The sequence below is a fragment of the Tyto alba genome, unplaced genomic scaffold (assembly GCF_018691265.1).
Source record: "Tyto alba isolate M040663 unplaced genomic scaffold, T.alba_DEE_v4.0 Super-Scaffold_33, whole genome shotgun sequence".
Lineage (NCBI taxonomy): Eukaryota > Metazoa > Chordata > Aves > Strigiformes > Tytonidae > Tyto > Tyto alba.
In genome coordinates this window covers 16278166-16337365 of record NW_024881308.1, presented here as the reverse complement: position 1 = coordinate 16337365, position 59200 = coordinate 16278166, and the positions used below count along the sequence as shown (strand labels likewise).

At 44.9% G+C, this 59200-nt stretch overlaps 2 protein-coding genes and 1 non-coding gene across 19 annotated transcripts; all 3 read left to right on the top strand.

Annotated features, from left to right (window-relative positions):
- The first annotated feature begins 2130 nt into the window (after positions 1 to 2130).
- TPD52L2 (TPD52 like 2) lies at positions 2131 to 18736 on the top strand. 14 transcript variants are annotated; one of them, XM_042801145.1, is made up of 11 exons: positions 2138 to 2246; positions 2756 to 2874; positions 3983 to 4131; positions 5001 to 5060; positions 6657 to 6716; positions 10805 to 10906; positions 11880 to 11918; positions 14893 to 14919; positions 15300 to 15356; positions 16649 to 16697; positions 16913 to 18736. In XM_042801145.1, exons 1-11 carry the CDS (start codon positions 2228 to 2230, stop codon positions 17006 to 17008), a joined length of 777 nt encoding a protein of 258 aa, XP_042657079.1. In that variant the 5' UTR covers positions 2138 to 2227; the 3' UTR covers positions 17009 to 18736. The 14 variants fall into 14 exon arrangements, with proteins under 14 accessions (XP_042657081.1, XP_042657087.1, XP_042657090.1 ...); XM_042801144.1 differs by having other exon boundaries at positions 2143 to 2246; positions 2729 to 2874; positions 15315 to 15356; XM_042801143.1 differs by having other exon boundaries at positions 2143 to 2246; positions 2729 to 2874.
- A 3715-nt stretch (positions 18737 to 22451) lies between these two features.
- On the top strand, positions 22452 to 22523 carry TRNAE-CUC. Its single transcript has one exon. It is a non-coding gene; the product is annotated as a tRNA-Glu (tRNA).
- Positions 22524 to 22694: 171 nt separating this feature from the next.
- Positions 22695 to 57623, top strand: DNAJC5 (DnaJ heat shock protein family (Hsp40) member C5). 4 transcript variants are annotated; one of them, XM_042801160.1, is made up of 7 exons: positions 22695 to 22931; positions 40320 to 40387; positions 41723 to 41793; positions 45227 to 45363; positions 47607 to 47820; positions 49468 to 49639; positions 50391 to 57623. In XM_042801160.1, the coding sequence occupies exons 4-7, from the start codon at positions 45257 to 45259 to the stop codon at positions 50492 to 50494; spliced, it is 597 nt and encodes a 198-aa protein (XP_042657094.1). In that variant the 5' UTR covers positions 22695 to 22931; positions 40320 to 40387; positions 41723 to 41793; positions 45227 to 45256; the 3' UTR covers positions 50495 to 57623. The 4 variants fall into 4 exon arrangements, with proteins under 4 accessions (XP_042657094.1, XP_042657092.1, XP_042657095.1 ...); XM_042801158.1 differs by lacking the exon at positions 41723 to 41793; XM_042801161.1 differs by lacking the exons at positions 40320 to 40387; positions 41723 to 41793.
- The last annotated feature ends 1577 nt before the right edge of the window (positions 57624 to 59200 follow it).

Here is a 59200-nt window from a genome sequence, read left to right as displayed (position 1 = left end):
GAGAGCAGAGCCCAGCCAGCTCTGCAGCAGGCAGGGAAATCTAGGTCAGGGCTTGCTTTAAAAGGGGGCACGGAGCCCAGATCGCATTCGGCTTCCAAGCAAAGCCACGGAGCAGCGGCGCCTGCCCGAGCCCGGCGCGACCGGTGACCAGGAAACGTCCGTGCTCACCCGGAGCATCCCCACGGTGGGAGCTGCAGCGGCCAAGGACACCCACGGGTGATGCTTCCCGGCCGTTCACACAATTCCTCGCTTTGCTGGGAAACGGGCGTGAGTTGTAACTCGGGCTGGAAAATTAAGGTGCTGCCCGGGGACACGGCGCTTTCCAGAGACATGGAGAGACGTCCAGGTACAGGGAGATGCCACTCGCCTCCCAAACGAGACGTCCCCTCGCCCACCAAAGCCGGTCCCGGCCCTCCCCTCCGCCTCTGCACAACTGGAAGGGGATCAGTGAAGGGAACCGGCCCCAGGCCTGACATTTCAGCATTTGCCAGCAAATGGAAAAAAAAAAAAAATTAAAAAAAGCCCCATGCGAGTGAAAAGCCCAGTGGCAGCAAAAGGGGAACTCAGGGGAATGTGGAGGGTGCAGGGTTGCAGCTGCCGGGGCGAGCAAACGCCTCTGTAGACAGTGCAGACATTTTGCCCCCAAATTACTGCCCAGTGATTTAAAAAAAAAGCTATGATCCTCCAGAAAGAGGATTTTAAATTTTTTTTTTTTTTTTTTTTTTTTTTTTTTTTACCTCCCCAAATGCAAGATTGCTCTCCGCTTCCCAACACCCATCAAGGGCTTGGGATGGGGAATAATGAAGTTGGCAGCTTGGTGTATTTAATTAAAAGCCAGTGCTGGAAGGGAGAGTGAAATTAGCTGCTGGAGTGGTGGGTCTTTGGAGGGCAATCCTCCGCAGCCCCAGGAGGCACAGCCTGATCCCGGCCGTTCAGAGAGGCTGGACTTGGCAGTGGGGTTTCACGCCTGGCAGAGCTGGCAGAAGCCTCCACAGCTCCCTGCGAGCCGCAGCCACCTCTTGGGGCCAGATTTTCAGGAATCCGGGCTCCGGTGAGGCTGGAAAAATCCAGATTTTTCACATGGGCTCAGCATTCGGCCACTCCCTGGGTTTCCACTGAGCTCAGCTTCGAAATGAGACCAGCGCTGAGGCTCCCAACTTCACAATCACCCCCCCCCCCCCCCAAAAAAAAAACCCCAAATAAAAAGCTGAGCTGTTCAAAACCTCCCCGTCCTTTCCGGGACAAGCAGACACGCAGGTCAGATGGTGGTGACTTGCTGCACCCCAGAAAGGGCATTTCCAGGAGCACTGGCACACGCTAACTGGGAGCCCTCTGCTCGGGGGGCCGAGGCGCGCTGTTGGAAAGGGCTCTGAAAAATTTCATGCCCGTTCCCCCATTTGCGTTTGCTTCCCTTTTCGTCTCTCATCCCGAGAAACATGGAGAGGCCAAGGGGCTGAAAATAAAAGCGACTGGAAACGAGACTCTGAGCGGGGTTTTCGACGAGGCGGGCTGCAAAGCGGGTGGAAGCGGAGCAGCCCCGCGCTCCCCCCGTGCCCTGAGGCGAAACCCTCCCCTCCCGCTATCGCTTCCCCCTCGGTGCTGCCCCCGCCAGCTGCAGAAATCAAGAAAAAAAAAAAAAAAAAAAAATTAAAATGCTGATTTTTGAGGTCTATGGGGAAGCGGGCGATGGCCCCGTCCCTGAGGGCGGAGGGGATGGGGGTGGGGGGGGGTGGGCACCGCAACCGCCTTCGCATCGACGCGGGAGCCCCGAGCCCCGCCGAGGCCGAGAAGGGTGGCGGCGCGTCGGGGTTAATGACGTAACGGGGAGGGGAGAAATGGCGTCAGCGCCGGCCTCTGCGCTCCCACCCGGACCGGGCCCTGAGGGGCCGCGGAGCCCGCGCTGGTGCTGCCCCCTTCCCCCCGACCGCCCGCACGGCACCGTGTAAACGGCGGAGGAGGAGGAGCGCCCCCCCCAACTCACCTCACCCCCGCCCCGTGACGTCACCCCCCTCCGTGACGTCACCCACCCCGCCTTACCGCCTGTTTCCGGTGGGAAGGGGATTGGCGGAGGCACGTGGCGCCGTCGCCGCAGCGACGGTGACGCTCTCTCCCCGCGACGCCCTCCCCTCCCCCAACCCGGAAGCGGGATGTTGGGGCGGGCGCAGCGGTGATTGCGTCACAGGGGGGGGCGGCGGCGGCGGCGGCGGGACGGGCCCGGGGCGCCGCCATGGAGAGCGCGAGCCAGGGTAGGGGGAATGGAACGGGAACGGGAACGGGAACGGGAACCGGCCTCCGCCGCTCTGGTGGGAGGCCCCCCCCCCCCCCCCACACACACACACGCTGCCGTGAGGGGGGAGGCGGCCCCCGGGGACGAGGAGCGGGGGGCTGCGATTCCGGGGTGTCCCCCCCCCCCCCCCCCCCACCTCCCCGCCTCACTCTGGGGCTTATCTCCCCTCAGGGCTCGTTGCCACGCCCCCCCCCCCGGTATTCAGCAGCCGCTGCCTGCAGCTGGGCAGAAGAGCTATTTTCGACGAGCTTATTTTATTTTCCCCGCTGCTCTGTCGCTTCTGGTAGACGCCGGTGGAGGAAACTCCGCTGCAGGTTTCTCTTCCTCTTTCGGTGAAGCCCCTTTCTTCACCTTTTTTTCCCCCCCCCCGTCAGGTTTGCGTGACGCGCTTGGCTTGCCGGCTGCTGATTCTGTCTGCCCTCTGCTCCTTGTCTGTGACAGATATCAACCTTAACTCTCCCAACAAAGGTTTGCTGTCGGATGCCATGACGGATGTCCCGGTGGACGGCGCGGCTGCGGCCCGGCCCGCTGCGCCCGAAGGGTTGACTCTTGCTGAGGAAGAGGAGCTGAGGTCTGAGCTTGCCAAGGTAACGGGGCGCTCGGGTTTGGCAGCTGGGAACGCAGGTTGGCTCTGCTGGGAAAGGACAAACAGGAGCAGGACTTGCTTTTTGGTGGTTTTTGTTGTTTTGTGGTTTTTTTTTTTTTTTTTTTCCCCCCCTCAATTTTGCAGTGGTGTTACCTTTGGATCTCCCAGCTAATTGTTAAAACGCACAAAGCTGGCAGGTACTTCAAACGCTGCGGTGTATTGCGTACTCTTTCCCAGAACAACTTAATTTAGAGCTCGAAGGAAATAAGTGGCTTTTGATGCCATGAGATTAATCTAGGCTTTTAGCTCTAGTTGAAGCGAGAAAACACTTTAGGCAAGTCCTATGCAAAAGAAGCTTGTTTTTTCTTAGGAAGCTGAAACAATGGAGCACTTAAGTGCTTTCTTTTTCTACCTTTTTCCCTTAAATATTTATTACAGTTTATAGGCGGCTATTTAGATGCCTACATGCTTTTGAAGAGCTGAGAGTTTGTACTGTAATATCCTAAATTTTGGACACCTTTTGGGGTTTAAAGGTCAGTTTATTATTTCTGTCTGAAATGTAGCTGAAGATAATTGCAGCTGTTCTGTAGTCCCTTCTTTCATTTGAGAATCCTGGTTCTCTGACTTGCCAGTTTTAGCATGGGAAGCCTTTGCTGCTCTGGGTGGTCACGCAGATCTTGGTGGGCTGCAGCTAAAGTAGAAATGAACCCTGTCTGCCTGGAAACAAGAGTATTTGAAAATGTTGTAAGAAAGATCTCTGAGGGAAAACTCTTTGCTTTAATGGCATGAGAGAGAAAGAAGCATAAGATAGAAAACTTAGTGAATAAGGTTTGGCAACTGATTTTTATCTACTGTTGAAATTATAACACTAGGAAAGAGCTCTGTTCATCTTGGTGCCATTAAATTGCCACTGAACTCTGAGCCGTAGGCCTCCCATTCCAGCAACATTTGTGCTCAGTTGAATTGTTCTGCAGGCACCTGATATTCCTACCAATTCTTTATACTCATGTGAAAGAAACCTTGCTAGTTTTGAGGGAGGTAGAAAGTTGGCTTAACTTTCAAAATTTTACTAAACTGTGATTTATGACAAACCTCTCCCTCTCTCTAAGGTTGAAGAAGAAATTGGTACTCTCAGGCAAGTTCTGGCTGCTAAAGAGAGGCACTGTGGAGAGCTGAAGAGGAAGCTAGGTTTGACTCCCTTGGATGGGTTAAAGCAAAACCTCTCTAAGAGCTGGCACGATGTCCAAGTCTCCAACGCGTAAGTGTTGCTTGTGATGCACGTTTATTTAAATATGACTCTCTAGTAATTTATTTCCCAGCAACATATTCCAGGGATCTTCCAAGTGGCTTGAGGCTTTTGCTCTGGTGGATATATAGAGTAAAAGGCACTTAAAAAAGAAAAAATTTCATTGCTCTTATATGTCGGTGTCTTTATGTCAGTGTAAACAGAACTTTCATATCTGTGATCTGGATAAATTGTTGCTGCATGCTTTTTCCCATGACGTCAGAGATCTAGATGGCCACTTAGCAGTACAGTTTGCCCATTTCTGCCTGTTTTTTGAGCCATAGGCTCCTGCTGCCTTGTTCTGAACTTGGGCTCAAAGGGAAGTGCAAGAAGTTTCAAAGCTCTACTGCATAGTGCTAGTTCAAAAGCTATTTCCTGAGTCATATTGCTTGAATTAAAATGCTTGCACTTCCTAGGAAAAAATTCTATAATATTAGTGTGCATTATGCATAGTCATCTCTGCCTAGAGAACTGAAATTAGACTGACTGTTCTTGAACAGCTGTTAAGGGTATGGTCACTGCAGGGTCACACACACAGTGCCAGAGGGAGAGTCGAGGTAAGTTTGACCCTGAAGTTGTGCCTGGATGTAAGGGAGTGTTGGTGCCTGAAGGGATACCATTCAGTCTAAAACATCTCATTAACTGGAATTTGGAGTTACTGACAGTGCTACTGCAGAGCAGATGGTTGAGCTGTTCATCTCACTGTTTATTCTTTCCCTTTTCCTCATCTTCCCTCCTACATCCCTGCCCAATTTCTGTTATTCCTTTGTAACTGAATCTGTGTCCTTGTCTTCTGAAAAATGAATATTAAAGTTATATTCATTAACACTTTTTGTTTCTAGTTATGTGAAAACATCTGAGAAACTTGGAGAATGGAATGACAAAGTGACTCAGTCTGACTTGTGAGTGCCTCGGGCTCCTCAGCAACACCTCCTTGCTGCGTTCCCCAATTTGTGCTGCTACTTGTTCTCACAGGCATCAGGGGCTGATTGGGAGCTGGAGGCATGGGGAAGCAGGACTGTTATCAGCATGCCTCGCTTCCAGCTATAAGCATCCCTCAGTTGCAGAGGAGATGAATAAACATTAACTGCTATCATCTCTCTCATGGTCTTGCTATTGCAGAAATAAAATTCCGATCAGTTACCAGACCACATTTAAAAAAAAAAAAGCAGGGAGTGGAACACAACAACAACAAAAAAAAAACCAAACAAACCAACCCAACAACAAAAAAACAAACCCAAACCAAAACAAAAAAAAGACCAAACAAACCAAAAAATCAACCACAGTTTCCCTTTAGCTGGTCACTGGTAGGTTAGTCTTTTTTTACCGGATGTCTTATTAGTGAACCTCTACTATGAAACTATTTCTCCCCTTATCTTGAGATGTGGTGGGAATCAGTTTGATTATTGCCTTTCTGTATGGCCACTGGGAGGGAAGGTGCCTGAAGGCATTTACCTGTAGCTGGAAATAGGGGCTGTGCAAATGCAAATATGTGTAGTAGCTTTTGAAAGCCACCACGAGTGGCTCTTCTGCATTGAGGTATGTGAACCTTTTTGCTGATGTCAATACTAGAAAGCCATGAATTTTAGTGTTTGCTGTATATACATGTGGGTAACAAATTCAAACAAAGAACATCTGGCTACTTTTGTCTCTAGAATATATTCTTTAATTATATTAGACCTCAGTTCATACTAGACATGATTTTGATTCCTGCTGCATAGCTGAACGTAAGTGAGCCCTTGAATGTTTTCTGCACTGAAGATTCTCTTCCTTCTATGCCTTGTGTTGAAGGAGATGATTATTTAGCTAAGAGGAAGATGTGGATTGGGAGGATCTCCTTAGGAAAGATGGCATTGATCTAGCTGGGGAGAGTTACACTGGGTGACATGAAGTGCCTGTGGTATGTCACCTCCTCTGGGTGCTTCTGCCTGTTGTCTGAGCTGGTAGCAGACACTTCCTGCAGTACTTGGGTTTGTTCTGTACCTCCAGTGTTAATTTGCACAACCCCTAAGGTACTGTTTTGTATGTAGAGAAACATAATTTCTAAAGGTCAGTAAATGAAATTCAGTTTAACAGTTTGTCCAGGTCATGGTATATTGGTAAAATACAGCTTTGGGTGTGGCAGTCAGGTTTTTTGGCCTTGAGCTCAGTTCACTGCTCTGTGCTTTTAATACACAGCCACCACGCAGCATGTAGGAAGGGAGCAGAAGATGCAAAGTCTTTCAATACCTGACACCTTCTAAACTGCAGGCTTTGTTTCTTTGTGCTCAGTGTTTGAATGTGCTCAAATAAGAGAGAAACTGGGTCTTAGGTGTCTCCTGCCTCTCAGACAACAGCTCTTTTCCTTCTGGCGGTAACTGAGAAGGGGGGAAGCTATTGTCAGAGAAATGAAGCCTATGATACTGTAAGTGTAAAGAGACACTAATAACGTGGAAAGTATCAAAAGAAGCATCTGTCATGAATCTTGACACCGTATCTAACCTCCGTTGTGTTTGTAGATATCTTTCAGCCAGCAGCACACTGGAGGACTGGAATGAAAAATTAACTCAATCAGAAGCGTGAGTGTCTTAACCTTCAGCATTAACAAATGCTTTCTTGACAGTCTGCTGCCACTAACATTCTGTGCCCCTGCTCTCAGTCCTCTGCTTTGACTAGATCTATTTAAACATTTCTCTTTTCTAGCTTTCACTTTTTTAACCCAATAAAAGCTTCTTCTGGGAGAGGGAGCTTTTCCTCACGTCAGTATTTGAATGATTTCATTGTGGTCCAAGTGATACTCTTCAAATGCCTGCCTGCTCTCAGAGAACTGGCTGAAGCCACTGGGTAGCTGAGACCTGTGTGCCACATGTTACCTCTTCAGCTGACAAGCTGTGGAATAGTCAGACTGACCTCTTCTTGTTACCCTCAACTTGCACTGCACGGAGCAGGGGCTTTTCTTGCTGTGGTACCTGATGAGAACAAATAGAGCTGTAGTGTCCGGGGCAGCTGTTCTGTCATGTTGGGGACCCAAAAGGACTCGAACAGCTTAAACCTCCCAGCTGTTATACTCCAGCTGTTGGCCACGAAGGTCTCCTAACCATGTTTTTATTAAATGCCTGAAATTCAAATCTCATCTGGACTAAATTTTGGAAGCATATTATGGAAATTGGCCTTTGTCCTTCTCACTGCATCTTTCCCTCAGTGTACAGGGGAATCCTTTACAGTGGTGCAGTAGGAGCGGGTAGGCAGAGTTGTTGTTTTCTGAACTGATCTAAACCATGGTAAGGTAGGTCTTAGGTAAGCCAGCTTTTCTTGTTCTCTGCAGCGAGTATGAAATTCTGTCCTTTGAGCTGGCTTCTTATTGGCAGTGTGTGTGAATAGAAGGTTTTCTTCATGAGACAGATGAAAGATGAGCAGAGATAAAAAGTAGGAGTATCAGAAAAAACTTTCAAGTATGCAGGTCTACTTTCAACATTCTGTGTATGTTTTCTACATTAAAAAGATGTAAATTGGCACTATTTCACTTGCTAAATAGAATGACCTTGGTTTTTATGCTTGCTGACAGCGTGACAGACTCCAGCAGTGTTTAATCAGAGTTCCTCCCTGGGCGTGCCTGCTAGAATAGAAAACTTCTCGTTGTATCTGTTTCCTTGTACTCAATAAGTGCCAGAAATGTGGCGGAAACGTGCTTTTGTAGAGCACTTAAGGCCCGAACAGCTGTAGCACACTAGTTTTCCTGCTTGCTTTGGCACGAGACAAAGTGACAATTGATGCTAGCAAGGTAGATGCTGAGTAAAATGGAGAGGTGAAGGGGGGATTGAAAGGTAAGAGTCCAGCAACATTTCAGAAAACAAACAGAATTTCTCCGTTGTCTAAAGCTCAGTAAATGCGAAGAGTCAAATTCAAGAAATCCAAGGATGAGGTTTTATTCCTATGTTTTGGGGTTCTTATGTAAATGCATCCTCTTTCCTGTTTCAGAGCCTCTCTGCGTTATAACTAACAGGTATCCTGAATGAACTGCGAATGGGCCTAACCTGTAACCTTATGGTGATTTTGTTCACTGCTGAATTTCCTGGTCGTTGCCATTCCTGGCCACAACTCGCCCCCTGCAAGCAGTGCATAGACAGGACAGAAATGGGCCCAGTCTCTCCCGAGCTCCAGTTTCATTGTAACCAGGGTTCGAGATGACTTAGGTGGTTTGTGTACTTATCCAGACAGCACAAATGGTTATTACTTGATAAGAGGAAAGGAGAGGAGGATGGTATTAATGGATAAAGGAGAACCTGGGGGCACAGGCTTGGCTTGTCAGGGTTTATAGGAGAGCAGTGCAATGAAATGTATGAACACTACAGGGCAGAGATGACTTCTGCAGCTTGTGCTGCAGCCAATTGCTTGTTAGTAGAGCAAAGTATTAATCAGAGCTTGTATTTATTGCTCCCAGATTTAGATTATTCTATTGTGCTTTGTACTGGTGCTAAGGGAAGAAAGTGAGTGATTGTGAATGTAAAGCCATGGTGAACCTGGCTGTGTCTCTTGCAGGAGAGTAGCTGTGACTCCCAGGTCAGGGCTGAGCATAGTTAAGTTGCATTTAAGTCTTGTATAATCTGATCCCTGGTTGTCACAGGTGCAAAGTTCCACATGGGTGTGTGATGGCAGTTCTGGGTTGAAGAGCTTCTCATCTCCACTGCGCTTTCATGGCTCTGCCTCCTGGGTTGCAGCGACGGGGGTGTGTACGTGGGTGTGGGAGCTGTGGAGGCAGGACTAGACGAGCGATCTGATCTGGCTGTCGCTGTCTTTTTTTGTTCCTCCAAGTTTATATTTCAGCTGGATCGTTTCCTTGATCTAGATTACTGTGTCAGCACAAACAGTTGTGCTGGCATCATGAGGGAGCACACTCAGGCAGGAGGAGCAGCACGTGAGTGCTAGATCTTCAGTTATCAAGTGTGGAAAATACAGTTGGAAAACCTCTGGCCGTTATCTGCTGAAGCTAGACGTAATTCCTGGGTGTTTGCAGTTGTGTGCATGGCGTGATGGTGTCCTTGGGGCCTGTGAACTTTTCCTCTCATCGCTGCTCTGGTGCTCAGTGCTGATCTCTGAGAGTTGAGTGCCAGCAGACGTAGAGTCAGCACAACGTACTTTGGTGAGTAGGAGGACTTTGATGTTTCAGTTAGGTAGCTGTAAATCAAATCCCATAATAGGACTCAGCTGGGGAGGAGCCTGGCTGCTGAGGGCAGGGATTGAGATCCTCCTTTTTCAAAGCAGTTTGGCCCTAGGGTTCAAACACAGCTATTGTGATGATAGGCATGTGTAAAGAGCAAGCAGCGTTGATGTTGACTGGTTCACTCCTGAATTGTCCTGAGATGACAGCTACTTGCAGAAGATTGTGCTGTGGTGAAACACTGTGAGGCCTTGCTGCTGGGGCACACTCAGGTGGTTCTGGAGTCAGAGTTCAAAGGAATTGGTCTGAAAAGCATGTAGGTTATAGGAATTTAGGAGCAGGAAGAGGGAAGGTCAATCTGATGCGATTTTGCGCTGTTCTGCGTAAATCTCATGAACATTCTTGGTTCAGAATTATTTGACTGTGGCGTAACAAAAAAACAAACCAACCCACCCAAACCAAACCAACATGTTATAGTTCAGGTGCTGTGGTGCTGTAACCTGCATTTCTTTCTGGAGAGAATGAGATGTCAGCCAGCCATTATCATGGTGCTTCCAGCCATGGAAGCTGAGGCATAAGAGAGGTCAGGCTGTTTGTAGTGCCCTTCTCCTAAATATCCTAGTCAGGGAAAAAATTAATCTTAAGCAGAAATATGTGGAGTAAGAAGACTTGGCTTAAATTGTTGAACTTGTTTTCCAACCTGAGTCTTTTTTATAATTTGAAGAAAGCCATACATCTAGATGTTAATCACCAGCTGTGGAACAGCTTAGAGAGGAAGCTGGAATGGAATGGAAATGGCTCAAAGAATCTGTTCCTGAGATTAGTCTCATCTGAAGGAAACAAAGGTTCTCAAGTGTCTGTCTTCTCCAGCTCTGGTATAAACTCAAATGTAATCAGCTGACAAATACAAGCTGTCAGGCTTCTTATGTATTGTGGTTAATGGTAACTGATAGGAAACTTCTCTACCAATTTATTTCTAAACTGCAAGTTGTAGAGATAATGCTGATCATTCCTTTTCTATATAGTGATGTTAATCTTGCTTCTTTCTTCCATAACCTAACACTACAACAAATGCTATAACTTCAAGGCTGCAAGGATATTATAGAATAAGTTCTTAGACTTATTTTCTCAGGGAAACCAAAAGATAGTTGTGGAGCAAATAAGATACAATGCTATGATATTAGAGTTTCCACATGGAAAATTGGGGTGTGGGTTTTTTTTTTTTTTTTCCAAATGTTTGTCAGATTTAAGAGCACATGATCAAAATGGTATAAAGTCAGTGTATGGAAAAGTTAATCCTACACTTGCTGCTTTTTTAAAACTTCAAGTCTTTGAAAATATGCAAGATTGGAAAGGGCCCTTTCAGTGAAGTTAGTGCAGCTCACTAACCTAGCTTCTTTCCTTTAATATGGGTTCCTTTTTCAAAAGGGAAGGGATGGGGGGGGGAAGATGCTTCTTGCTTTCAGATATTACCCATTTGTTCAGTTTACGATGTTTCTTTCTATTTAGTTATAAGAAGACCCAAGAAACCCTTTCCCAGGCAGGACAGAAGACTTCAGCAGCCCTTTCCAATGTAGGTTCTGTTATCAGCAGGAAGCTTGGTGACATGAGGTAAGATTTCTGTTTTGCACTCTGGTGCTTTGATGTCGGTTTCAAACAGTAATGAGGCTTTAGACAATAACTAGGCTTTTTTCCATTTTTCTACTTAGTTGGCAGCACATTGCTGTTGATGGACTACATTCTTCTGTGTGGCCCTGTGCATCATAGCTTAGGACAGAGTAAATGCTTATTAAAGAGTTGTTGATGGGATAAACCCTGTTCTAAGGCATTTAAATTTGACTTGGTTTAGGAGAACTGACAGAACGTTTTTAGCAGCCTTTCCCCTTTTACTGTCATAGGGTTTCCCTGCAGCTTTTACGTCAGATGTAAGAAACTAGTTTTAAGGTTTACCTTTTGTATTCATTACTGGATTATGAAGGTGTGTTTCCTCAGTGTTCCTGCTTATGATTAGAAAGGGGTCATTGCTCTGGTGCTCTGCTCTGCTTTAAAATGGGGTAAAGTCTAGATGCTGCATTATGTGCAGTTTCAAGCCCTGTGTGCCTCTCTGTGGGGAAGGGCAGCATGCCTTCCGGACACAGTTATGTTATGTTGATGGAAAGATATGAATTGATTTAGAAGATCATGACAACATAAAAAATTTCTTCTTGTGGTTGGTGGTTATTTAGATTCCTTAAGCAGATGACCGCTGAAGTAACTGCAAATGTAAACCTCTCTGAACTGGCAAGTGGAGGGCTGGTTCCCTTGGTTGTTGGCTGAGGTTCTTGCTCTGAGTTTCTCAGCTGTACAAAGTTCAAGGTTAGAATTGGTCATTTACCTGACCTTCAGAAATTTAAAATAAAGATTGCTTTCCTATTAATGGTGACATCCATGTTATTCATGCAGAATACCTTGAGCATGTTTTTCTTGGAATTGAGAGATAATTCTGAATATGCAACTTTTCTAGGCTACTAAGGAAGTATAAGAGTTTGTGTTTAACATGATGTACCAGACCTTGGATTGAATGGGTAGCTGTCATTCTTTGTAGGGAATTTCCTATTCCACTGTGGCTGGGAATATCGGAGTGGTAAGAACTTGTTGGCCTCTGATCACATAGTATTGATTTACTCTAGTTCTGTCCTCAGTGAGTTATTTACTGTGTTCCTGGAGGGTCGTTTTTGGTGTTTTCAGTAGCTCACTTCTCTGAATTTGGCAGAGGACTAGCTGGCTTCCTACCCTTCCCAGTATTCAAGTTTTAACTTTTCTTTCTTGGAAACTACCTAGTCTGCTGCAAGAAGAGATTTACATGTAATCACACTAGATTACAGAAACTGGCGCAAGATGTGGCGGTAACATGTTTTGCTAAACTGATAAGTAAATTTGAAGTAAAACTTCTGCAGTCTCATCAGGCTGCTGGGGCAAAGGGGTGGGAACTGTCGTTTTTGGACCAAACAGGGAACTCCTGAACCAGCGTTGCCACCAGAAGAAGCCGTTTTGACAGGCTTGGTCCTGCCTGCTGTCTTTCGGTTGGGAGAAGTCCCGTTCACTAGGCAGCTGCAGAAATGTCTGTGCCATCGCAGGAGCAGATGGAGGAGGGGATGCAAGGCCGAGTGAAGAGTGTGCCCGTTACTCCTGGTGACAGAGCTGGCCTGACACAGTCACAGCGAAAACCGGCTGTGTGGTCAGCTGGCCTAGAAACAAGTCAGACCTTTGCAGCAATGATATTGCTCAGCATTAGTCACCAATTTAAACATCTGCATTCCTTTTTATGGCTAATACCCTTGGGTGATGTATTGGGAAAGGCGGCTTATCACTTGGGAATCGCTGCCAGAGTTATTTCAGCAGGCTTTGCTTTGTCTATGTGGCCCTCTGGGGAAACACAGTAATGACTTTTAAGACTTTCAGTTTTTCTGTGCGTACATGAACAGACTTCTGTCTCCTGTGCTGCATTCAAGCCTTGATATTTCTGGTTCTGAATAAGGTTTAACTCTGAGCAGAAGTTTCTGCAGGAACTGTCCCACTTTCTACCCTTGCCAGGTGAAACTGTGACTGGTGCTCTCATCCGCGATCAGAGCTGATGAGGAGTGAAATCTGTTGTAGTGTTGTGATCACGTCTCTGAACAAGTGGGGGTGATCTCTGTCCCCAGAAAATCTCTGTTACAGGCCTTGCAGCCTTATGCTGCAACCTCCGTTACTGTACTTTATTTTTTCTTCTTAGGCTACAAATTCACTTGTAAAGCAGGTTTATTTTCCATCACTGGAAGTGTTGAGATAACAGAAGGGATTTCCTTGTTTAGTCAGCCTTCACCAGTTGATAAATACAAGGAAGGCGTGATGAATGGGACAAACGCCTCCGAAACATGGAGGGCGTAGTCATAATTCTGTTAAAAATGCTTGGACCAAAATGCTATAAAATACAAGTAATGTGTCCCTGGGTTAATTCTTTAGGGTTGCTCTATTCTGATCAAAATAATTGTGTTATAGCTGCAGATTGTAAGGAGACATTGTGAAGTTAATGCGGTAACTGTGCGCTAACTGGGTGAATGCTGTTGCTCTCTTAGCTTGCTTTGGGGGGAGAGAATGTAGCTTTAAATTAGTGTGTGGGATCTTTTCAAATCTTGGCCAATTCAGCTTTTTCTGTTATCTCCATTTACAGTTAGAAAGTAAATTGGCTTTTAGACGCTCTGTTCGTGCGTTTTACTGACCCCAGTAAACTGCAAAATTCAAAGTGTTTTCTTTTTATTGATAACAGCTTGCCTTGTGGTTTTGTGTTCCCCAATACACTTCACATGGTCTGATGAAGTTGCCTGCTGTATATAATACTACAAGCAAATTGATTCTGAAATGTTAGCCTGAGCCCCAAAGGTGCCTGCGAATTCCTGAATTTATGTAAACTTTAAATCCTTCTGAAAGGAGGAAAAGGGCTACCGCTACATCCAGGCCAAGATACTGAACGAACGAACCAGTGCTTGTGGTATTGCATACAGAGTAGCATGGTGCATGGACATGTTATCTGTGTTCTCCTTTCAGCAAGAGTAAGTAGAAAGTTAATTTATTTCACATGCAAAGACAGCATTTCCAGGAGTCTGTCCTGCCAAAGAGCTGACTTGGGTGCATGGGGAAATGAAACCACAAAGCCTAACGTCTTTGCTCTGGCCGTAAGGAAAAGCCCTTGTACTCCTTGCCAGGTACTTCAGATCCATCTTGCCATGACTCCTGCCTGCTGCAGAGACAAAAATTATATTTTAAGTGGAATAAAACACTGCTTCCAGTAGGAGAAGCTCCTTTAGAGGCCCCTGGTAATCTTACTAGTAGAAGTAGGAAACCTTGTTCTGTTATTTCAGACTACTGAGATGCTCCTGCATTGGAAAAATCACACTTGGAAATCTGGTAACCTAGTGGGGGATAGTTCCCCTTGAAACCTAAAAATGGACAACCAGGTTATGGGGTAAACATGATACTTTTTATCCAGATACTCTTATCTTTATTATGCTGAGATGTGTTTGTTCTCTGAGCTGTAACTGTGAGATCTGCAGGCTTGGCAAGATAACGTGCAGGTATCCATTGCAGGTTCCTGTTACAGAAGTTCTCAACCAGAAGTCCTAGCAATGCTGTCTTTGTATGAGAGCTTGTGGGGGGAAATGGGGGAAGGAGATATCTTTACCAAATTAACTAGTGCTTGGTAAACCCCTCAGTTTAGGAAAACAGTCTCTAAAAATAAAAAATATCACATGAAAGCAATGGATGAGGTAGGTAAAATGTTTTGGTGTGCTGTTGCTGCACACCTATTGCTTTTCCCCCTGGCTTGGAGTTGCTGTAGGTGCTGTTACTGTTCTCTGAAAATGTCTTAGCTTGGTTTGAGTTAATGAAAAGTAACTGGTTTTTGCTTGCTTCTGTAATTTATTGTGAGAGGCTTCATCCTGGGTAGTTGATTTTTGCTGTCCCGTGCTCCTATGACCATGTCCCTGCTTAGCTGCCCTGCCCTGCATTCAGTGTTCAGATCTGCACGAGTGTCTGACTGTTGCTTCCTTTTTCTCTCTCCTGCCTGTGGCTTCTCCCAGGGCTCATCCTTTCTCGCACTCCTTTAGGTAAGACACTCTTCAAGGCTGCTAAAAGAGCATTTGTTTCTATGCCAGGACCTTGCAGAGGTTCAAGGGGCAGCTGATTATTTCAGCCTTCCCTACCCTTTTGACACAGATTGAGAAACGTACTGCAAACCAATGCCCTGTGGTTGGTTTCTGTATCACAGTTGCAGTTTGCAGTTATATACTCGTGCCTACTGTCCTATGCCTGGAAAACTAAGTTCTGGGCTGCAGCTGTTAAATAAGGGAAGAGGGGGCTGGCTCTTACCACTTTGGTTGTCCACAGCAGCATGTGTGTGGACAGTAAGCGTTTAAGAACCAGGGGAATACTGCTTTTGCACGGTGTCAGTATAAAATTGTCATTTAACTTTTTCCTCCTTACTCTGAATGCTTCCGAGTAGCAGTTACTCCATCCGCCACTCAATAAGCATGCCAGCAATGAGGTAACGTAGCAAATACCCGTGTCTCCTGAGTGGGGTTGGTTAGTGGGTTTCTTTGTTCGGATTTGTGCAACTGGTACCCTTCTTAAGCAGAGCCCACTCGGAGTGTGGGGGAACCACAGTTTGAGTAATTCAGGATGATTATTTTTTTTACCCGATCTCTTTTTATGGTAACTAGCAACACCTGTGGTGTTCTTGGACCAAGAGCAATGTCACAACTGCACCAAAGTCTTAATAGAAATTCGCAGCTCCCAGGGGTCCCTGAAGGGCAGGGATTGCAGCCCTCCTCTCACAACGTTATGGCATGACCGGTGCTAATACCGAGATGAATCCTAACTTGAACCCTCCGTCTCCAGCCTGGAAGCTCAGCACCCTTCTCAGCGTGCCCTTAGGTGGTGATCTCCTTGCAGGAGAAACGGCTGCTAGGGCTGGAGGAGGCCCACAGAAACCTTCTCTTTGCTCATCCTCCTTCCAGATGGACAGAGGTTATTTTATGGGTGCAAATATAAAGTGATTCTTTGGAACAAAAATAACTGAGATGAAGCTGGTTATCTCCTGGCTCCCAGTGCACCCGCAGCAGAGCCCGGGGGGAGCAGCTCTGTATGAGTAATTGCCTGGTCTGAATGCTCGGTGCAGAGCACTCCCCTGGAATCATTTTCAAGCGAAGAAGCTTGTGAGGTTGTCAAACAATTGACCTGGTTTTCTTTGCTAGAAATACAAAATCCTTTGATTAATTTATTACACTGTGGTTTTTATGAGCATTTTTTTAATGATCACTCCTGTAGTAATAAAACTGCCCATAGGTACAGGCACAGTGCCCTTCCCCTTCCTGCCCCCGGGATGTAAGATGGGAAATTGAAGCCTTTGTTTTAAACCCTTTTCAGCTTTTCCATTATTTAAAACAGCATGCTTTTAGTTGGAAGCTTTGTAAAACTAAGAGCTAGTTTCTTCTCTACCTATTGTGCCTTGGTTCCCTACTGAACTAGGACTTGTTTCCTGCAAGATTTTAGTTTGAGCAGCTGAGTGGATGGCACGTGGTAGAAATGTTTTCCTTCAGAGTTTTTATGTGGTGTTCTTGTCTGGTGTGCCCGTGAGATTGGTGCCAAAGGGGCTGTGAGAGGAGCTGGACGTGTTCTGGGTGCTGCTGTCACTGCATGAGAATGGCCCAGTCATGCTGTGCAATTTGATTCAGTTAAGAACTAAGTAATCTTGATTTGTCCTTTGTTATTTTTGTTTGGTTTTTTTTGTTTTTTTTTTTTTTTTTTTCTGCCCCCCCCCCCCCTCCTTTCTTCAAGGAATTCTGCAACCTTCAAGTCATTTGAAGATAGAGTTGGGACCATAAAGGTAACAGTCTGTTTTGTCTTCTAAACACATAGTGTGAAGCCTTACGCAGAAACTTTAATTTCTGCAATGTTTTTCTTGTAGACTAGTATTCAGGCAAATGGCCTCTCAGATATGTGAAGCCTTTGCTGCAGTAGGGTCCCCCTTGACAAGGGGGAACTGACTTGGTGTTCTCGGTGCTGGTTTCTTGTTATCCTAACTCTCTTCTCTCCTTCCAGTCCAGAGTGGTGGGCAGCAGGGAAAATAGCACTGACGGCCTCCACTCCCCCTCGGGAGCTGGAGACAAGCCTCCACAAGACAACGCTCCTTTCTAGACCGGTGATGTGGCTTTGCACGGCTGTGCGCGACCGTAAGAGCGAGCCCCCTCCCTCCCAAACCTTCACCACAGCAACAACACGCGAATCCAAGAAGGGGCCGAGAGCCAACCTGGAGAGATCCATCATTCATTCATAGACACTGCTGCTGGATCCAAGTCAAATAAAGAGAATGCAAAGTTTTGTACACAAATAATATTTTACACTAAAGTTTGTAGATTAAATGTATCACTGCTGTCCTTTTGGGAGAGCATGTAAGATGGAGTTTCCTTAAAGTAGCTCAGAAATGCCACTGGTATAGATAAAAACAGCTTTCCCTTGTTTGACATAACTTGGAACAGATACATCGCCCAGAGCAGCGTGAGGAGGGCAGTTATTGGAGAAGCCAAGTGCATGGGCATCTTAGCTTCAGCTTCTGGCTCTGTTCTCTGCTCGGGGCACGCCGTGCAGCTACTCAGTGAGCTCCCAGGCTTCTCCCATTACTGTTTTCTCTGGCTCTCATTGGAGTAGTCTGGTAAATGGGGTAAACAGTTGTTTTTTTTTTTTTTTCTGGGCTCCCAAAAGGGAAACTTCACTTAGCAGCTGCCTCGTTGTTACACTAATGCTCTAGCTTTAACAAAACTAAAAATCTTTATTTTTAAATGCAATGAACTTTAAAGAAATAAAGCTTAAAAAAAAAAAAAAAAAAGCTTCGACATCATAATAGGGAAATGCTCCCTTGGACTCTGAAACTGAATTGCAAGCCTTACATCGCCTTATGCTTTACCTGTTTATGACTTTTTTTTTTTTTTTTTCTATAGAGAAGACTGTAAGGGTGATAAAGCTGGATGTTGAGCACTGGAGTTTCGCGTCATACAGTAGTAGCAGCATGCTTATAAGCCAGTTCTTGTGTTAAATTCAGTGGTGCACTCTGTTTCCTGAGTGGATGAAACTTGCTTCTCCCTTCTCCGTTTATGCCTTCGTTCTTGGAGGAAGAATTTCTGAAGGCTGCTGGCACCAGGGCCAGGTTAAAAAGGCCAAAGCTGTCTCTAGCAATACAGACACTGTGGTGGAGGGCCTCTGCGCACTGAGGGCTCCTCCATCTGGTGCATCTGGCTGACTGGATGGGTTTTTTCAGTTGAAAGCCCCAGCTCTAACCTTGGTTTACAAAAACTGGCAGTCACAGAGCTCAGCCAGTTCCCCCAGGGGCTGGATGTTTTGCTCTTTTGATGTCCAACTTCATTGCTCAGGAGCTGAAAAATTCTGAGTTTTCTTCTAGAGGCCTGATCTTATTCTAGGCAAGGTGCCTCTGCATAGAAGTACCTAGAGTGAGCAAATCTGTGCCTTAGAGGCGAAGTGGGACTTACTCAGGTCTTTAGACTTGCTTATGTACATATCTGGGTAGTTTTAGTGGTTTATCACCCTGGAGGGCCTGAACTGTCTCTGACCCTTCTTTAGAGAAGCAAGTTTTGACACTTACCTGCTGATTTATCTCCGTTTCCCTCACCCCTGCTCCCCTCCCTCTGCAGACCCGGGGACACAGGATGAAATGGTAGAAGGCAGATGTACTAGGCACTACGTGGAGCGTGGAGTGTCATTGACTGGTGCTCCTTGTTTGACTGAAACTGGCCTCCCTGCGAGGAACAGCGCCAGTGGAACGGGGACTGCTGGAGCTTGGGTATTGAACTGTTTCTCTATACAGATAAATAGTGAGGAGACTCGTCAATAAAGCATTCCTTTGGGAGAAAATGGGGTGAATGTTCTTGTCTCGTTCTATCTAACAGTGCTGAAGTCTGCCTGTAGGTGCGTGTCATGAACGTGTCAGGCAAATACCAACTGCCTGCAGCAGCTTGAGGCGGAACTGAGAGATTCTATTCTGTCCCTCTGGCTTGTTTGCACTGGATGCTTTCTCGTGAAGGGATGTACTAATATTTGCAGCCTGATGTTTCCTTTTCAAGATGCCAACCACTGGCTGGTTCCTGAGACAGACCTCAGTCCCGAGCCCACGTTCATCCTCCGGGTACCGTCAGGCTGCTCCCTTCACCGCCGGTGCCGACGTGCCTCCAGCTTCCTCACGCCGCTCGCCTGAGCTCGGAGCGTGGGACCCCAGCGGTAACCTTGGCGGGGTGGGGGGGGGCTGAGGCTGGAGAAACCAACGTGGAAAAGCAGCAGCTGTGGTGCTGGCTCAGATTTACAGCGCGATACCTCAGGGAATCGGCTTCTTGGAAGCTCTGGCAGTCGCTACCGATTTGAACAGCAGGGTGCAGGGGGAGCAGTGGGTGTATGACGAGTAGGGAGCTGCTCTTAAATTTAAAAGGGCAGCAGTGAGCAGGCAAATAGGTTGTGAGAGAGGCCAGCAGAGCTCTGTAGCCGCTTGGCGTGCTGCGTTTGCAGAGAGAGGGTGCCTGGCTAGGTTTGAAATGGCTGGTGGTGAGGGATTGGTTTTGGTTTTGTGAGGTTTTGGGGTTTTGTTTATTTGTTTGAAGACTGGGGTGGTTTTTTGGGGGGGTTTGTATGTTCGTTTTATTTTTATTTTTTTTTTTTTTCCTCCTACTTCCATAGATAAAACTACATCTCTGTAACTGGGTCTAAGAGCAAAGGGGTTACACTACCCAACCTCACAGGAGAGATGCTGCAGGAAGTGCTGGGGCTGCGAGCTCCCCTGTGAGAGCCCCAGGGGCGGGGATGCTTTTCCACCCCCCCAGTCCCTTCCAGCGAGGGATCTCGGGTGTTTTGAAGGAAAGTTAATTAAGCCTTCCCTTTGTGGTTACAGGCTTGACAGTGTTTTTGTCACTTCCCGGTTTCTGAGTGTGTTCCTGGCAGCTCTCGTGGGCGCGAAGCCCCGGTTTCCTTCGGGGCTGGGCTGTGGACTGCAGCGTCCTGTGCAAAGGACAAGGAGGGATGCGACTTCCTTCCCTGCAAAAACTGGGGACCAGGAGCATACGAAGCCCTGGCAGCCTCGTGAGTACCCGCCTGCTCTGTTGTAACCAGGAGAAGTGGCTTTGACAGGAACATTCCTCTTCTGTTTGTTCCCTGCCAACAGCCTCGGTGGGCCAGAGCTGCTCAGGGGGGCTCGGGGGCAGCCCGATGTCCCCTGCTGCCTTGGAGCCTGGAGAAGGTTTGTCCTAGGGCTTTTTCACAGTCACTTCTCCCTCATTTTCCTGTTGGTTCCCTTAAATGAAATAGCCCAAGTATTAAATCTATGCTAACGAGTCCAGCATACAAGACCCCTCAGAGCTGGGATCTTCACAGCCAGCAACGGAGCCACCAACCAAAACAGCCTCTCCTCTTTCCCGCTCCTCTGGTTTTACCGCATGATTTTCCTTTTTTTCCTCATCCCTGAGGACTTGCTGGGCCTCCTCTGAGTGCTCCCATGTTTTGGGAGGGGTGTGGGGGGGTCCATGCTGAGCGGGTGTTATCGACGGGGGACGTAGTAGCTGACAAGAAGCTTTTCCTGCTCCGGTGCTGCCGTCTCCCTGGGAGGATGCTCATATCTCCCTGCACCTCCCGCTGCTGCGGTTCGGCTCTGCTGGGGATGCAGAGGGACGGGTGACACAGACGGCCCCTTCCCGACGTGTTTCCAAGCCGGGTGCTCATACAGCAGCATCTCTGCATGGCTGGGTCCTGCTGCCACCCTGGGCTGCTGTGGCAGTGGGCAGGGCTGGATGGGTTGGGGGGATAATTTAGGTCCGTAACTGGGCGAGCACCCAGCAAACAGGAGGGAGCTGAGATTCACCAGGGAAGGGAGAGCAGCAGGTGCTCCTGAGAAAGCCCGAAGCCACATTTTTAGAGTGTGATGACACATGAAGGAGACTCAGCAGTCGTCATCGTCCCCCGCCAGCAAGCACTCAGGGGCAGGGTCACCCTCCTGGATTGAAATGAAAACTTCCCCGAGGGACTTGGGATTTTTGTCTCCTGCCCGTGAGGGCGAGGATGGGAGTGCACATCCCAGCAAAGCACTGACCCCTCGCTCCTGCATCACTGGGAGTTTCCTAAACCCCAAAGCGTGAGGTGACACGTGGTGGCTGGGCAGCACAGTGTCCCCTGCCCTTGCTCTCGGTTTGTGCCATAATCGCCTGGCTGGGAAAGGAGAGTTTGGGAAAGGCCAGCACAGGGCACTGGGATACCCGAGCCATCAAAAGGAAATCTGAGTTACCTCAAAGGAGAGGGTGAGCACCAAGACAGGATGGCTCGGGCGGAGGAGGCTTCACTGGGAGCATGGAAGATGAGGGAATGCTGGATTGCTCCATCCCACAAAGTGGGAACAGGGAGATAAACAGCAAAATCAAAAAAGAACCGATTGCAAAAAGCTGGAAGGAACCACTTTTCCGTGCTGGCAGCACGTCCCGACCCTCAGCCAAACCGGCGGCAAGCGTTTTTTTTAAGGAATTTGACATTTATGCTCGGGAGAGGGGTTGCACAACCGCTCCAGCGGCTGGGAGCCTGCGCTCATCCCCCTGGGAAAGCAGCCCTGGGGCTGTGTCCCCGGTCAAGCAGGCAGCTTCCAGAGGCAAACGCTGGCCCAGGGCTCCTGGCCCAGGGAGTGCTGCGTCCCTGGGGGTGCAAGCAGCGGGGGCCGGCTCTGTGTGGGTGCTGGGGTGGGTTCAGCATCTCTTCTTGGGTGCAGACGCCATGCAAGGTGCAAGGTCAGTGCTGGGGAGCCCCTCGGGTAGCTGGGGTTTTGGAGGTGACCTCAGGGGGCATCGGTGCTGGACCTGGGCTGGGGACAGGGACTTGGCAGCCACCGAAGGAAGCCGGGGCTGGAGCGAGCGCGGGTGTCTGATTAATGGCAATGACTCCATTGGCAAATGGGATTAATTATCCTTCATTTCTTGAAAACCTGAGTCAGAGGCTGCAGATGGAAAAGGCTGTTAGAGCCATACAGGGAGGTCACAGCGGCGGGGATGGCTGGGGTGAGCTGTGGTGCCTGGGGAGCGTTCCTGCACCCGCACTGGGGTCACCCGCTCCGGGACACGCTGGGTGGGGGCAAGGGAAGCTTTCACCCGCCAGTGGGAAAAAAGCCGTGTTCCCCAGGAAGTGCCAGGAAACTTGAGAAACTGGGAAAAACTGAGTCTTGAGCTTGAAAAAAAAAAAAAAAAGTTTTCCTTTAGTTGTAAGCACTCATTTGCTCATTAAAAGGACCCAGCTCAGCACTATGCCCCCGGGCACGCAAGAGCCCGCGTGGGGGGTTGTGGAGATGGGTGCAGCACCCCAAGAAAAAGCGCCGAAGGTGCTGCGCAAACCTGATTTAAAGCCGCGGGTCGATGTGTGTGACGGCTGGGGGCTGAGCACCCTGGACACCCCCCGGAAAGGCAGCGAACCACCCCCCCCCCCCCAAATCTGCGCCCCAAAGGTGCTGTGCTGGCCCCGCCCCTTTGCACACTGAGCTCCGCCCCCCCGCGGCCCAGGCCCCGCCCCCGAATCAGCGCGGGAACTGCAGCGGGTGGGCAGTGCCACTCACCGCTCCCTGGTGGTCTAGTGGTTAGGATTCGGCGCTCTCACCGCCGCGGCCCGGGTTCGATTCCCGGTCAGGGAACATTGTGTCTTTTGCCCCGCTCTGCCTGTTTTTCGGCTTTTCCACCTCCCCCCCCCCCACTCACGACGTGGGTTCCTCCTCCCTTTTCCCCCCCCCCGCAGCGCTGCGCACCCACGGACACGCACCCCGCATGCCCGCGCCCGTCGGGGGTGGCGGCGCTGCGTGCCGGCGGTTGCGCAGGCGCGGTGCTGCCGCTCCCTCCCCCGCCCGCCGTCGGCGTCGCCGGGTCCCGCTCGGTGTCTGGCGGCGGCGGCGGCAGCAGCGGCTGAGGGAAACGCCGCCGGTAACCGGGGGCCGCTCGTACTCCGGGAGGAGCCGCCCGCACCGTGGGGCCGCCCCACTCCCCCCCCCCCCCCCCCCGCCCGCCCGCCCGGGGCTGCCCGGCCCCCGCACGCCCGCGGGGCGCAGGTGAGCGCGGTGGCGGGGCCGGGCCTCGCCGGGCCCGGCCCGCGGGTGGAGGCCAAGATGGAGCTGGGGCTGCTGGGCAGGGTGGGGGGGTGGCTGTGAGGGGAGGTTTTGGGGTGGAGGAGGGAGATGGAGGAAATTGGGGTGCCCCCAGGGAGGGGGGGGGGGGGGGGGGATGTTCCCGCCGGGGGACCGGGCGCCGTGTGCCCTCCCCGGGAAGCCCCTGCCATGGTGGGGGGGGGGGTGAGGGGGGTGGGAATCCCTGCTCCCCCCCCCCCCGCGCCTTCCACCCACTCGCGGGTTCCTCTGAGGGGCCTGCGTCCTCTGCCTCCGAGCGGTAAAGATTGAGGGGGAAGAAAACAAAAAACAAACCAAAAAAAAAAAAAAGGCCTGGAAAGGTGAATTCTAAATGAAAGTCATTCGTGTTCTGTGTGAGCCGTGATTCACGATGACTGTTTTTTTTCGCTGGAGGGATCTGGGGTGATTTTCGTTTCCCCTTCCTCACATTGTTCTGCTTAATTTAAAAAAAAAAAAAAATTGTAACTGCTCAGATTATGATGTGCTTAATGAATGACGTATTGGCAATGGGAAGTAAATCCAGCCTTTATAATGAGAAACTTGCAAAGGCAGCATAATTCTATTTATTTGTATCGTGTCTTCTGGTTCTCAAATTAAGAATTCCGGTCAGGTAATTCTGGTGATACGGACTGCAACTGGACGAAACAGAGACAGCGAATTCACTGATAACGCCTCACTCTTGCTTTTATGCTTATCAATATCTTGCTGTTATACGCATAGTGACACAAAGCCGTTGACTTTATTACTGGACTCTGTTACACTGATGGAGCCGTTTCTCCCTCAGAGAGCAAGGTGAAAGCTATCCGTATGACACAGAAAGGAAAGCCAAGCGTTTTTATCTTTTTCAGGTTTGTTTTTATTGGGGTATTAATTTTTGTGTGCTGTGAGACATAGCTGTAGAGCTGTGTATGTTTGATATTCTCTCTTCTGCGGTAAAGCTTAAAAAAAAAAAAAAAGGCATATGTTTGATACATCATCTTCCAGCAGTATGAAATAATATAGTTCTCCTAGCTTCTCTCTGCCTAATGTCCTCGTGCTGGCTTATCGTAAGGAATGGGAAATGTTATGTGCGTGTTTAAATACTGTCTTAGTTTGCTGCTATTGAAGCAGAAACTTGTAGGCCGCGTTCGCCCAGTGGCTGACCGGTGGTGTTTCACCCATTTCACTGGGTAAATTAAGCTATCAAAAGTATGCAAATCTGAAAGGGTTTCCTTTTGAAATGCGTCAGGATTGCACCTATTTAAATTCTTAAAGAGTAGCAGCCACCTTTAAGTGGAATTTATTCTTCTGACCACAATATCAGTAGAGGCTTTTTCAAGTTTGAAGGCATCTGTTGGTTTCAGGCTGCTTAGGATCAGTGTTTGCATTTTTGTTTGCTTTTGATAGAAAATGAGAGAGTCCTAATCTGACTAAGAGATCCTGAGAAACAGATGCCAAATTCATTTGCATTAATGAATTAGCTCTAATAATTCAAGTACGCTGTGCTCTGGGAGGGAGAAAAGAGGGGAAGCGAAAGCTGGAGTCGAGGAGAAATTGACTTTAATATATGGAGTGTAGGATGAAAAGAAGTTTATTTTTGCTGAGCAGCTTCCTGTGGTTTTCTCACAGTGCTCTAAGGACTTGAGAGAAAGTTGTCATGATGCTGGCCATGCAGAGTGCTTTGGGGATAACCCTGAGTTTGTAGATGAGATTTTCAGTCAAACAGCTTTTTATAAACATAAATAAATGCTTCTTTCCTTCCGTCCTTTGTTTCATCTTAGTGATTGTCCATGGCATTTAAATGAAAGGGGAGATGCTGCAACGTGGTTGTTTTCGTCCTAAATTTTCAATGTATTGTACTGATGAATTGCAGGTTGTAGGGTCAGCATGCTGGTGAAACCAAAGTAGAGACTTTCTGGCTTCACAGGTACCTGTGTGCTATATTTAACTCTCTTTTATCAGTGAATTCTGATAAAAGTAACGTAGTATGTTTTGTCTTGTAGTATAGACCTTATATTCACGTCGATTATTCCCAAGAAGTATAAACACTCTTTCAGTCTTCCCAGAACGCCAAGCAATCCGCCTCCTGGTCAGTTGGTGGTGTGCTTTATTTTACAGCTGGGTTGCAGTAAGTTGATGTGGTTTGTGGCTGAGGTGGCACAGCCATGGACCTGACCTCAGTTATGAAGTTCCCCAAGACAACTGGAGCCTGCCAGAGTCTCGTTTTGCAGCAGAAGATCAGAGCAGGGGTTGACATACAGCTGTGATACGGACAGGCTTTGCTTATCGTGCCGTATGAAGGCTTCCCTCAAAGTCAGCGGCGGTGTTGGGATCTTCATACTCCAGAAAAAATTGAGCAGTAGCAGAATATAGCTTAGGAACCTGACAGAGTGAAGGTTAATTCTGAGACTTTTGGCCTAATTTGCAGGTTATGCTGCTAGGGAGGTGGTAGTTGCCAGCAATGGTGCTGTTAATCATTGTATTTCTTCTCTTTGTGAGCTTCAAGAAGGATTTTTATCTGTGTTTAAACATTTTGATAGTGAATACTAATGGAAGCCTAACTGGGTTGCCTGAGAAATCATGTTTTGGTTAAATGTAAAAGTTGCTGATACTACTTTGTTGTTGTTGTTGTTAATTATAAATTCAGTTGCCAGAATATCCTGTCTGGAAAAGTGGGCACAATTTCAGACTGAGAGGTGGTTCTGCAAATCCTGTTTGTCTATTGAATGTCTTTACTTGTAATGACAATGTTGTAAGTGGCCTATGATAATTGCCTTCTTTCCCTCTTTTTTTTTTTTTTTTTTTTGACTGGTGTGCCGGTGTTTCCCTTTTTAAAGTATTGTTAATAGCCAGTTTGGGAAGCTGAGGGCTTGGCAGAACTTTCCTGCAAAGCTCATACATAGAACTGAGCTCTCGGGTATCCTCCGCAGAGCGTGCAAAATGGCATCTGCCGGCGTTTCCACTGCTCTGCCGTCAACCACATAAGCACGGTGATTAATTTAAGGTAATTTTAATACACTAACTGATTTCCTTTGCAGTTTGATCTCAAGCTGTGCAGGTCCTCTTCGTTTGGCTTTAAACCTCCAGGTTTACCTGCCCGGGTAGGAACCGAAGCGGCGCTGGAGAGGGATTGCCCCTGCGCGGGAGGACGCGGCCGCTCTGCCGCTCTCCAGGAGCCCGAGGAGCGGGGGGGTGTGCGGTTTGGCGAGTCGCTTGGTTCCCGTGAGGTGACCCACATTTGTGAGCAGATGGCACGGGGGGCTGCGGTGGGCCCGTCCGTGGTGTCGGGAAACCGTTGTGTGGCCGCCTGTGCCCTAAGACAGATGGGTCATGGCAAAATGCAGAGGGATGAGGAACATGGCTAACGCTGAGGACCAAAGCAAAGTGAAGCACTGTTTTTTTTTTTTTAACATGAAAAGGTTTGTTTTCCTTGTGCTCCAGTAACTGAAGTAATTTGAATTAAGCAGTATTGGTTTAGAAGTGTCCATGTAAATATTTTTTGCATGTTCAACTCTCTAGCTACGTGTCCCAGGCATCAGTTTGCTTCCATGCATTCAGGATGATTTGGTGACTGACTGGACATTTGCAAAAGAAAATACTTGGAGGATAAAAAGGAAGTTGAGGAGTGATCTTGGTGCACCTGGTCAGCGTACGCTATCAGCAGGTGCCAGTGTTTATAATCTCTCAGGAGTTGTTTGTGAATTTTTACCATTGTTTTAATGTATTTTTTTTTCTTCTTACCATTTTGTTACTTTGTCAACTACTATGTGTTGATGCTGGTTAGTTAACCAGTGACTGCTTTTAATCTTGAAAGACGGGAATTAGAACGGTGCTTTATCTTAAAATTTACTTAGAAATTCAGTTAAGGTATTTTTTTAATCAATAAAAACATACAAAGCACAGTTGTTAGAAAGTATGTGTTTTAGATTCAGAGGCACTTTGCTTCCTATTTCAGGCAGTGTAAACTGATATCAAAGAACTGCATTCCAGAGCAAACGTTCCTCAAAACATTGTTTAAATATTTTTAATGAAATGATAGTAGCTACTAAAAAACATAACAATTTTGTGTGTGTGCACAGAATAGCTAAATAATAATAATTATTAGTGTTAGATTGCAGGGGTTTTAGTCCATTGTTGATGTGTAAGTTTTTTCTTGGGAGAACGTGAATAAGATTGCTTTGGTACATGTTCAGATTTCTTATGTCCTGGCAACTTCTAATTGCACTTACCTTGTATCTGCACTGCACGAAAATGTGCCTTTTTAAAGTCCTTTTCTGCTGCCTTCAGTAATGCTGAAACACTTTCAGTGCCAGCACGTTGTAGGGCCAACTGTAAAATCTCAGTATGTTTTTCTTCCAGGTGCAGGTTTTTCATCCTCTTGTGCCTGTGTTGGTAGAAGAGAACTGAAGGCGTGTGGTGCCCAGTGGAGTGGTAGCTCCCGTGTAAACGGAATGAGTTTTCTAGGCCCAAGTTAACTTAAATTAGCAGCTGCTATCTCCTCTTTCATAATCTGCTCAAGGATTTTGTAATGAGAGTTTTTCAACGGAAAATTGTTGTTTGTTTTGTTTTTTTTTTTTAATTTCTTTTTAATATTCTTCAGTACCATGATCTAAACTTTGTTGGGTGAATGGTTGAGCAAACAGAAAAACCAGTGGCGTTTAGTCACCTCTTACCAAGGCACTGCTAATGAACCTTTTTTTTTTTTTGTGACATAAGTGTGCTTTCATTAACTGGTATTTTTGTGATGGTCTGATGTCTTCTGACAGATGAATGATGCAAGTAAATAGTTCTGTAGATCTCATTGCAATGATGGACAGTATCTAACACCAGTGGGGAGAAGTTGATAGAAAAGCACAAACCAGAGAGCCAGTCCACACCTACCTCCCCAGCCTTCTGGGCTTCCTCTTCCCTCCGAGAATATATCTGTCTGTATCTATATATCTGTCAAGAACCATTTTTTAACTTCTTGCTCTAGGAACACCGACTTAAACCATCCTGCTGTTGCTTTTGTCATGCGGGACTCACAGTCCTCACTTGGTTTCATCTGTGTCTTGCTAAAGTTGTGTTAGGTGGCAGTGGTAGGGACTCTGGAACGTTTGCAGCTTTTACGAGACAATCTGTAGAAAAAGCGAATATATAGGACCTGGATGGTGGGAATATTTCGCAGCGTGGATAGGAGAAGTCCAAAGTTTACTGATGTCATTACGGTAGCCAAATACGCAGTTACAAAAAGAAGAAACTTGCATAGGCTTTCTGTTTGCTTTTCCCCTTTTATGCCTTTAAATTTTTGGCTGTATTTCAAATGAAAATATTCTTTTTCCTTCCATCTGTCATTACATATTTTATGCCTTAACAGGATTTTCTGTTACTGTGATGGTACTATCTTGGCAGTTTTATTTATGCTCAGAAATAGTTTGTAATTTTGCGTCACAGTTCCAGTGCATGGTGTGTAATGTGGGCCTTTGCCTAGACCAGGTCAGTCATTAAGGAATTCTCCTTACGAATCTGCTTCTCATGGCAGGAGGATTTAGAGACACTTACTGTAAAAACATAATTAGGTTTATAGCTGCTTGTAGAGAGGAAGAGGACTTGGGAGCCTAACTCCAAGCGTTTTTGTGGGCAGTTACTAATGGCAGTGTCTGCAATAATCTTGAATAGGCCATGTGCAGGAAATTCATTCTACCAAGACTAGGTTGCATCAGGTGAGGATATTTATAATTTCAGGTTGCATCTAGCATAACTTGGTGGTATGCAGTTAAGGGAAATTTTTAAAAAATATGTTAAGAAATGTCTTAATTTTTCTTTAGTTCTCTGTAGTTACAAGGCCAGCATGAAGGTTGGTGGTCCTCCTTCTGATATGTAGATGTACAAGAAGGAGGGTCGAGGGCCAAAATGGGACACGTGAAGATCTTGTTCAGATACTGGAGCGTGACAGTGCGTCTTTGGGAGACACGTGATGCCGTGATAACAGCGGGTGGAAGGGGGATAAAATTAATGAGTGTTCATGTGCTTTTTCAAAGGGCATACGGGCTCCCTGGGAAATCATCTGGTAGCTGCCTGGGGAGTTGAAGCAGTGCTTTCTGTTTTGAGTTCTGCTCTGGTTCAGGTCCATCAGGGACGGGGGTTACCCGGGTACAGTTCCAGGTCGGATTGATAACCGCTTTGATCCGAAGCAGTTGGACGGATCCGATGGCCCTGGACTGGCTTTGATCTACGTTTGGGGCCGGGGACGTCGCTGCGAAGCGCGAGCTCTGGCAGAGCGTGGGATGGTGGGACCTCGGTGGGAGCAGGCGCCTCTTTCTTTTCCTTCTTGCCTGCGTGGTGCAGCTTTTCCTGCTCTGAGATCCTCAGCGCTTCCCAGCACCCCCCGGCATCTCCTCGGGGAACAGAGAAGGGACCATGAAATTATTTGGTGCCTCCGTTGAAATCTGAGGTGAGCTGTTTCTTGGAAGCCATAACCAGACATATTTCCTGTTCTAAATTAAGATAAAAAACCAGATTCAATTACTCTTCAGAGCAATGAATTGATTTAAATTCCAGGTTCATTTCTGAGTTTGCTGTTCTTTGTGAACATTAGGAATATTTTCCATGTGATAACTAACAAGCTCTGTCTCACAGGGATGCTGCTTCTCCACATGCGTACGATTCTGATGTGTCTCGAGGAGTTATTGTGGTCTGAGTGGTGAAAGGAAAATAGGGTGTGAACTATGTCTTTTCTTTAGAAAATTTCTTTTGTCATCGTTGGGGTTTGGTTTGACAAATTACTAGTAAGTCAGTCATTCTTTTAAAGGCCCTAATGTTAGTGTTGGGAAATAATGTTCTTGCTTTGAGTAGACTATTTTTATCAGAGAGCAAAATAAATGCATATTGAACAGAAACATTTTGCCTGGACAGTAATTAGTGAAAATATTTCTCTTCCTTAATAACTGTCTCATTCTTTCTTTTTCTACAAAGTTCCTTATTTCCACGCTGGCTCACTTCATTCTTGTGCACTTTTAAAAATTGCTTTGGCACAACGTTTGCTATTCATAATTGACTCAGGAAAACCAGGTGAACAGAGTTAATCAAAAGGTGTTTGGAAGGTGCGTAGTTACAATTTCCCAAGCATACCTCACTGTTTCACTGCGTGGGTTGGATAACAGGGACAACAATCAGCATGGCTTTATTTTTTTATTACTGGTCCTGAAATGGAATATAGGTTGGATGAAATTTCTTGGATGATGAAAATCCAGCGTCTTCTGCAGTTGTCCTGTAATGTGCAACTCCTTACCCTGGTTTCCTGCATCTTATCTTAAAACCACATTTCTTCTAGTGACTTGCTCTGTTGACGTCTTCTGTATAAAGCCCAGTTAGTCCCTCTTGCATGTTAACAATCATCTTTCTATGTTGACTTTCACTCTTCCTTCCTTGCTGTTTTGAGGCTGTTTAAATGTGTAGATGTATAAAACGTTTTAACCCTAAACGAGGAAAGGTGCTATTTTGCAACTAATTCTGTTCCTGTTAAGGAACTTCAGGAAGACGTACTCTTCGTTTGGGGAATATGTGTAAGAATAACATGGTTTTAACGTTGCATTAGCAGCATCACATCGTGTATTCAGGCAGACTGACGGGACATCTGTCATGATCCAGTGTCAGTAAAGATCAGAGGGAGGAATAAAAGCATCACAGTCACAAAACCTGTAGGGTTTTCTGGCTTTAGTTTCAGTTACTACTTCAGGTGAAAAAAAAAAAAAAGATGAAATGTGATAATTCTATACTTTACACTGAGACTAAAAGGCACGCACATTGATAATGGCAGTGGTTAAATTATGCATCAGTATAATAGTGGTCTTTTTGTTCTGAGTCCTCGGAAGTGTGATTCCAGTTGAAAAACTTCGTTTATAAAATCTATATGCATTCAGATGTTCCATTTCTTATCCCGATTATAATGTTAGAAAACTCAGTTACAATTAAAGTCTACAACATGTTTTTTCCTTAAGTGCCAGATTTGCAAACTAAGTCTACGGTCTGAAATTCAAGCTGTGTCTTTTCTTGTTAATCACTAGTGAGTTAGTGGGAAAATCAGTAGGACGAATACCATTCTCAGTTACCTTATTATTTCAAAATTATGGGCTGGCTTCTTTTTTTTAAGCAGCCAAGAAATACTGTTGCCAGACTGAATGGTGAAACTGAGGACATACTTTTATCACGCAGTTTGCATATTAGATGTATGCAGAGTGAGAGAACACTCAGTAACTCAGGAAATAAACATCAGTATGGTTTCTGTAGGAGTAATATAAAAGAAATCTTTTTTGTTGGTGAAACCACACTGTATAGTTAGAAAATTCCAAAGAGTTTGTCTCCTGCAAGAAAATGTCAGTTTAAATTAAAACCGCTTTTAACCTACCCTGTGATTTGCCTGGCTATTTCTAGCCGAACGAGCTGGGTGGAGGCAGCGTACCAGGTCTCGTATCCTGAGCACCTTGCGGTCCAGACTGACTCAAACGTAGGAGTTGTATACTGGTTAATATATTCTGGGCGTATTAGAAGAATATAGTTACATTAGCAGTGCATTCATAGTGACTTTCTTCAGCTCTGTGAAGACTTTTGGATCGCGGGGGAATAAATGTGTCCAGTATCCCCAGGTGCTTTCTGCTGTGTCTTACTGGGTGTTTACCTCTGGACATGGGCTCTCTTTTAGTTGACCTAAGAAGAAATAAAAGTATTTGCAGTGAAGGCATGCCTCTCCACCGTTGCCCAGCCTTCAAAAGAAAAGACATTTTGTTGTATTTTCCCGCCAAAACAACAGGTAAAAGTTTGAGTGATACGAGCTGTGATGGTCAGTTCGGATTTTATCGTGAAAATCTTAAGTCTTAACTTTTATGCTTCTAAATGCCCATGTGCTGGGGATTTGAATAGGGCAGGTACGAAACTCACCTCCTTGTGCCTTTTAAACTGTTTTCTGTAACTTCTGACGCTATCTAGTGAGGAGGAATTTGTGATGTCTGAAGAATGTCTGCATGTCTGAAATAGATATATGTTTTCTTTTTTTTTTTTTTTTGTGTCAGTTGTTTAGTAAATACGTATTTATGATTCGCCATTTCACTTGCAGTTTTTTCAGATCTGTTCTACTGCTCAGTGTTTGTGTGCTTTGAGGTCTTGCGATCGCTGTGGGAGTGTTGTCCTTAGTTCAGATGAGACTGGCTGTGGAAAAAGCAATTTGTGGTTTCTCTGGAGATGGTCTGCTTGGGTTTGTGCTCACCCCCTCAGCATAGCATAGTTTGAGTTTGAAGGTTTGGTGTTTTTTTTTTTTTTTGTCCTACAGCCTGTGCCCTGTTTGTAATCAGGGGACCACTTATTCCTGGTGCTGTCTTGTTTTGGGCTATTTTCAGGCTTAACTGGATGGTGCAGTTTGGTGGCAGGCCGTATTCATGTCAATATTGCAGCCTGCTCCCAGCACTTCAGTTCATGTAAAGAGTCTGGTGATCCTAGGGTGGAAAAGAGCATGCTATTTAAAAAATGTTACTGGTGTGAATTATAATTTTAATCTGGAGTTTCTTGAAAGCTGAGGTTTGGAAGGTGTTCTTGAAAGTTGTTGAAAATGTTATTTTCAAGCTTAAACATCTTTTACAACACTGATTGCTCTCTCCTGGCGTATTTTTCTCAGCTGCAGGAGTGTAGGAGCAGCTTCCTATTGTGTTTGTGATGTTTGACTAACAGGGAATGGGGACAATTAGTGCCTTTACGCCGAGGACCTGTCACCCGAGTTTGTGTAGCTCTGCTGACCTGGGTTCCTGAGCTCTTGTCCTGGCTTGGATTGCCAGGGCAGCCTGAAGCTCTGCCGGCAAATCGCTCGATTGCCAGATCTGCATCAGAAAGTTATGTCAGCATGTACCTCTTGAATAGAACGGGTTGTTACTAAAACTCCTATTTCTTGGCATATGGATGTCCTTACTAAGCACAGCAGCTGATCACCAGTACAGCTCTTCTCATCTTTGACTCCTCTGCTGGCTTTTTGGGCTGAACCTTGCAGTGTTAAATGCAGCCTTGCAATTAGGAAAGAAAAAAAAGTGGTGGTTTGGTTTTGGTTTGGGTTTTGCGTTTGTGTTTTTGGTTGGTTGGTTGGTTGTTTTTTTTTGGTTGTGTGGTTTTTTTTTTTTTTTGTTGTTGTTTTTTTTTTCTTTTTGTAGTGTTGTTTTATAACATTTCCTATTAGCATTCAATCTTGCCTGAAAAGACAAATCTGTTGTGCTGGTTTTGCCTTTGTTTCTTCATGATCTAATAAAGAAGTCTTTGAGTGTATGTTAGAAGCCCATGTTTTCTGTTTTTTACAGGAGGAAATTAAAATGCTCTTTTCTCTGGCAGTTCCTGGGAGGAAGTGAAATAATGAAATCGTGAAGTCTCCTCCCCACTCTCCCCAAAAGCTGGGGAAATACAGTTGAGCAATTACGAGAATAAAGGATTTTTAGCTATGCTTAATTTTTAAACTTTTTAAAAGACAAAAATCTTTGGAACTAAAGCCTTCACAACTTAACTGAGTGGATACAAGTGTTGCTTGAGTAATTACGCATCTTGTTAAGCTGGGAGGACCTGATCAGATACGAGGTAAAAGTAAATCTGGGGGAAAAAGGTTTATTTTCTGCTTGCATTATTAAATAAATAAGCAGAATTTTTAGAATAAAATATTGTAGATTGCCAAAAACTAATTACCCTATAAAGTAGAAAGGAAAGCTCTGATGTTACGGAGTCAATTAATTGAATTCCTCGTGATTGTATAAGGCATTTTAGCTTTTCTTTTCCTGAGCTAGGTGGCTTGGTAAGTGGTTGTTTCTGGAGACTTGGCTGTATAAATTTTGCTATTCAGTTCTGCTTGTTTTGCTTCATTATTAATAACTTTTAAGAGGAAGACTTGGCTGCTTGGTAGGGGAAGAGATAACTGTTGAAGAACTGAATGGCATAGATTAATAACCTGAAAACAGAGGTCAAATTTCTCAAAGGGAAACACAAGGCTTGATCATTTTAGATCAGGTTGAAGGTATGTGAGTTACCTTCTGCTGTTGCTACAACCTGTTCTTCATTTTTTCTTTTTTACCCATTAAAATAAACTATTAATTTCAGGGTCATTAACAAAAACTGTCCATAATTGAAACTGCTGAGAGCATTTATTTGACAACAAAGCAATTCCAATAATAAATTCCTTGTGAAATAATTTTGGTCTATATTTTGCAATTTGTAAACCCATGCTTTTACATTATTTAAATTTTGAGTGGGGGGAACCCTTATTTACCTTTTCATCTGCGTCCACAATTGATAGCAAAAGAAGATAGGAACTTTTTTTTTTCTCCCCATCCCCTGCTTCTCCTCCTATTCTAGATGAGTACAGAGAGTAATCTTCCCTTGCCCTGCCCTTCCAGATTAATTTCTGATACATCTTTTTCCTTCCCCTTGCCAACCAACATGTAATTTGAAATATGTATTCATGCCTGGGAAGATTGTCATGTCCTTTCTTTTGCCTGTCGAACTGCTCATATGGCTTTTTTAGATGTACTCTGTAACCTCACTTTGTTCCTTCTTTTTGACCAGGCAAAAACTGCCCATGCTGTAAAAATGTGCTGCTTCGGCCAGCATTGTCTCCTTGACCTGTTGCTAAAGTTGTTTTGTATTCCTGTGTATTTATTGTACAGTTACTGCTTCACGCAGTAGGAATCTCATCCTGACCTACCGAAGCATTTGGAGCAGGCGGTCGAGAGGTTCATGATCACATTTGGACGATTGATCCAGTTTGCTGGATCAATTGCTTTTGTTACGTGAGACAATAGACATTTTTTCTTGCTGTTTAAAAGCCTTCGGTTGTCTTACCTACAGGTGTGACATAATGGTATAAATCCCATTTTTATGTGCGTAAGCCCATCTGTGTGTTCCAAGACTTTTCTATATTTTAAAGGTTTAATGTTTTGACTGCATATTAGCAAGGTGTTGAGGTTTTTTATGTTGATATAGTTTAATCAACCCACCTAGTGCAGATGGAGCTGCACCTCTGCACTGATGTTATTGAAGAAGTTTATAATATTTCTTCTCTAGAAATGGCATCAGTATCACTCTACCCGCAGTAGTGAATGTTGTGAGTTTTCTGATTTGTTCTAGTGAATTTGCATGCTATGAGTAGTTACAGTGATTTGAACACTGCGTATATTCATATAGAGAAAGAATTAAGAGTAATAAAAAGGCAAGCAAACAGAACTACTGTTTTTTCATAAATTTTTGAACAGCTGAGTTAAGCAGATGTAGGGGTTTTTTAATAGCCGTGTGCAGTTTGTGACACTTGCACTCTGCCATGTAAACAACTGTAATGCCATAAACACTAATTTAATTTTGCTGAAGGATTAAATAGTAGCAATGAAATACTAAATAGGGAATCCACTAAAAAACCCAGGCTTTTAAAGAGTAATTATTTTAGTTGAGGAGAGAGGATAGAAAACGTGACTCTAATACTTTACATTTTTCCCCCTAATATGGAAAATGTTCTGTAGTAGGTTTGAATCTTACTCTTGTATAGGGTACAAGGACACAAGTCTTTATAACGAGTTGGTCAATCAGACTTAAATGACTAAATTTTAATCTGCTAAGCTTATTAGAGAAACAACACTTGTGTTGCTGTAGTTAAGTTTGTCACAAGTTTCAGTGTAACCTCTCTTTGTCGTTAATGATGTTACATCAATTTAGACTTAAATTTAGCAGAGAAGTTGTATTGTCCCAGATTTCATTTATTTAAAAGCTCTGTGTTTCTATTTTTTTTGAAAACCTCATACTTGGGAAAATGTAATGAAGCTTTTATCATTGCAGTCTTTCACTGTTGGAGACCTATCTTCTGTTCCCAAGGCAAGTGAATTTGGCCATAGTAAAGTTCTGTTTTTCTGGGAGAAAGATGTATGCATTTGAGTTAATTCCCTGGATACTAGGTTAGCTTTACATCAGGATTTATATGTTAAAGCACAATGTTTTTATGGATGTGAAATTTCTCACTTGACCTTTAGCAAAGGGCAACAAACTGAATAGCAAAATTTAGCTAAAAGGCTTTTGTGCTGTGATATAAATAAAATAGAAGCAGCACCAGAACACTCACTCTGGATGCTTTAATGAAATAGTAAATGTTAGTGCTATAATTAATAGGTTAAAAATTACTATTTGAAGACAGCTAGGGGACTGTTCATGAAGAGTACTTTAAAATAGTAGTAGTCTTCTGAGTGCACTTATTAGCCAGTTTGCTTCACTTTCAACATTTTCACATGATTTTTCCAAAGCTGATTCATTTGGCAAGTGACGTGAGCAAGTAAGGATGTGAAAATGAAGACTTGGGAGTTTATATTCTGTCGATTGTTTGGTTTTTGTTTGTGTTTTTGTTTTTTTTTTTTTTTTTTTTAATTTGCCCTAATTGCAGCATTATTTGTTTAAATACTTTGTAACTATGATATAGCTCACATACATGATGGAGAATGGATTATGAACCAAAGTATCCTAAAAGATACTTATCTCATTTTGTTAACAATGTGCAGAGCAGAATGATGACAATTGTGTTAATAGAACTGTTAAATAAAAATGGTTCTCCTGCATCTGTTAGAAGTTAGGGTAGACAGAAGAAACAGGTAGTCTTTTTATCAAAAAGAATGGATCTGAGAACATGTCTGATTTCTGTAAGGAAAAGGTAGTATATAGCTCTTGGTTAGAGGAAGAAAAGATGCTGAGCACTATTTATGGTTGCAGTATATGGGGAGAATATAGTATTAGATAAATTGGATTCAAATTTGCAGAACAAACGAGGCTAGAAGAGCTGGTTTTGGTATGAGCAAAATGGTTGAGAGGCAAACTTCCTAGGTGTATTTCTTCATTTGTGTTGCAAAACTTAGCACAATTTTAATGTGTTGCTGCATTTAGTTTGCATTCGTGTAGCTTTACTTGCTTTTGTTATCTTTTCTTCATCACTCTTTAATCTTTCCTTCTGCTTTTCATCCTTATGTATGTATTCCATGCCTCTTAAACAATTACTTGTTCCCTTCCCCAGACTTTTTTTCTTTGAGATTTTGTGGGCTTTGAGATCAGGTAAACATCCATTAATACTGATTTTAAACACTTCCATTTCTTTTCTGGCATCTGTTCTTTCATTTTCTCTCCTTTTGTTTGTATTGTGAATATCATGTAATAAGGAGGGGAGATATTTGCAAGTAATTACAAGCAGGGTATTATATAGAGCTCTGGGTCAGTGGATCTGGCCTGCTGCATAATGAGATTGGATGGGTAGATCAAAACATCCCTGAGTCACTAAATTAGAATTGCCACTTGCACCAGAAACCAAGTGAGCAGAACCCAGGGAAGGCGGATGTGCTGCGGCTGGCCGCCGTGCCGGCCGGGAGCGCGCATGGGGAGGGGAGTGATGCGAGCTAGCTGGCACAGGTTGCTTATATACTTTGATTTTTATAATAAGTAGTTTCCTTTGGAATTTATTTTGGTCTTGTTCGGTTATTTCCAGCTGTAAAGCAGGCTTTCTGCTGTTAATGAAGCTTTGTATTGGCAGAACTGACAGAAGAAAATATTGCTGCTTGCATCCATATTAAGATAAAAATACTTTTCTGTGTATTACAAGTTCTGTACATGGCTGGGTATTATGTATGTATGCTATAAAAAAAAAAAAAAAAGACTTTTCTTCTGGTGGAGTTTTGACGAAGCCTGGGCTGTAGTCTTTTATTTGAACTATCTGAAGCTTCTATCCACACATCATCATATTTTCATTATATGCCAAATGCTGACTTTAGCAGGATAGCTCATTTTGTCAACAGCAAGCGAGTATAATCAAATCTCCAGTGTACATTTGGACTTTGATTTCTTCTCCTGTTTCGCTAGCAGATTTCCAGCTGTGTACATCCATAAATTGAGCATACTGTAGCTGTTTCTCAGTTTGACTGTCAACATTTCTGAAACTTAGGTTGCTGTCTGAACCCGAATTAGTGGTAAATTTAAAGATGGTCTTCATCTAGGTATGAAGGCAGAGCTTATTTAGGAAAAAAACAAAAAAAAAAATACTGTGCATCTGCTAGCTAGAGATGAAAAGATTTACAGTGACCACAGGCAAAACTGGTGGACTCGTTGAATAAGTCTGTTCTAGTCCCCAGAGCCTGGGCTGTCATCCTGGTTGCTAACCCCCTTAACCATCCACAGCTTTCTAAAGATCACTTTAAAAATGTTCCTGTTGTTGATTACTTTGTAATGAAGGAAGTGGTGGGCAGGGAACCTGGAGGCTTTTATAAGTTCACAAAATAGGGTGTTTTGCATCCGAGTCTTGCATTTTATATTGCGCATGCTCTGTCTGAGTGGGAAGGTTTAAATTCTGCCTGTAGCTTATATGCTCCCTGCCTTTTTGTTTTTCAGGAAAGTCTTTTGGCGATATATATCAAATGAACTAAATAGCTCCATCAACAGTAGGCTGATTATTTTCTTGTTGGTTGGTTCATTCTTACTCATTGATGGATATGCTGCGAAGAGCAAGCAGCTTCTTACAGACCGCATGAAATAAATTCTGTGGTCAGTAATGGCAACAGTTTACTGGGTGCGTTCCCAACATCTCCGTTTGCCACACCAAAACCTTCAAGTTCTTGAAAGGCGTACTTTTTAATTGAATGGGGAGTTTATTTCTCAAGTGCGTTCAGAGCTTGTTCTTAGGAATCTGTTGAAAGGGTTTGGATGATGATTAAGCGATGGCTTGCCGGGTAAAAGCTGCTCTGAAGTCCCACTCGTGACGTTTATTGGTTGGTAATCGACTGCATGAGTGACTTTGTGGTTAATGACATGGATCAGATGCACCCTGAACCTGCTTAATCAGGAAGATATTTCAATCGGTTGCAGTGACTTTTCCCTAAATTTTTCCACAGCATCATCTAGCATTTCTTAGGCTCCTCTTGCCCATTTCTTATTCGCGTGTGATCGGTGATCTGGAGCAGCCTGTCCAACATTGCCTTGACCGCTGAAAAAAGGGGTTTGTGTTGCTGCATCACCTCAGGTTCTCTTCCTCCTTGTACTCTGAAGGGAGACTTGCTTCTTCTTTGGGTAATTTGCTTCAGGGTGAGGGAACATGAATAGGATAAAACGGTGCTTTTCTCGATGGAACTTACTCCTGGCAAAATTGAGGTGATGTTGCTCCCCCGTCTGAGCCCATGAACCAGTTCTGGTGCCGGGCGGAGCGGCGTTAGAAGTGGCACCGTGGCACTCGGCTACTCCCTGCGCTCACACGTCTCCATCATCTTAGCAGCAGTGCCATCAATAACCTGTGAAGAAAGATGCTGTACAGACAAACTGGTTTTCTATTGAAATTAAAAAAAAAAAAAAAAAAAGAAAACACACAAAAAATAAAAAAAACCCCAAACAAAACAAAAAAAAAAACCCAAACAAACAAAACAAAACAAAAAACAAAACCAAACCAAAACAAAACCCAAACAACCCCCAAACACTTACACTTTTATTTGTCATGAAGGCATTTGAGTGCCACTAAAGCTCTCTGGGCTGTGCTGGGGCTGAGCTGCTCCCTCGCAGGGCGGCAGAGCCGGCTGCGTGCCCGCGGCGCCGGGGCCCCGCTTTGCAGCCGCTCTGGGAGCTAAGCTGCTTTGGCAGTCTCTCTCTAACAGCATTACAGATTATCAGGACTTGAAAAACACGCTTCTCTTGTTTTAAGTGCAGATATTTCACAAATGCCTGAGCTGAAAAAGTCCAAAGTCTTAAACAGGTATTTGTTAGTAGAGCTTCTGTGTGACTGGTATCTGTTTTAGGTAGGCGTGTGTCTTCCACATGGTAAAAGGTTTGAGGAAAGAGGCTGAAGCGACAGATAAAAGCATAGAGCCCTTGAATCTATACTTTAAGATATTTCTAACTTACTTTGAGAGCTAACCAGTTCAAGTTATTTACATTGTGGAGACTTACTGTAGTATAAAATATTTCGGACAGTAAAACCACTTGTGTTTTATTCTGGGCTTTCACACCAAGGCGGTGTTTGAGTGAAAGCATAATGAAAATACTTAAATGCAGCCTTCAGGATGTCTCTGTGGTGCCAGCCGAGCGTGTCGTGGGAAGGTGTGTGCCTGTTGAACACATCCTGGCTGCAGCGTGCTGCCACGTTCCCGGTGGTGCCAATGCTTACCCACTTTAAGCGAAAATTCTATATAAGTAGAGAAGGTTACGTTTCTGTTATTTCACTTCCATCTTGCCTTGAGCGTATCACAAAGGATTGTTGTAATAAAATAATGTGATAACTTTGCAATGAGCCTTCACCATATGAATTAGTGAACAATTGATTTGCTTTTGTTTTGTCTTTAGGAGATTCAGTTTTAGAGGTGTGTGGAGGCTGTTACCACTTATCTTAGAATATTCGAACTAGATACCAGGTAAGTACTCTATTTGTTGATTTCTTGTAGCTAAAAAATATCCACTCATTTAAATGCAAAATATTGCCGAGGAAGCAAAGTTCAAAATTTCTTCTAGAAATCTGTAATACCTCACAAAGCCAAGCTTAAAACGCCTCATATTTTTCTTGATAATACATTCTTGTGTATGTTTCTCTCCTCTCCCCTTTAAAAATGATTTTTTTTCACCCTAGAAAAATACCAGATTGTGAGAACGACTCTAAATGAATGAGACAGATGGACAGGATGCAGAGGCCAGTGGTGCTATTTCATTTTTGTGATAAATCAATATTTACTAAAGTGTTTTTTGGCTTGGTGTTTTTATTTAGACTTTTACTAGTAAATACTGGTTGAGATAGAATAATTTAGTTTAAGATTAACACCTGCAGTTAATTTTCTACACTGGAAGTCTTTGAAGAGCTAGTAATCTTAAATGTAACTGATGCTATATTTTACCACATAGTAACCAGAAATGCTTTGTGGAATACAAATCTTTCCTAAAATACTGTGGTGCTTCCTAAAGTTGTATAATAAAGCATCAACTAGACAGAATTTTCGTAAAAGCTGGCAAAAGATAATTTCCAGTCTAGGCTCTTTAATTATCTGCTAATATGGTCTTAAACCTGTAATTGCAGAAGGCTTGACAGCATTGCAGGTAGTTTCTATTAAAGACACTTGTGGGGTTGGTGCCTGGGTGGTGGGGGGCTGTGCTCGGACAGCAGCCTTCCTCCTCCTCCTCTTCACCACTTCCAGCATGGCTTTGAGCTTGTCTTTCTCATTCTTTTTGGTTCTTATCTGCCCGTTTGGGGGATTTCTCTATTCTCTGTGTTACTGGTGAATTATGGAAAGGCTCAGAAGCTGTTTTGTTCTGGTTTCAACCAAGCTGGTTGGGATTTGGATAGAGAGTATCCATTAAGGTTAATGATTCTCCACTGTTCTTTGTATAGTGGGTGTCCTGGGTTTGAGCGACTGGCAGGGGTTTTGGTACCCACTTACTCAAACCCAGGACAGTGGGTAAATATCATTTACCATGTCGGGACGTGGTGGATTTTGTCTGTCACAGCAGGATTTCACTTTTTGGAACAACTGTTGACAGCCAGATTCCCTACTTTGAAGATAGACACTTCATTAAAATTGTTGTGAACAGCACATGTTTAAAGGTCTGTGAAAGATTTTTTTTTTTTTCTTTCCTTTTTTAGTAACTTAGACTATGCAGGTATTTAAAAAAAAAATAATTCTGGTGAAGATTGTAGCCTAATGTCCTGCTGTAGTAGTATTTTTAAAATGAATGTTGTTTGGTTTCCTCTGCCCCTTCAGATTTTTATCAGTGGAGCTGAACAACGATAACTCTTTTAAAAAGCAGTCTTTCCTCCAGTGAGGAAATTGAAGTAAGTGGCTGTGCCTTTGTGAGTTACATGGAAAAATACACAAAATTAATTGCATATGTGAAAAATGGTATTTTAGGCAATTTGGTACTTGATGGTTTCCACAGATTTGTTAATGAATGAATAATGCTTCAGCCTTGAAGTGAAATGAAAAGTACTGGAGCTCACAGCATTGAAATATTGTTGTACTGTCCATTGAATTAGCCCTCCATCACTTTGTTGGTGCAAGGCGGTCCTTTCTAGCAGGGATCTGACTCCTGTGGGTCAGGGTTACAGGCGTCTGCTCTCTGTGTGAGCAGTGTCTTTAACTTCCACTCTCTGTCCTGCCACACAGCTATAATCATGCTTTCTTGGAAAAGCTGATCCCCCCCTCGCTGCCCCCTTCCTGTTAAATTCCTTGCAGCATCTTGGGGCGAGGTCAAATGAAGTTTTAGTCCTCCCTCCTTGCTTCTGGCTGCCTGATCTGCTGTCACCCCTTTTCATTCTGGCATTCACTGGGATGCTCTATGAGTATTTATTTCCCTAAACTGTCAGAGAACTATTCATTTCTCTTGGCTGTAATAATAGTTTGCCATTTGAATGAGTTAAATACAGCTTATAAAAGGGTCAGCAGACCTGGCAGAAACTAAGATATCACCAGTTTCGTGAAACTTAATAGGATTCTGTTGGGAAGATAAAAAGAAAATTAGTTTTTCCTAAGGTTCAGTTCACCATTGATGTATTTAAAATGTTAAGCCTGGCTGCCATATAACCTATCGGGTTTAATCTAAATCTTTTCAGCAAGGTGGTACCAATTACACTTACCTGGCCCTGCTGAAAACAGTTGCATTTTCTGCTAAAGCTGAATAATGCAGGATATTCTGGTACACAGATAGTTAAAAAATGTGCTGTTTAATCCAAGGGATTACCTTTCTTCAGAGCCTTCTGAGAGAAACCTCTTCGGGGCATCCTGCTTGGTCAGAATACATAGCAGATGGCTTGTTGCTGCTGAATACAACACTTTTTAAAAATACAGAGCAGCATTCAGTACTGTGAATTAAAGCCACTTGTAAAAACAGTAGGATAGATAATATCCTGGTTTATGAAGTACTCTGAATTCAAATAACTTGCACCTTTATTGTCTGTTTCATATTTGAAAAGCCAAAGGTTGCGTTCCTAGTAAAAATACTTTTCTGTTCCCTTAAATATCAAGCTTCCCAGATGAATTCCCATTACCACCTTGTCCTCTACTCTCCTGCCAAGGCCAACGCATCCATTTCATACCAGTTTTGAAGAACGGACACCCCATTACACTGAATTCCAGATACCCTGAACTGTCCAGATTGAAGCGATTAAAGATTACAGCAGTGTGGAATCTGTATTCTTGACAGGCAGCCTGCAGACTGATAGACATGGCCTGGATCAAATTGAATTCATTTTTATTAAACAAATTGGCCCTAATTTAACAGTGGAGATTTTATTAAGCAGAACACAGTGCATACCTGTGATCTGCAGCATCTGCGCACCAAGGGCGTGTTGGATTGATTTTAAAGGAAGCTTGTTACGCCCGAATAGAGCTACAGACTTTAAACACCACAAATGCCCGTAATGCCCTTGAAGTTCTGGTTTGAAGCAATGCCTTTGGAAGAGCTGAATTAACACGTACAGTCTCCAGTACCCGAGGAGGGCTGTGAGGAAGCAGTGGTGGTCGGAGAGCAGGAGGCGGTGCGCGGGAGAGCCGGTGCAATTAGCTAGATTAGCAGAGACCCGTCAGGATCATCAGTCTTTGACCTCGGCGCTGGGACCGCTCGGGTGGAGGGGGCTGGGAGCCCGTGGCTGCGGGTGGGAAAAGGCCGTCCTGGAGGGTTGTGCCTGGTGTATTCCTCACTGTGGGATTTCTTTCCTGAAATATGATTTTTTTTTTTTTTTTTTTTCCTTTCACTGAATCAGATTGTGCTCAAATAAATAAGTTATTTGTATTGTGTGTCACAGGACTCAATCTTCCTCTCACACAGAAACCTTTTGGGAGCTGAGCAGCATCCTTTAACAGAAAATAAAAGATTTTTCTGTCCCTACCGACACATTCACCTTTCAGATTTGGGGTGGATTTTGAAATCATAAAACATCATGGTTTAGACCTTTTATTAATAATAATTTACAGCTTTCTTATTAGGTAGCTTTAATTAAACTTAGCAGAGCTGCCAAAGGTTTCTTGAAGGAAATCAGATGAGAGTTTGCTAGTTTAGCTGATGTATTGCAGTCAAAGAAACTGGACATAGTGCCCAGGGTGAAATTAATGTAAAGTTGGAGGGGCCAGATGGGGAAGAGTAGTTAACAGTAGGCTTGGAGTTGGATAAGAAAATTGTTCAATGTCTCTGTCTGTGTCCTTGCCACCTAGTCACGCTTGTACAGGTGAAGTTTTTAACTTTTCTTTATATAAGACAAAGGGTTAAATTAGAAAACTCCCATGCTTTAAATACCTTTTTCAAAGACTACATAATCTGGTGTAGGCTAACTGTAATGACATAATCCAAAAATAGCCAATAGTCTTCTCTTCGACGCTCATCCTTGCTGCAGTTCTGCAGCTAAAGAATGGCAAATGCTAATCTCCTCAGGATGTTAGGGGACATAACCGTATCTGTCCGTGACAGGGCACAGGAGAGACCTCTTGGGTCTTTCACACTTGAATTTGGAGCAGGAGGTTAATCCACATTCAAGTAGTATGATTTTAACTAGAATAGATGTTAAATGTTTGATCCACGGCTTTAAATGATGAGGGGAGACCCCCCTCCTCTCTAAGTGGGCAGGCATTCCCTCTTTCACAGTGGGATGCACAGGCCTAATCAAACTGGATTTCTCTGAAGGATTCTGCTCAACCTGGTGTCCGTGATAAGATGGGAGGCTGAGGTTCTGGGAGATGTGTGGAGGTTTGGTTTGGTTTTTGTTTCTCTCTCTTTTTTTTTTTTTTTTTAACATGACAGTGTCTGCAATTGAAAATGCAAATGAAATCACCTCTGTGCAAGTGTGGTGCAAAAAGGCAGCCTCAATGTAATAGCCACCTCTCTGTTGTCAAGGCGTTTTTATAGATATTATCATAAATAAATTATCTTAAGACTAAGAAAGAAGAAGTAGTAGCTTTAGGGATGTTTTATGTAGTACATATCTATAGCTATACCTCAGCTGTTGATTTTGGGTTTTTGGAAGGAAGAGTCGAGTATATACACTTGTGATTCTAGGGTGCTTGGTGTTGTGCTGAAAATGTAATAGTTGTTTTCACTGGTAATTCACTGAGTTTTATCAATTTTTATCTTCCACATATGTTAAGAGCCTTTTCAAAGCACATTAAAACCTTATAAAAGATTAATTTTTCACATGCAAGCTCTGGTTTTAAGGATGACTTGATTAATGAGGTCTGTGTTCTTCCTTGTTTAAGCGTTTCTTAATCTCTTCTTGGCAGGGGCCAGTCCTTTCTCCAGGGTAGTCCAGGATGGCAGACCAGAGGCAACGTTCGCTCTCTACCTCCGGAGAATCGTTATACCATGTGCTGGGGTTGGACAAGAATGCCACTTCAGATGATATCAAGAAATCATACAGGTAAAGATTCAGGCTTTATGCCTGTTGCCCAGTAGCACAAATAGCTTTATTCAGTAGATGGCCCACTTACGTATAGGCTCGAGTTGGTTTATTTAAACCTTTTGCAAGAAAAACATGTAAGAAAACCAGGTGAAAACATGGATACTTATTGCAAAAATTGATGTGAAAACACACCTGGGCTTTGTATAAAATGCTGTTAAATTTTTACATTTTATCTTTAATAAGTTAAATTCTCAGATATGCCGTGTAATTCTGGAAGGTCTTTAAACTGTTTTAGGACAGTGTGATCAGAATTAAATTCTTCGTGTTACGTAGCCTTGTGTCTGGCTTAGAGGGACCACAGGTGTGCAGCACTGCCCTTCTGTTCGTCATTTCCAAGTCTGGGGCAGGGAAGTGTAGATTAAAAATGAAAACTGAGTGTCAACAACGACTTTTTTCTAAAAATCCATTCAAAATTTCTTATTCTATGTGGAGTTACAATTTTAAAAGATCTTTTTCTTTATTTCTTTTCTTAAAGAGTTAGACACATGAAATGGCTTCATATTGACCAAATAAAAACAAAACCAAACCAAGAGTCCTGTAACATCCTCCTAAAATCTGCTTAAATGCAATTGCTTCTTCACCTTAATCATGAGCTACGGTTTTGTGGACTATTCGACAAGTGGCAATGTATTTAGTATCACACTAGGGGTCAGTAGTAATCTTTACATGAGGATGTTCTTTTCCAAAGTTGCTTTCTTTTAGTTTTTAACATTCACCAGAACTTTTTCCCTACCAAAGTTACATTTTAATACTGATGGCAACTACATGGTGAAGTCTGTGAATAAATTGGGCCCACAGATTCTCAAAAATTAGCTGTGTCTTCCTTAAACCTGGAAGTGGAAGTTTGAATCAGTAAACTTCAAGCCTTAGCAACCGGAAGGTAGTTTTACCTTTTTGGGGAGAAAAACTGCAGTGGTTTTTCCTGTGGAGGAAGGACATGTAGCTGCTTCGTAATTACGCTTCATTTGAGCATTTTTTTGCTGGCCTGTGGGGTTTGTGTACATGTAGGAAAAGGGAAATGAAAAATATTTCTCTATTGTTGCCTGATAGCAGCTAAGCCCTTTCCAGGTTTATATAATTTCCCTCTAATTATAAAAACTGTGATTCTTTCAGTCCTCACTGAGGCTACAGCATTAGTGGCAGCCGTGGCTGTTATTTACCCGAGCAGTGTCGTTTACAGTTTGTTTCAAGTGCACCCTCAGTTTATCGTTTGAACGCTGTGGTACCTTTGCATGGGTGTGCAAATGTGTGCTTGCACAATCCTTTAATTGGATGTTTGTTTGAACATTTCCCCGCTGCGAAGTTGATGTGTGTAAACATCTGCAGGCTTCTGGTCTGTTTCTCAAATAAGGGACATTGTGGTAATTTCTGTAGGAGGACAAGTACCTTTTTTGGTGGGGAACTGTTAGCATACAATTCTGTCTCATTTTTCTACTTGGGAGCACATTTTTTTCTATTTATAAGGAGGCGTTTGTCCAGTTTTCTACTGATTTCTATAAATAGCCTGGGCCATGTCAGAACTAGCAAATTTATCAGTGCTTAATCTGATCTCTTTTGGTGCGATGTTGAGAGACCTCCGGGGACTGTAAAGCGGTTTCATTTAGTTGTAAGAGATCTGTCATGACTGGGCGGGGAGGTAGGTTGTGATTTCCTGATATCTTGAAACTCTGAAGCATTTTCTGTACTAGCAAGCCTTGAACTGAAAAGTACTTTGTTCCTGCACAGGAATTGGTGCATTGACCACAAGTGATTGTCTATTCTATTTTTATGTTCAGACGCTGCAGATTAGCTGTGGCAGCTTGCTTTAATTTGGTCTTTGGTACTATATCTTAGATTTGTGGCGTGTCTTTTTTCTGTTAGCTTGGTTTTTACTTTAGCAGGAACAAAACTTACTGGTGGAAATTGCTGGAGCTGAGGGGTAAAAAAAGAGTACTACTTTTCTTCAATGTCTCTTTTTTTCTGTTGGATTTCTGAGGGCCAAATCCAACAGCCTGAAGTCAATTCTGTGAACTAAGCTAGGCACTGCTGTAGCCTTTTGTTATCATCTAAGGAAGAATCATCAGGGAAGTTGAATCACAGATGAAGGCACCAACTGGAACTTGAAAGTCTCCCTTGAGTGACAGGCTACGGAATTAAAAAAAAAAAAAGGAACCCAAGTCCCAGTTTTTAATCTATAACAATATCTTTTTTTCTTTCTGCAGGAAACTGGCATTGAAATATCATCCTGATAAAAACCCGGATAATCCGGAGGCAGCAGAAAAATTTAAAGAGATCAATAATGCACATGCAATATTGACCGATGCCACAAAGCGAAACATTTATGATAAGTATGGTTCTCTGGGTCTGTATGTAGCAGAGCAGTTTGGTGAAGAAAATGTGAACACATACTTCGTGCTATCCAGCTGGTGGGCAAAGGTAAATGAGTGCAAAGAGAAGTTATTCTGGATTTGACATTTAAAATTTAAAGACCTCCATTTGATAGTTGTGTTTGGTTTTGCTTTTGGAAATTGCTGAATTTCTGACGCTTGGTGATTTAACCTTTTCTCACTGTGTTGCAGTCTCTAGTTCAGAAGTGTCAGTGTTACAGATGTAATAGGCAAGACCAACATTACTGAGAGAAGCTTGGACCCTTCTAGTGGATTTAAAAATGATGAGGATTTGAGGGTATTCTCTTTGGTAATATCTACTAAATTATTTTGCAAAATGAGTCCTGACTGTGAGCTTGAGCTCACACAGGAGATCCTGTTTAGAAGTGTGCTTACAAACTTACTCGGAGGCTTCCCTGAACAAACGTCACTTCTTCAGCTGATCTGCAGGTTATTTGTTCACTTGCCCATCCTTGTTTCTTGTACAGCAGAAGGAGTATCACCGGTATACCAAAACTACACTGCCAGCTCACGTTTCCTCACAAATGCATGCAAAAAAGCTGTTTGAAAGCATTGCATGTGTGTAGTAGATGTAACAATTACCGTATAGATGCCTTTTAGGAATCTTCTGCCAGTACCAAGAAATTACTGTATTTTACTGGACTCTAATTATTTTAAAGCATAATATGCTTCTATCTAAGCAATACATTTTAAAATCAGCACAATTACTCAAAAGCGTGAGAAATCTGTACATTGGACGTTACACGTTTCTCGTACTGAAATAGTCCAGGCTTTTGCATTGCAGAGTTCATGGGGTTGCAGTCTGCTTGCACAGAATGTAATAAGTAAAGGGCAGTGTGACTACGAAGCTGAAGTATGAAACCATAACTGCACCAGCCTACTTACTTAGTGACATGTTCACATTGCGTTATGGCTGATTAAAACCTTTTCCTACTCTTGGCATTTCATTTCATGGGTTCATCTTTCCACCCTTTGCCATCATTGTCTCCGTCTCTTGATTTCCCCTGCAGTAAGAGAATAGGAATATCACCGTGCTGATTTGCTATCTTTAATATTATGTTTGCAAACAATTGCACGGTGCCCTATATGGAAATTGTAATTTTGCCTGTTGTCACTGTGATAAGCACCTGCCAGACTTGCCTGGCTTTGCCTTGCCTTGCTCACCTATTGGTAGCATCTCACCTCAGCAGCCCGAAGTTCCGCGTGGCGAGCTTTGCAGCAGTGCCTACAACCTTGGGTAGGGCCAGGTCCCTCCTTGTAGGTATGTCACAACCTGTATGTCAAATAGCTGGCGTAATTCTTTTCCAGGGTTATTTATGCAAGTTACAATCTGTGCTGAACTATAGTACCTCTGGATATGAACACAGATACACTTCTTAGACCTGTATCTTCTTCCGAGTGTCACAGAACAGTCCACTTAAACCTAAATTGTAGGAATTCAGGTAAACCAGGTTGGCAGTATTCACCCCAGTGTAAAATGTTGAGAGCCACAGCCAGTTTTGCACATATTTTTAAATGCATCTTGGAGATGAAGTATGGAACTATAGCTAGTAAGCTCTGTCTCTGCGTTGCTGTATTTTTGGTCTCTGGTTTCCATGCCGGAGTCTGTCAGACTCGGTGGTCACGCGTGGTAGGCACGGGTTATGAATATTTCTTTGTCTTCTCTCCTCTGCAGGCCTTGTTTGTGTTCTGCGGGCTCATCACGGGCTGCTATTGCTGTTGCTGTCTGTGCTGCTGCTGTAATTGTTGCTGCGGGAAGTGTAAACCTAAACCCCCCGAAGGTGAGGAGCAGGAATACTACGTCTCTCCAGAGGACTTGGAGGCACAGTTGCAGTCAGATGAAAGGGGTAAGTAAAAACGCTGTGAGATTTCTGGAATGACCCTCAGTCTCTGACCACGTGCGGGTTGAGGAGCAGCGTGTGCTGCGTAGAGATCAGCACAGGTCTCGGGTTGTAGGTGGTGATCTGGGAGCACTTGTGGCACGAGAGTTGGGTGGGTGACGCCAACGTCGGGAGATGGAGTTGCTGAAAACCCCCAGTGGGTCTTCTCTGAACTTGGTGGGTTGAGCTTCCAAGCATCAGGTGATGGCCATCATTTAATTTCCTTCCCACGGCGCTGGAGTAACGTTGCCAGCCAGACACGTGTGATTCCAGAAAGGGGCTCTCTCACCCCAAAGAATGGGGGGTGTCAGGGCAGTTTTAACTGCATCAAGCATAAAGGAAACAGGACTCCTACCCTACTAGCTACATCTAGTGCTGTTTCTGAAGATATGATGCTATTTCTCTAGAATTAAACCGATCGTTAAAAAAATCGTAGAGCCTTGTGTGTGCCCTGATCATGTTTTTAACGGGCGTTGCTGAATGGTGGGCAAGGATCAGCTGCTCTTACATGAAGAAGGAAATACAATAAATGTTGCAGATGTAGACTGGAGTCAAACGGTATTGTGTGCGGACTGAAAGACAGCAAATTACCATCGTGCTCTAAGAGGAGTATAAAATCATGTTATTAAAGTGTCGTAGGGAGGTGTAACTTACGCTCTACCAGAACATACAACGCTGTTTCTTTTGGTGTGCTAAGCCTTTTGTCTTCGCTTTTCAGAGGCCTCAGACGCACCTATTGTGATACAGCCAGCATCAGCCACAGAGACAACCCAGCTCACAGCTGACTCTCACCCCAGCTACCACACTGATGGATTTAATTAAGTTAAGGAAACACTGTAATTAGAATGGATAAAAAAAAAAAAAAAAAAAATACACGGCCAACTCAACACTAGAATCATGAACATTAGAAGTAGAGAATGGGGAGGGGGAATAATTCTGCCACAGTAAGAAGGCAGCTTTCCAACCTGCCGAAAATATTTTGTAATCCCTTCAGCCTTTTGTCACCTTTCAGTGTCGTATCTTGATGATACGTGAAGTGCTGTAGCATGCAGTATTTAAAGCAGTTTAGCTACGGTCTTATTTGTTTCCTTTTTTTTTTTCTCCCCCTTATTTTTTTCTTTTTTTATAGCATGTATGGAGTTACGTTAAATGTCTGTGGTGTAATGTATTGAGTTGTCACAATATAAGTGTGATGGAGACATTCTGCATTTTAAGCAGTGGTACTGGCCTAAAAATGAGATTTAAAAAGTTTCACAGAAGCCACCGTTCTTCGGTACAGCTGAGCTGTTGAAGACCTTAAAAGTTCATGGTTTTCATTTGAGTGCAACAAACCAATTCTTCTATTCCTCCTTCTATTCCTGCGTTGTTATCTAGTCAAGTTTACAAAGCCAAGAACCAAAAAATGCCAGTCCTGCAGAGCTGGAGTTCTCTTTAATGCTGATTTTCAGCTTAAATAAATCTACCTTGAAAAATAAAAAGGGAGAGTTTCCAATCTTTGAACAGTAAATTGATGAACAGCTCTTTATGTGTAAGGCGATCTTCAGTGACAGTGTAACCACAAACTGTAGTTTGCCACAAAACCAGCTGTGAATGGGCTTGTGTGGTGGTGGTCGTGGGATTTTAACTTCAAGCACAATTCTGGTTTGGTTTGAGTTCAGTCATCTTTCTGAAATGCTGAAGACCAAATAACGCAGCTTGCTTTGAATGCATGAGAATCTTAAAGTGAAACTGGGTAATTGATTTTTACTGAGCGAGTAAAATGCAGGCAGTAGGCAACAACATAAATGTTTTTTAAAAAAAAATAATTGGTTTATAAAAATTTGTTCTAATAATTTGGGATTTTAATAGACAAATGGTGCATTATGTGTCTCTTTTTCAAGCTTTTATAATATACCAGCCCTTTAATTTTCTCATGAACATCTTTGTGGAGTACGTAAATGGATTTTTTAAGAACAAAATACCTTTCTTTGTGTTTATATTGTATAATTTGCACATTGTCTTGCATTTAGATTGTTTACACCAGTGTTTTTCTTCTCCTCAGAACAAGTATGGGGAAACCATTGAAAGGTTCCCTGTACTATTTTGAAACCAAATCGTATCTGAATACTGCTCTAGAAACTGTGGTTTATTGAGATTTACCTGTCAAAAAAGCATTTTAGGCAGCTGTTGAATTGCTGGTATATTTTGTTGTTAATAATCCTGTTTTAGATGATACAGAGTCAGGATCCAGAACAGCTACCAGAGAACCTACACTTGGCACTTTTAGCAGTTAATTACAGCCTCTTCAATTTTGATCTTTGTGGTTTTATATCACAATGCCTCTACTGTCCTTTGGATCACCCTCATCTCCTCTTTTCAGTTTTCACCTGTTTCTGTTGAGAGGCTATTTACAGCCTCCTGCCCGGTGTTTGCTGCTCTTTGACAAGATCCAGGTGTTACTTTTGAACTGGGTAAAGCACTGGCGGGCTGTAAGAAAACCACCAGAAAAGGAAGGAGACTCTCCTGCCAGAGAATTGTTCTGAATATACTTCCACGCTATCTTTGCGTGAGCCGAAAATGATGGGAGCACGTAAAATGCGACGTGAAACCGTGTTAAATGGGCTGGGGGGGGGGGGGGGGGGGGGGGGGGGAAAGTCGTTAACGTGGTCTCAATGCTGAGTGAAGGATGTTTGCAAATTCAGACTTTCCTGTAGCTGTTGGTACAAGCACATCTTTGTTGCCTGCATGTGAGCTTGTTGCAAATAAGCATGCTTGTGGTACCACATCAGGTCCCAGACGTTCAAAAGGGGGGGTTACTTTTAATGAGCTGGCTAGGTTTCAGTAGCACACTTCAGTCGCTTCTTCCTTGTCTGTAGTCCTTTCAGACCTGAAACTCGGTGGCTTACTGGAAGATACTTTTCACTTTTTCCGTCTGGAAAACTCTCTTGGGTGGCCTTGAGGACAGTCGTGTATGATTTAGCTTGAGGTCCTTGTTTGATTAAAGTCTTTATTCGACTCCTTGGAATGAAAAGCAATTTTTTAGGCTTAAAAAAATGATGTCATGTTGACTGTCCTTGTAGATTTTTGCCTGAAGCCTGTTCTTGTTGTTGAATTGCACGCTGGAATATGCTTGGATACCTGCAGGCTTTCTCCCCTTGAACCTCACCGGTGAAAATCGCCCCGATCTGTGCAAATTATGTTCTTGGTAAAAAAAAAAAAAAAAAAAAAAGCAGCATTAGGGTTTTTTTTTCTTTTGGCTTTGGAAACGAGCGTAGTTGTCCAGAGTGACTCGTTCGAATGAGGAAAAGGCTGTTGCCCCTGTACTGTGGTTCTTCATGCCCCGTGTCCCCACGTTCATCTCGACGGGTAACACAAAGCCACTTGTTCTGGCCGTTGCTCCACCGCGGAGCAGCTGTGACCCTCGATGCTGGGGGGGCTGGTTGCCGGCGTTAATTTGGAAAAACACTTATTTCTTACCCCCCTCCGGGCTACTTCCACTGAACCAGAAGGGCTGGCGGGAGGCTGGGGCTCCGGGGAGGTGAGGGATGCGCCTGGAGTCGCTCAGCAGGCCCCTGACTTCGGAACCGAGCGAGGGGCAGAGGAGATACCGCTGGGGAAGAGACAACATCCAGGATAAATTTGCTGGTTTAGTTCTTCGCTTAGCAAGGCAGGAGTTTGAGAGAGGCTGCTTTCCTTTCAGCCGTGTCTGTGGGTGGTGTGTGAACGGTAAATTAGTCTGTATGCTGGTACATGCCAGGACGATGATACCCGCTCCGAGGGAAACTACTCCGAGATCCCAGTCACAGGGAACGACAGGAAAAACACCTTTTTAGATGAATATTCATGTTTTTTTTAAAAATGTTTTAAGTTTGCCCATGTTACTCTGTAATCTCTGAATTTAAGTTTTTTTGTGTATTTCACGTAGTTCTTCTTGAACTATATAAGAAAGCTATTTAAACACGGTGTCTTTAAAGCAAAACTTGTGTCATCGGAGGATAAGTAGGTTAATGCCAAATTTTTTTGCTGCTCCTGTACGTGAAGTACAAGAGTATCCCAGGCTCTAACGCGAGTTGCACTTTAACCCAGCCAAGTTGAATCCTAGTAAATGCAAAGTTGCATTGGAAAGAATGGTTAAAATCCTGGCGCAGGAGGTCACTGGGCGGTTCCGCGCCTGGGCGGGTGGAGCTGCCGCGTCCCCTCCAGAGCCGCTCGGCGCTGCAGCCCGCTACCTGGCTTACATGCAGAATGTTTCCTTCCAAAATTAAACCCGAGCCCTGTTGATTCTCTGCTCAGCGCGTTGCCAGAATTAAAACTTGAGCTTTGATTTTTTTTTTTTTTTTTCCCCCCCCCCCCCCTCCTGCTGTGTGTTTTGGTTTTGTTTCTTAAAATTGTATCGTGTTTTTTTTTTTTACAAGTTGCCTGAGACCTACGTTTCAGTAGTTCGGCCACCTCCATCCAGCTCATCGAACCTCTTCAGCGCCGGTTCCCTTAGCACTTGTAGCCCCTCCTGACGAGGAGGGGTGTCGGGGAGAATCTGATCGGGGGAGCTTCTGCTGGCTGATGTTGGGGACCACTGACTTTATTCCCGAGCGGTGCTGTGTGGAGAGCTGTTGGTAGCTTAGGGGGAGCACCTGCCTGGCTGCAGAGAGGGCTCAGGTCCTGCCCCCCACTGTCCCCCCCCCGTCCCCCCCGAGCTGCTGGGGAGGAGGTGGTGGTGCTGGACCTGCCCCGTCGGGGCAATTCCCACCGCACTGTAGTACAACCAGTTGTACGCTTCACTTGAAGTGAATGAAGGGGCGTTGCACCCGTTAAATGCCAGTTTCATTTTGTTAGCGACGTTTGTAGGAAATTCTTAAATATTTATCTGTATATAAATTTGTTCCTGTAAACCTCCGTGGCGTCTGATAGGGTGTAGATTTCCGCTGATTCCACGCAGCGATGGTTTAGAGCCGTGTTACCTTTTCAGTCTTATTTTTAGATTTGTAATATTTTTAAACTGCTTTAGATATTAGCGCTCACGGCGTTCTTGAAACGTGATGCTCGTTGAGGTTCAGGTGGGCACAGCCCACAGAACAGAAGCGCCGGCTGAGGAGGAGGGCTGGAGCACGGGCCTGCCAAGCACCGAGTCCTGCCGCAGCGCTCTGCTCGGGGAGGGGGGGAGCGCAGCTTCCAAACCCTTCGTGTCCGCCGATAAACTCTGGGTGTAACCAGGGCGGGAGCCTGACCGGAGAGATATCCCTGTCCCATCCATAAAGCGGTCGTGTTGTGGTGCAGAGGGACGCCGGCGTGCTTTGGGGGGGGGTGTGTGTGTGTGTGGGGGGGGGTTACATCAGAGCATTTGGACCACGTGCGCTCCTTGAGAGCGGTCCCCGCTTTTCTCAGCTGGTTCGTGCCCATTGTCTGTCCGGTGTCCTTGACGTTTCCCGGATAATGGAGGAAATGTGTTTGTGCTGCGGGTTTTTTTTTTTTTTCTCTCCGATGCAACCGGGCGTTGGCGGCGTGTTTAGCAGGACACGCTTGCGAGGTGGTCAGGGAGGCTTCTGCAGCCCCCCGCCGCGCGCTGATAATTCTGGGTGCTCTTTAAATACGCATCAATCGCAGAGCACTGAACCCTAACCCCCCCCCCCAGTACAAGTGTTTGTAGTGTGAGGTTGGTATAAACGTAACATGCTTTAATCATTTGATGCCGCTTCTCCGTGTTATAGTGGAAATCATCTAGCTTGTAGCGTATCATTACACCGACAACTGCTTTTAAAATACCTTGAAAGCAATGTAACTGATAGCTAACGAGGTGGCAGGAGATTTCTCAGTGTTCAAGTCCTGCAAGACCCGTGGGCTGCTCCGCGTCCTGCGCTGGGAGGCTTTATGTGCTCTCCGGGACCCGGCAAGACTGAAATTCCCGTTTCCTTCCGAGAAGATGCTTCCTTTGCAGGAGGGAGCCACGTGGGGGAAGCTGTCTGTCTTTGACGTTTGCACAAGCCAAATGCCGTAAATGTGGAAGACAAACCTTCATTTGGAAATCAAATGCCAACGTGCCGGGCACGGTTAATTGTGTCATTGAAAGGATAGATGCTGGGAATTTCTGGTGGTTTTTTTATATATATATATATATATATATGTATATGTATAGAGGAAGCTCTTATATAAAATGGCCATTCATTCTCGAGTGCTGTTGTCTTCTCTGCTCCCTCTCCCCCACAGCCAGCCGTGTGGGTGTACTCTTGCAGTCTGTGAGCGGTTGCTTCTCATACCCTGCCAAAAAAAAAATAAAAATAAAAAAAAATAATAATTTACTTGAATTCCACGAGCTGCCCCTTGTCCCCGGCCCCCCCGGCCGGAGCTGGGCGCTGCTGCTCCGGCTTTCCTTCGGCAGGAACCCAGCGGAGGGCAGGGCCCGTCTCTGGGATGACGTGGGTCTGTGCAGGGCGGGGGGTGTTCTAAATGTGGTCGATGTGCTCAGCGCCAGAGCTGTGATAGAACACATTGGTTTGGGGTTTGTTTGTTTGTTTTGTGTTTTTTTTTTTTTTTTTTTTGTGTCCTCATACTGATTTTCACCACGTTGTACTGGCCGCGGTGGGACCGGGTGAGCTCAGAGCAAGGTCCAAGCCCGCGCTGTAGGCTTTGGATTGCAACATCACGTGTGTGTATGTATGTATATATGCACATATGTATATATTTATACAACAGGTGTGCTCCTAGTACTTGCTGCTGTTTTTTCTTTGGTGGTAAAACCGTGAAATTTGGCTCCAAGTCCCGCTGTGGACTCTCGGCCAGACAAGCGGAAGGTGTGAGTTTTGTGTGTCCGGAATTGCGCTTTTTCCTTTCAGCTGCAGGAAAAAAACCAAACGAGGTCGGTCGGGTTAAATGGCCGGTGAAGGAGCCGGTGGCAGGATCCTGTTGTATAAATAAACGGGCGGTGCCAGTGGGATCGCTGGGCCGTTTGGAAAGGAAAAGCAGTTTTCTACTCCCAGCTCTTCCCTCCTCGCTCGAGCGAGTTTACGCTCGAGCGGTGCGGCGTGTTTGCGCGGTCCGGTCCGGTGTCTGGGTTCGCAGCGCTGGCGGGTCGGGTTCGTGGGGGCTTGGGGAGTCACTGCAGGTCCCGACGGCGGAGGGAGGCAGCGGTCGGTGCGGGGGCGCGGCGGCTGTGCCCAGCGTACGTGTGAGTGCCACCAAATCGCTTCCAGTCGCGCTGGGCAGAGCCCTCCGCTCGCCTTCCCCCGCAGGGGCCGTTTCCTGATGTAGGAAACCCCAGGGGGGGTGTTTCTGCCCTGGGGGGGGATCCCTGTGTCGCTTAGGCGTTTGAAGTTCGGGTTGTGCCCGTCGAGGTAGGCGAGCTCTGAGGTTTGCCAGGTCCCAAACGCTCGAGGTTGCCTCGCCTGGCTGCGTGCTGCCCGAGCCGGCCGCTGGCGTTCCTCCCTTCCCCCCTTTTTCCGGGGCTGCGTGCGGACCCTTCGGTTCGTGGGACCGCAGGCACCCGAGGCGGTTCAGGTTCGTTTTGCGTGTGAGCAAGGCCCTAAAAGTAAGGAATTCATCGTGGGGTTTGGTTGTGTCGGCCTCTTTGTGGAGCCCGAGGGAGCTGAGGACGCCGGGAGGGGACGCGTTCTGTGTTTGCACTGCACTTCGACTGGGGGGGGGGGTGGGAGGGCGGGGAGGGGGGGAGCCCACCTTTCAAAAAAGAAAAAAAAAAAATAAAAAAACAAAACAACCCACAATCGAAGTATAAATGCATCTGAAAAGCAATTATAATATAGACATATATATATTTTGTTATGTTACTAAAGGACCATAATTTGAATTGTATGTAAGTAGATGTGGCTGTCTGAACTTTGTGGATTGTAACACTCGATACTACTGAGCTCCTGTACATACACGCAGTTACGGCGGAAGGAATTATTTTATGTTTCAGCATGGTAATTTGTGTATTGTATGTCTGAATATAAACTAAAATAAAAGATTGCTAAGTTATCTGAAACCACGGTTGTAAAATAAATGTTTTCAATGCAGAAATGCGCGGCGGCTTTTTCTTTCCGTCTCTGCCCGCTGGATCCCGGGGCCGTGGGGGGCCTCGGGCGGGACGTGGGAGAGATCCCGTGTCCCCTGGGCGGGCACGGCGCGCTGCCCGGCGGCTCCTGGCCCGCGGGGTCCCTGGGGCAGGGAGGGCAACTGCTCCTTCTGCCCCCTCTTAGCCCCGCCGTGGGCTCCCCGGTGCTTTTTTGACCATTAAAAGCCAAAGATTTTTATCTGAGGCCGGACGGCAGCGGGTATTTGGGGTGTAAACACAAGTTACAGCTGCCAGGTGGTGCGAGGAGTGGCTGTGGGGCGGCTGGGGAAGGGACTGGCTGCTCCAGCCTGGGTGGAGGTGGGTCTGTTTGCAGGATAAATCCCCTTTTCCCAAGCAGCTCACGTTGGCAGAGCCTGGTTTTGCTCCGGGGTGTTGCCGGTGGAGAGGCAGAAGCGAAGAGGAGCAGAAGACGTGCTGAAGGCTGCTACCAGACTCGCTTCCGAGCCGAGGGAGATGGGGGGGGGACTGATGTAGCGTAAACCTGAAAGGCTGCGCGGTGGCACCGGCGGCTTTTATTCCCCCGCCGCTTTCCCCGGGATCCCTCGTTTTGAAGAAGTTCGTTCTGCGTTTGGTGGGAATCCGCCGGAAGGAGGTAAGCACAAAATCGCGACGTTTCACCCCCGTGGCCCGGAGCCGGGACCCATCGGGTGGCTTTGGGCAGCTGCACTGAGCCGGGGGGGTTCCCGTCACTCCGGGGGGGGGGGGTTCCTCGCCCCGGGGGGGTTCCTCGCCCCGGGGGGGTGGTTCTGTGCCGGGGGCGGGGGGGCCTGGCCGGGCAGAGCGAGGCAAAGGCTCCGGCTGCAGCCCGAGCTCAGACACAGCCCGGCTGAGCGGGGGCCCCGCCGGCTGTTTGCAGGGAACAAGCGTCTCGTGGTCGGGCACCTTCCGGCCGCGCTGCCCACGGGGTGCTGAGGGACGGGGTGCTGGGGCTGGCTGTTCAGGAAAAGTGGCGTTTTCTCATTTTCTTTAGGAGGCTTTTGGTTTTTCTTTGGTTGGGTTGGGGTTTTTTTGTTGTTGTTGGTTTGGTTTTTTTTTTTTTAGTAACGGGCTGTTTAGGAAAAGTGGCATTTTCTCATTTTATTTAGGAGGCTTTTGGTTTTTGGTTGGTTGGGTTGGTTTGGTTGGTTGGGTGGTTGGTTTTGTTTTTAGTAATGGGCTGTTTAGGAAAAGTGGCATTTTCTCATATTCTTTAGGAAGCTTTTGGTTTTTGTTTGGTTGGTTTTTTTGTTGTTTTTTTTGTTTGTTTGTTTGTTTGGTTTTTTTAGTAATGGGCTGTTTAGGAAAAGTGGCATTTTCTCATATTCTTTAGGAAGCTTTTGGTTTTTGGTTGGGTTTGGTTTTTTTTTTTTGGTTTTCTTTTGGTTTTTTTTTTTAGTAATGGGCTGTTTCCCCCTCATACCAAATTAAGCTCCTTTACGTGCCGCTTTGGGGTTTGTATCATGGGCTACTCGTGTGTCAGAATTTCACCTTCACCCCAACTCAGGCCA

Coding starts and splice junctions, on each gene's coding strand:
- TPD52L2 (XM_042801143.1), top strand. Junction 2,875..3,982: donor TGAGGTCTGAGCTTGCCAAG/GTAACGGGGCGC, acceptor CCTCTCTCTAAG/GTTGAAGAAGAAATTGGTAC. Junction 10,907..11,879: donor AGGAAGCTTGGTGACATGAG/GTAAGATTTCTG, acceptor CATTCTTTGTAG/GGAATTTCCTATTCCACTGT.
- DNAJC5 (XM_042801161.1), top strand. CDS start 45,257: ATGGCAGACCAGAGGCAACGTTCGCTCTCTACCTCCGGAGAATCGTTA. Junction 45,364..47,606: donor GATATCAAGAAATCATACAG/GTAAAGATTCAG, acceptor TTCTTTCTGCAG/GAAACTGGCATTGAAATATC. Junction 49,640..50,390: donor GTTGCAGTCAGATGAAAGGG/GTAAGTAAAAAC, acceptor TTCGCTTTTCAG/AGGCCTCAGACGCACCTATT.